Below are 72,089 nucleotides of genomic sequence, written 5' to 3'. Positions count from 1 at the left end.
AAAAAAAAACACAAAAAACAAAAAACAAAGGCATCTGAGTTTGATACGAATCCTGGTTAAGAGATTTTCCTACCGTTTATTCTACTTATCTTCTTGAAGTTGAATGTGGAATAAAAACGAATTGTACATACGTGGCAGTTATAATTTTAAGATAGAAAATGTAGAAACATTAAATTTAGATAAAGATAAATGCATGGTATGTTTGAAAGCATGTTGCTAATATAAGTTAAAATATTAAACATCAAATGAATAACCAAAGAAGAGATAGCTAAGCAGACATGAGAACCACAGAAACCAGGGGTAGGGCTGCTCTAGATGAATGACAGCCTCCACGTCTGCTCAGAGTGAACCCTAACGAAGAGCTAATGAAGATAAACAGTCTATTTAAGTGCTGCTGGAAAATTCCCCTTCAGCCAGCAGCTGGCATGACTGTTGTCATTCAAAGGGCATAAGTAAATGTCGTATAATTGAGTCATTGAGAAACTGAGATGACAATGGGCTGCATTCTCATTAACACTTTCCCAAAACTCTTCCTTGGGCTATTAAATACATGATGTTTAACAGTGGTATGAAGCTAAAGAAAAACTACAAGAAATCAAAGTTTAAATAGGTCTCAGCTCTTTAATTGGAGGTTCCAGAGAAGTTGGCTGTGACTCTTGCATACCAGGTGGAGTGTAATTCTATGAAATGGCGCTGACAGGAATCTGCATCACCATCTTTTGGAGATAGGGGAAGTGCAAACTTCATGTGAGACAGTGTGGTGCTTCAGTCAAGCACAGAGATTGCCATATCCCTGCAGACAGTGCCTTCTAAGTGCCCTTCTTGCCTCTGTACAACACAGGAAGAGTGTCCTCACATTTTTAAAGGAACCCTAGGCCAGCAAGGTGCCCTTCGCCAGAATTAAGCTGGGCATTCTCATTATACCTCTACTTCCTGCTTCCTCATTTGCTTCTGGCTTTCATCCATGACTATTAACTAGGGCACTTATTCATTCATTAGTTGGCGTCTTCTAGCCTGACACTATAATTGACCTTGGCTTTGCCCATTGGTTCTCTTTCCCTCTTGGATTTAATTGAACTCTGTGTCTTTGGAACTCACACACATTCTCCTGGTTTTAGCCTTGCTACACCCTGCCCTGAGGCTAGACTGTTATTAGGCATGCCCAGCAATATAGTTCTAGGAAAGAGTCTTTAATAATAGAGGTTTTAATGCCAAACCCCATACATCCTCTAGTGACGATCAGAAATAGATCATTTCTACATCCTTCAAGCTCAAAAATGTTCCTAGCAGATTCTCAGAATCTTAATGAGTACTTAAATTTGGGTTCCGTGACACAAACTACGTAGCTGATCTATGGGAAGCAAGATCACCTGGAATTATATCAAGACAACCAAGCTGATTGTCCTGCATATAATTGAATATTTATATAATTCTCATTAAGGATGTCCATTAGTTATGAACTAGAAAAAAGGAAAATTGGTTTGTAAACATCACAATAAATTACATATGGTTCATGTGTTAATAGAAACCATGAAAACATAAGTTGTTTAAAAATTCTCTGACATTTCATGAAATGATTATTGTTTTAGATCAAAATATAGTCAAGGTTATCTTCGATATGTGAAATGTGGTTATGATGGGAGTCTTATTCCACAGCCCACACACTGAAACCAGCCTCCCTGTCTTAGTCATACATTAAATATGTCCAGTGGTGGATGCTGTTTCCACCCTCTGGGATCACCCTGGGTCCCCTCCACTGAGTCTGAACCCCCTCCCCAGCTTCTTTGCTAACAGTTTTGCCACTGACAGCTGTCACCTGCAGCCTTCTTCCAAGGACTATCTTTGGGCTTCTAAGCTCTTTGGCCCAGCAGCTGGGAGACTGGATTGCTAGAAGGGTCTGGGAATTCACACTTTCCAGGGTGGACCAGGTCAAGGACTGACTGTCATGAGAACAAAAGCCCAGTTCCAGGGGGGTTGAACTCTGAAGATGACTACCACAGGTACAATTTTTAAATGATTCCGAGAAGCAGGCTTTTCACATTTTTACATGGTTGAAGTGAGACTCACCGTACATTTGATTTGTCATACTTTAATTGGCAGTAGTTTTTCTTAGTACATGTAATAATGATGTATCTACACATTTGGTGTTGAATTAGACTCTATGAAATGAAGGATTGTAACAGAGTGAACAAAACCTTCTGTTTGAAATCAGGGAAGAATTGTGGGAAGAACCAGCAGCTAAGCCTGTAGCCTATGCAAGAATCCAGAGGATCAGTCTATTGTTTTGAAGGTACATTATGTGCAAGTTAAGGCCAATCATACTAAGACATTAGAAGGAAGAGCCACTTATATTTAGGTCCCTACTATGTGTCTAGCACCTAGGTCCTCTGCCTCAATAACTCTTTCATTCTTATTACAACCTTTTGGACCATGAGGTAACATAATCAGAAAGAAATTTTCTGTGGAAGACAGCAATCCTGACCTAAGCACGCACTTGCGAATCACCACATCTATTGGTATCAAAATGGTTTTACAACCATCTGCTTTTGATGACTGTAATTCTCCCAGCAGCTAGCCCCCATCCTAGGCCTGAAGACACTAGCTTTTGGAGCATGCAGATTTGGGTCCAGCTCAGGCTCTTTGATTTAATTGCTGCATGATGTTGAGCAAATTACTTACCATTTAAAAATACTTTGAAAAGAATTATACCTATTCCTAACAGCTGTAGTATATGTGTACATGTAACACGCATAATAACTATTAGTTCACCTCCCATTCCCTCCTTTCTTTTCATTGTAAGATGTATTTTCTTAAATAACAACAAGGCATCTGAAGTCGGGAAAACAAACCCAGGGGTTTGAGATCAGTGGTTAAGTTCAGGGACCAGGCTTTGCCCTGGGCGACAAGGACATTCTTGTCCAGCCATTGGGAAGGCAGTGGTCATGAAGAATTGGACTGTACAAGTTTAGCCTCTTATATCCACTCTGTCCAGGGCCAGAACTGGCATAAAGTAGGAGACAGCTTCCAGGCTGCGATTAGGGAGCTGTGACCCTGAGTCAGGCCGACCACATTTGGGGGCTTTCCTCTGTTAGTCAGGTCATAATCTATTCCTTTCATGAACTCCGAGATTTGAAAGACTTTTTCTTTTTCTACTAAATGGCATTTAATCACAATTGGATGGTCCCATTTTTATTCATCTATATATACTTTCAAATGGGGCTACCGCATGTCATAAAATAGCCAGGTTTGCCACTTTGAGTTGATATAATTCATCTGTCCTTTCCACAAATATCTCCTGTTCCCTTTCTGTGTACAAGCAGCGTGTGGGTAGAGGGAATACAGTGTGAACACTGTGAACACTGTTGTTTCCCTTCCTTGAAGCGTCTACCCTTCAGTGGAGGCAAAAAACAAGAGCTGAGTGTTTTGATTTAGGAAGGAGGCTGGGGCATGGTGGGAATTGGGAGGAGGGGCTCCTTTAACCTCTTTTGTGGCATGATACCCTCCTGAGAAAAAAAATCTTACATGCATGAAATACAATGCATTGCATTACAAAAGGAATGGATTATAATGAGACACAATTCTACCCACAGAGACCTTATGAGTCCATGCATTTTAGGTGAAGCATCCCTGGGAGGAAGTTTGTTCTAAGCTGAGGGAAAAATCAGCAAGAAATAGCCAGATGATGGAAGGAGACAGAAAAGTGTTCTGTGCGAGATAAACATCACGTGCAAAGAGCCAGCCATAAGAGGTCAAGGCACAGGGTTTGGTTTCCCAGCTCAAAAGCTGAGGCTGCTATAGGTCCCCCTAAAAACAAAAGGTTTAGTTGTTTTGAACTAGTCTATGAACCCACAATATAGACACACGGGTGATTTCTATTAGGTTTTATTACATACACAGTACATAAAAATCTTTCAGTGAAATGCTCTCTGTGGTTATATATATATATATCAAACTACTAATATTATTGTCACCATTGAAAATGAAAATGATTTAAATAGATGAAATATAATTCTTCATATTCTTTATACATTAGTTCTTTATAAATTACTCAATAAAGAATTAAGTCACAGCTCGGGACCTATGTATATGTTTATAAGATATTCTCTCCTTTTACCCTGGAATTGTCACTCTGAAGTCCATTTGGTAGATATAGCCAGCAATAGTGGGTCTCTGCTTTTTTTTTTCCCCTCTAGTATGTTTCTGGAGATTGGAGCACTAAGCAGATTTTCAGGAATGTATTTTATATATCAGATGCATGCTTATCACATAGACACTCAATAAGTACTTGTTGATGGAATAAGAAATACTTCTCACCAACTAGTTAAAAAAATAACAATGCAACCGGAGCATGCAACAGTTTAGTTCCTGTGTAACGTCATAGAAAGAAAGAAGTTGGAATTGTGACCTTGTTATCTGTGGCCAAAAATCCTTAGGCTCAGTTTCTTTATGGGTCAAACAGGAATATGAATGCTTATCCTTTGAGATTAAATAAATAAGGGATGTGCAGCACTTAATACAACACACTTCGTACAAAATAGCCCCCTCTTCTTCTGCCTGGAATTCCCTGACTCTCCGCCATACCCAGCACTTGCACAGAGAGCTCCACAGTTTATAGGAAGGAGTAGAAGGTTAGGGAGAACAGAAGGTTTGAGCCGCGAACAGAGACTAGAGGCCCCCTGTGATATTTCTGAGACTGTTGATATGAAGATTGTAGTTTTCTAGATACTTGAGACAGTTTTGGGTGAAATATGTAAGAATGTAATTGTTGACAGGTCCCATATAGAATGGCTGTGGTCCTAAGACAGTACTGAAGGGACAGTAAGGTTAAATAGCTGCAAATGTCTTCTTAAATCTGTTTTCTAAGATGGAACAATGCAGACTAAAAGAGGTTATGTATACATAGCAATTGTTCTTCAGATATACTTTAAATTCTTAAACTTGATCCAGTGTGACAGACTATGTTGGGGACCTATTTGGTGTCAGGCCGTATACAGTACTGCAGATTCCGAAGCAGGTAAGATGTGTTTCCTGGCCTCAAATAAATCTCAGTGGCATTGAGCGTTGGGGAGGGGGTAGGGAAACGGAGAGTGGGATGCTGGGGGCCCAAAATGCGCAGAAATAGCTAAAAATTCAGTGATGTGAATGCCAGTATGGTTCCAGGGTAGAGACACTTACTATAGGTAAGTGAGCTATGTGATTCTACCTGCCAGGGCGGGGGAAGGAGCCTGTTGGGAGGCGACAGGTTCTGGGACTCTAAAAAGAATTTCATAGACCCAGGTGGGAATCATATATATAAGTTTGGGGCTGGGGACAAAATCCAGTCTGAAGAGAGGTGAAGAGATTTTCTGTAAAAATCAAGACAGAATGCTGAATTATGAAGGAAATGAGGAGACTGTATTGGAGCATAATGGTCTTTTTTGCCCTCTGCATACGCACGCACACACACTCTCAAACATTCCTCAGCAGTTTGAAAAATCTGTTTCTCAGCCTTGCTATTTACATCAGGAAAAACAACTGTGTCCCAATATTCTGTCATTTTGTCACAGAGAAAGAAAAAGTTCCATTTGCAGGCAAATGAATTGAAGCTTGATTCACCTTCAGGTGGGCTTCCCTTACATAGACAAAGGAATTTGGGAATTCTATTGCTAATGGGCACTCTAATCCTCACATTGAAAAGATAACTCCACATGGTGCTTCTCTCTGTCCACCTTTGAAGCATCTGCTTCCTAGAAATCTTGGTAGAGTACTGTTAATTGATCTTGAATTCGAACAGACCAAAGCAAAAAAAAACAAAAACCAAAAAAACTGACCTTTAAAGTGGACAAATGTATTTAATTGCTTAATTGTGAGGAACAAGACAACCGAAAAAGGCAAAATCAGTGGTGCCGTGCTAAACCAACAGAGAACCTTTGGAAAAAACCATTGCCATGACAGCAATATTCATTGTTTAGCTTAATTAGAACCAGCTCCCAAGCTGCAGCCCCCTCCAGAGTAGGGAAGGTAAAGACACCCACAAATGCAGTCGCCCTGCTTTTGGCTTGTAGATTTGTTTGTTTACCACCAATCCTTGCCCCTTCCCATTAGCATGCCTAATGTTCCACTTCTTCAGAGGACCCCCTGCTGGTTAAGCAATTATTAAATGTGACTCCCTACAGGCTGAGTCCCCCAGACATTTGGGCTTTTGCAGTGGGGATGGGGGTTTGGGAGCTAAGGGGGTTGGGAGGGGGAAGGCGGCTGGTGAGTGAGTGCGGGTTAGGGAATGATTGAGCCTGCTGCCGCCTTCCGCCTCCCCCTTCCTTTGCTGGAACCCCTTGGCTCCTCTGCAGTCACCACACTCACAGATAGCTTGGCAAGTAACAGAAAGTGATAGAAGGAGAGGTGGAATTGAGGATTTGGGCAGAGAGAGACTCCAGTTTCTCTGTAAAATCTCTGAGGCTGTTGATTTGAAGATCTCTGTTGCCCAGATGCCTTTCAGGTTTTGGAGTTAGATTGGTACACATTTTCATTTTAAATGCCAAAGTTACTCAAACTTCTCCACAAAACAGTCACATTCTAAGGGATTGTTTAAAAAGAATGTATTGGGGCACTTGGGTGGCACGGTTGGTTAAGTGTCAGATGCTTGGTTTCATCTCAGGTCGTGATTTCAGGGTTGTGATCTCAGGGTCGTGAGATTGAGCCCCATGTTGGCCTCTGCGCCCAGCATGGAGTCTGCCTGAGACCCTTTCTACCTCTCCCTCTGCCCCTCTCCCACACTCTCTAAAATAAATAAATCTCTTAAAAAAAAAAGAAGGTATCACTTCCATTACTAATGGATAAGTGCATACCCTCACTGAATCATCAATTGATGGCTTTTTTTTAAGATAAAAAAAATTGCTAGGTTGCAAACTAATTCTAGTCCATGAGATACTCTTCTCCATTAACCTGTGGTTTGTTGCAGTAGTTTCTCTGTTTAGCTTGGCAAGTTAATCTTCTAAAGATTATCTCTTTTGGGAAAGTTCATCTAATGATGATCCTTCCTTTACAGAACTAGACTGAGATTTAAACTGTGCTTCTCAAGAAACAAGTTCTTTAGCTTTTTGACTGCACAGATTTAGCATTTCCCCCCCTCTTTTTGATTATTCATGGACATAATTAAGAAGCTTTTCTATTTGTTGACTGTAGAAACTCTACCTTCCAGGCTCCACATTTCAAAATGCAATAGAGATATCATAATAAAATATGAGCAAGGCAGTAGCAGGAAATAATGTAATATATTTTTGCGACCCAGGCTTTGAATATAAAAGTTCCCAGATCTCTTCATTATAGTGCCAGCTGATAATGTATTTCTCAGGCTTTCATTTAAAAAAAAGGTTGAGGATCTGCATTTCTGCCGAATGAAGCTGTATATAAATGAAGTATCTGCAACATAATCATAGGAAGCATGTTTTTTGTTTCACCAGTCCTTGCTTATGTTACTCATATGAATAATATGATTGATTTTTACTTTATCTTCAACTGGCAGTGTAGTCATAAATCTATCTGTGAGGTACCCAGTACGGGATAAAATGTTATTTTTCCTCAGTGTGGTCTCATTTGATTACAATTGCAGCCTTGCCTGGCCACATTCCATCCATAATTAATTGTCGCTTTGGTTTCCAGTTGCAGCCAGGCCAGCGCTGTGGCTGTTCACATCTTTAGATAATGGTCTAGTAAGCCAGCTGGCAAGTGAACGGAGACCTTTCACACTGAGCCTAATGGGCGCAAAAGCCTGAGCCTTTGTCAGGGGCAGCTCTGGAAATGATCTTGTGCCAGAGAAGGTTCAGCTTGCTGTGGCTGAAGGTCTCTTTGGCTCAGCACCCTTCTGAGTAAACACCATATGCAGCGAGGTTTCATTTTGCCAACTTATTTCAGTACCTTTCAATCTAAAAGTAGTCTCGGTGGTGAAGGGAAAATGAATTTCTTTAAGGCTTTACCTCAGGGTCCAGATCATTATTTCTTTCCTGTAGCTTGAGCTGTAATCTCATTAGCATTAATGACTGCCATTTTGTTATAATATAGATATTCGTTTTCTATCATATTATTTCTTTCTTGGGCATGTGGTTCCACATTACTCCCAAGAAAAGAATGTCAAGTGTACTGGGCAAAAAGGTTAGGTGCTTATCCATCCACATTGAACTATCCCTGTCGATCACTGAGATTTATTTTTGAGTAAGAGCGTGTTACATTTATCGGTACAAAGCCATACTAGATGTAACTTTAGATGGATATATTTAGTTACTTTATTCACTCTCTGCAGTGCTACCTTAAAAAAGCACACTACATGGGCTGGTATTGTTTGGTATGAATTACGGAAGAATCTCATGAAGGATCAGAATTCTAGTACATTCGTGATTCCTCAAAGAAAATTTAAGCCAGATTTTCAAACTCAAATGTGTTCAGGAGCCACACAGGTAACTCTGAATGAAGTGGACGGAATGCATGATTTTGAGAGACCGTATGAAAAAAAAAAAAAGCGGACGGTTGGCATGGAGGGTAAATGAAGAAATGAGAGCAAGTAGGTCTAGTCACACCAGATCTTTCTTTTGTCAAAGGAAGCCAGATACCTAGATTTTTATTTGATGCCTCTTGTTTTTAAATGTTGACAGCAGCAAGTAGTTCAATTAAAAATAACTAAAACAAAAAATGATTCCATTTGTGCAAAGGGCTGTATCTGCAAGGTAACTTTATATTGTACTGAAAATCTTATAACAGAATAAGACATCTAAAATGTACTTCTGCCTTTAATAAAATTATAGCCATGTGTATTTCACATTGATATATAAATGTAAAAAAGTGAAATTAAGAAAAATAGTAGTGACTCAATTAAACAAATCAATATGTTTTGAATGTCTATAAAAATGTCTCTCAAAACTGTAATCAGAGAATATATCTTCACTCAATTACAGGGAAAGCACATCAGGCTGTGTGCAGAGCAGATGGATTGTGCTGTAGCCTTTCTTTTCCTTCCCTGTCCATGGTTCTTGGTCACACTGCTTGGAAGAATGAAGAGGTAGACCAGATGGAGAGTGGTGGGCAGCAAAGCAAAGTTTATTGAGTGATAGATAGCAAAGTGATGGTACAAAGCCCCCAAAGAGGGAGGGGACCTGAAAGGGTTGCCATTGGAGTTTCTAAGTCTAGGGGGTTTTATGACATCGTTGGAGGGATGTTTTAATCTGATTAACCTTCAGTGTGCTGGTCACCCAATGAGGTTTTTATCCATGTGCTCATCTACCTGTCAGGTAGCTGTTCATGTGGGAAAGGGTGGCGGGCTCCTTCCAGGATGGTGTTTTGTAGCCTTGGGGACCAAGAAGGCAGCTCTAGTGCTACCCTAAGGCATGCCAGTCAGCAGCAGGCCACCCCACCGGATCAAGCTCTTTGTTTAAATATCCCACTGGCTGTTGAGCTGGTCCCCCGGGGCCTAGGTTAGGATGTCCAAGGCCATTCCTTTCCTTTCTGTCACCCACAAGTTACTTAACTCCTCCCAGTAGGAAGACTTAAAGCTGGAGCGCTGAGTAAAGCCTAAAATAACAGGATGAGGTCTTTTTCCTTTTAAGGGTAGTTTTCCTCTTAGGATGGCACCCCTTGTCCCTGCCTGCCTTTCTTCTGACTATCCTTCCTTAATTGTATTGTTTCATGGGTTGTATTGTTTTCTTACATGCTCCTCCCCCCCATCCAATTTGGGGCCACTGCCGTATGTCATGAAATGATTGATCAAAAGCAAATTTTTCTTTTTATATTGTTTATAAGTTTATGCCTCTATGTAATTTTCCTTGCATTTCACAGTGTTAAAAAATTTAAAGATTAGCGGAAAATATGATGCTATTAATTCAACAATGTATTGTGTAGTGCAATCACAATGAAACCTAGATTTGGAATTCAACAAACATAGTGCTTTGTTCATGATTGTAAGGTAGGTTCTAAGATGAAAGAGTAGTTCTAAGCAAATTTTGGGGGAGGGATAATGTAGAACGTGGTACATGGAAAATCAAGGAATGTAAGACTATAAACCTTTAGTTCCTTTTATTTTTAAAGATTTTATTTATTTATGCATGAGAGACAGAGAGAGAGAGAGAGGCAGAGGGAGAAGCAGACTCCCAACGGAGCAGGGAGCCTGATGCAGGACTCCATCAAGGACCCCAGGATTGCGACTTGAGTCAAAGGCTGATGCTTAACCCACTGAGCCATCCAGGTGCCTCATTTTTTTTTAAAGGGGTGTAGTAAATAAAGATGTGAGTTTAGGATTTGATATTCTAAGATTTTATTTTATTTATTTGAGAGAGAGAAAGAGAACATGAGCTGGGGGAGGGGCAGAGGCAGAGGGAGAAGGAGGCTCCCTGCTGAGCAGGGAGAAGGAGGCTCCCTGCTGAGCAGGGAGCTAGATTTGGGACTCCAACCCAGGACCCAGAGATCATGACACGAGCTGAAGGGAGACACTTTAACTGACTGAGCCACCCAGGCGCCCCAAGTTCCTCTGAGATATTTTGATTCCAGCCTCTCACGAGCCCTCGAAATCAGCCATGTCCATGGCTCATGGGCCCTTTTTGGGCCCTGTTGCTCCAGGGCTGGGAGGCCCGGGGCTGAGGGCAAGCTTTCCCCCGTTACCCTGCAGCCCTGAAGTTCTTCTCTCCTAACATGGAACAGTCAGCGAACTTAAGCTTAGGTAAACAAAGAAAGGTTATCTTCATCCACTGGGGTTATCTGCTTGCCTGGTTAGCTTCTTGAAGCAGGTAGAGAAAAGAACTATCTAAAACAAAACACAATTCTATTGTTGTCCTTATTCTTTTACAACAATACAAGTAAAGCAAAAATTAATATCTTAACATAGTATATTGGCTCATAAAACATTTTGAAGTATCTCACTAAGAAAGCCCCAGAAGTATCTAAGATCATACAGAAAAGAAGTAACAGTGGAGGCAAGCAGGATGCAGTAAAGGGGAAGGTATATGTCACTATGGGAAATAATGGGGAGAAAACATTTGTATCTGTCTACCATCTATGTATCATCTATCTCTCATCTATCTGTCTTCTTATAGCTGATATTTATGCTGTTTTCCCAATAAAGTTATAAAAGGTGGAGATTTGGAGAAGTAGTTCCTGAAATTGACTTTACACAAAGCATACCTAAGAAGGCGTTAGTTTCTTTTGCTGGGCAGGTATGTCGACGTGCTTGAAGTGGGGAAGTTTTAGCTGAATTTTACGAAGCAACATTTTTTTTTTTTAAGATTTATTTATTTATTTCTTTGACAGAGACAGCCAGCAAGAGAGGGAACACAGCCAGCGAGAGAGGGAACACAAGCAGGGGGAGTGGGAGAGGAAGAAGCAGGCTCCTAGCAGAGGAGCCTGATGTGGGGCTCGATCCCAGAACACTGGGATCACGCCCTGAGCCGAAGGCAGATGCTTAAGGACTGCGCCACCCAGGCGCCCCCGAAGCAACATGTTTTATTCTTATCTGTCTGAATACAATGTTTTTCTTCTCCCAAATTATACCTTAGAAAAAGGAAAATTGCCTACGGTTTAATTAATGACAAATTCTCTCATCCTATAGAGCTTTTTAAAAATTAATTTGCACAACCAAATACAGCCTAGAGTAGGCGTATTTGCCAGAAAACAATTCATTTCTCCACTCAAGAATCTGATGCATCTGTATGCTTTTTATTAGTAGGGGTATTGCCTCATTTTGCAGGTGTTGATGTCTGTAGACAAACATTAAGATCACTTAAAAAAGCAAGTGAGTCACTCATGGAGGCCACATGTACATATTTATGGAGTGATTACAAGGTTTAGTGTTTTGGTTTGTAGTTTGGGTTATAGTTTCCATCATAGATGGATTAAAAGTACTGTACTTTGAAAATTTGAACAGAAGTGAAAAACAGATGGATGTTAAAATGGGTGGATGACAACAAGAAGCTAAGTGATGATAGAAGATGCATGTAAATGGCATGGAAGGGAAATATGTGGAAGTGAGCAAATTGCTGCATGAGATCTAAGAGTGGAAAAGAGCAATATTCTAAAAGAAATCTATTCTTTTAGAAATGTAATTTTAAACAGAGATCTGTTATTAGGTTAAGGTATTAAATATTAGAGAGTAGGCTTCTGACTTCTTTTCTAAAAGTTTATATATTTAATCTTTACACTTAACCCTGAGAAAAATTAGATAAGATTTTTTAGGGGGTGGGGCTTCCTGCATTCAAGTGTGTAAGGTAATTGGAATTGGGGTTCATATGTACCTGAAAATATAAATGCAGTTCAACCTTAGAGGATTCAATCTAAAGACCTAAGGAGGTCTTAAGCCTGGGAAGATATTAGAGAGTTTGTTAGTTCCCTTTAATATGTGAAACAAATTTTGAGTGTCTGTGCATATGTGCATTTCTTTGGGGTGAGGACACAACATGGCTCTTTTTCAGAAGTATCTCAACATGGTTAAGAACCTGTGCTCCGAAGCACCGTAAGTGAAAAAGTGTGGCTAGCAGACATCCTGGTTTCTCCTAAAGTGAGGAAGGAAAAAAAGTGAGGAGAAAATGTACTTGGTCTCTGGAATCCAACGTGGCCAAAGACGGTACCTCCATCAGAGGTGACAGGTCCAAATAAATATGCAAAGAGCTTGATCCAGGTAGATCTTAAAATCCACATTGTAGGGAAGCACTGAGAGGTAGCAACAGAATTTTCTAGGAAATGGTGACTGTTACAGGGAGGTGAACATCCCCGGTGTTTTGTTCGGAGCAGGAGCTTCCGGTAGGAACCACGTAAAGCCCTCGAGGCAGGAACCAGTAGGCTTTTCTAGACCTTGTATCAGGGTATCAAATAGGTAGAGTAGTGGTTCACCAGGGCTCCAGTGCCGGGGAGGGCCTTGCTGTCAGCTAGTCAAGGAGACTGGGTAAACTGTGGAAGTTGATGCCATGGACACTTTCCAGACTCAGGTTGGCATATCCTGCTTATCTCAGTAATAATGAGCCCAGAAGTTAGGTGAGTCAGAGCCTGTGGCTAAACAAGGCTGGAGAAAGGCATGATCTGGTTAAGGTCGGGTTCTGTAGCACAACGCCTTAAATTGCAGTCTGTTGGTGATCAGATATTTACTCTAGGTCACACTTATTTGTGAAGAGCTGTGATTTTCGTATTGCCTTAATTATATTTTATTTTGCTTGTTTGACACCTTGGTTTACTGATTACTTGTGGTGAATAGACAAAAAATACATATTTGGGTATCCTGGACACTTTTTTATAACTTAAGAGAATAATTTTAAATCAAGAGGACAAATGATGAATCCAAATGCCAGTGAATCCTCAGGCTGCCATCACGCTCTATATTGTGTGACTATCAACTTTGTTTTAAAGGAAAGAGAGCAAATACTACAAATGAATTTTACAGATACTAATCAACTATTTCCCCCACCAAATCCTTATAATCACTGAATATTTGAGTTTCAAAGTAAAGGTGAAAAGATAAGCTTTATTAGGATATAAGGCAAAAGCCTTATAATGGTTCATGGGAGCAGGATACCAAATTCTCTAATCATCCCACTGGAAATTTCCTGAAAGAACTGGCTTAATAGTCATAAAATCATTCCTGTTAGGCCCCGAATTATTTCATTTGCCTAATTAAAAAAATGCATGTATGAACCAAAGACTATCATGGTTTATAAGTGTGTTGGGCCACCAGTCTCTGTCTAAGAGACTGTATCCAGCACAACTGTTTTTATACCTTGACAAAATTCTTTTCCTGTCCTATTAGATTAAATCTCTAAAAATCCACTGACTGTCATGTTAACACTGACTCTTATTTTTAATGGGTGAAGGAAAGGAGGAAAACAACATGTTTTATCATGAATTTTATTTAAACAGTTAAGCATCTAGTTAATTTATTATGATCTCATATACGGTGTCTTTTATGTGCAGGATATGGAATTTCATTTCCCTATGCCTAAAGCTGAAATACTATTATTTCGTGTTATCATGCTATATTTCCTAAATGGTTTCAGTTTGCCAATGCTGGACACAATTTGTTTCTGTGTTGTTGTTGTTTTTAATCTGCCTTTGAATTGAAGATCCTGAGCAAAAAATTACACTGGGTTTCACTGAAATTATTAGATCATCAAAATTTTCGGAAATATTAGCTTGAAATATAAGAATCAAATAGACATTAGTTAGTGAAAGGAAACTTTTCTCTAAAGCATAATGCAGCAAATGACTGTTACCCATAGATAGTTTAGAGTGTAAGCATGTGTACATTTGCTTGTGTGTATATGAACTCGAAGCAGACCTCTAATTTTTCAATAGGAAGAAAACACTTTACGTGGGAATGTACATGGGTGGTCTTGATATCGGAGGAGCAATGATAATAAGACTTTGCTTCAGGATATTTGTAGTTAATGTAGTGTGAAAATTGGCTTGGTGTGTTTAAAACAATGGCGTAGAGAAAACGAGGGTCCTGAAAACGTGTGATTTAATAGGTCAAAGAGCTACTGTAAGCCTCTAGGAGGAAAGTACTTGGGGGAATTTGGAGGAATTTACTTTTAAAGAAAAGCAAAAGAAAGAAAAGAAAAAAAGGCAGGTAGAGGTTTCAGGATGGAAAAATAATAAATTGCCACTAGTTCTTGTTCCTGGAATAAGTCTCTTCCCATCCAGGAGGACATTACAGACACATCTCATTTCATTATGCTCCTCTTTGTTGTGCTTCACAGATACTGCATTTTTTTACAAACTGAAATTTCAGGACTTCAGTGGAGGAAGTAACTGCAGATATAGTAGAAACAGCAAGAGAACTAGAATTAGAAGTGGAGCCTGAAGATGGGACTGGATTGTGGCCATCTCAGGATAAAACTTGAAGGGAGGATGAGTTACTTCTTAATCACGGAGCAAAGAAAGTGGTTTCTTAAGATGGACTCTAGACCTGGTGAAGATGCTGTGAAAACTGTTGAAGCGACAACAAAGTATTGAGAATATTATACGAACTCATATGATAAAGAAGCAGCAGGATTTGAGAGAATTGACTCTAATTTTGAAGAAAGTTCTACTCTAGGTAAAATGTTATCAAACAGCATCACATGCTACAGAGAAATCGTTTGTGAAAGGAAGAGTCCACGGATGTGGCAAACTTCACTGCTGTCTTATTTTAAGAAATTGCCACAGCCACCCCATCCTTTGGCTACGACACCCTGATCAGTCAGCAGCCATCAACATCCAGTCAAGACCCTCCACCAGCAAAAAGGTTGTTGATTTGGTGAAAGCTCAGATGATGGTTAGCATTTTTTAGCAATAAAGTATTGCTCACTTAAGGTATGTACATTGTTTCTTTTAGACGTGATGTTAGTGCACACTCACGACTACGGTATAGTGTAAACATAAGTACGCAGTACAAAATCAGAAAATTCATTTGAGTTGATTTATTGCAATATTCACTTTGTTGCAGTGGTCTGGTACTGAACCCATAGTATCTCTGTGGTATGCCTGTATTAAAGAGTAGACTCCTCAAGGAATTAACTTTCATAAAGAAGGGAGGGTGTTGGGGTTAATGTAGAGCCTGAAATCAACCATAATACCTGGCTTGCTAAAATGTAACACGGAGGCTGCTGAGGGCAGGGAAGGTTTTGGAGAAGGGCGTAGGCCTTTGGAATGCTGAGGCCTGTGCGACCACTCTGCCGTTGGAATGCCATGGGGAGTTGCCTTCCCGAAACTTCCCCTAGCCCAAACAGTCGCCCTGTGAACTAAGAGATGTAGGCATTGTCCCCTAGGCTATGTTTAGCGGGACTCATAGAACACGCAGATTAGCATATTGTATCTTTCCCGTAAACAGATCCCCCCAGTTTCAGTAAGACCCCTTGTCATACATGGCGTGCTTGAGAAACAGTGATGAGGATTTTTGATTATCCTGAAGGACCAATGAAAGTGGGAACAAAGAAGGGCAAAGGGGGCTTCCCTTCTGACCTTTGGCCCCTTTGGCTTCTCTGCTTTCCCGGCAAAGTTTGGAGTAATCTTTCATCTGTTGGTACAGGGATTGCTGGCCATTTTTGGCAAGTGGTGATCCCGACGGACCATCTTGCACGGACACTGTATGGACCCCCCGAAAACGAGAAGCCTGTGAGCAGTAAGTTGGCATCAGCTCATGGCTGAGTTCGGAGAAGTTTCAGGTTTGGGTTTTTTTACGGAATTAAAAATTCTCTAAGAACTCCAGAGATGGGGCAAAGCCTCTCTCTCGAACAGAGACATATGTTAAGGTTTCAAAGCAACTCGTAAAGGCTTACCATTGCTACTATATTTGAGAAACGGCTCCTAAAGGTGAGTGGGGCTTCTGTAACGGAGGACCGACTTCACAGTGTATTAGAGGTTGTTATTGAAGAGAAGCCGTGGTTCCCTCCCTGAGGAACTTAGATTTAGAAGTACGGGAGAGAACTGGAAAGAACTCGGGTAAAAATTGACAATGGGTAGCTAACGGACTTTTTTAAAAGAGGATCCAGGTGGGACATAGTTTGGTATTTTAACTAAGTTAAGTCTATCAATTTAATTAAGATAGACTTGTCTTTAAGGTAATCAGCATTAAATCTAAAACTTTATCGAGATTTACTGAAGGTCAAATAAGCTGTTAGCTCTGTTGCAATTTGTTAGCAAAAGGATGATTCATAAATTTGCCATCTAAAGGATTCCTGTGTAACAGTTCACAATTGGTTACTTACTACCTAGTCTTCACTGGAGACTAAGATTTTTAAGAGTGCAAAATTCAGTAACTCTGTATGTAGAAAAGTAGATACATAAGAAAGATACAAGGAATTGGAATTTCATTCTTGTTAAAGGTTAAAGAAGGTAATTTTGCCCTAAATCAGAATGGTTATTGAGAGAGAAATGGCTTGGGACAAAATCTGAATGCAAAAGAAGTTACAGGTTTGTGAAGGGAAATCTTTGGAACAAATATTAGGTGTGGTCAGGACAGACTAAGATCAAAAGGATTTTAAAGGTACAGTGGTAGGATTGAAATTCTCTCTGTTGAAAAGACAAAATTTGTTTTCTCGAATCCTTGGTATGCTCTTGATAAGAAAATGTAAACAAAGGTTTTTTTTCTCTTTAGTCTGTCCGGAAAGTTTCTATGTTTTGCCTTTATCAAGTCTTTGACGATCCCTAATCCTATTTAGGCATGTGCTTTAAACATTTCTAAGGTTTTAACAAACTAGATTTAAATCATGAGTAAAGTCTCATTGACTAATTAGGCTTGTGGGGTTTGTTACCTTTTGATACAAGGTCAACAACACTAGATATTCTGGCTATCGACGTGTTTCATGTGTCACAGAAATAACTGAGTGTTTCCTTGTCAATTGCATCATAAAGAATTACCAGATCATTAACAATGTCCATTTCTGAGTTTATAATTATTCTTATTCTCTTATAAAATGAGGTATGACTTAGGACAAATACAGGTTTTTTATATCCTTAAAAACCTAAAAAACTGAAATGGGTAAAAACTTCTAGAACTAAAGCTGCATTCAAATTAAACAATTGGTAACATGGGACTAAATGAACTAAAAGATAATTACAGTTTTGTGACTTTTATTTAAAACACTGCTGATTCTCTAATGTTTGCTCTTCCGGATTAAGGAAACTTTTAAGATACCAGTGACTTACAGAAATGTGATAAAATATTCCTTTGTAAACAAAGCATTTGTGTAAATCAGTACTTGGGGTCCCTCAGTATTTGGTCTGGCGTACTGAATATGACGAATTATGTGAACAATATCTGCTCAAAATCACTTAGCTGGAGTTCCGATAGTGGGTAATATGCTTCAGGGGAAAGGTCCATACGTAGATGGTGGGACAAAAACTTGGATGGACCCTCGAGTCTTTGAACAATGCTCTTTGTGCAAAATGAGCTTGGGAACGGATCCCTGGTCAGGGCACTCCTCAGGGCTCTTTGCCTCTATTAAGCAGGGCCCCAAGAACCCTTTAGCGAATTGTCAATAAATTACAGCAAGCTATTCAGAGACCAATCAGTCATAATCAGACTATCATTGAGAGCACATTCTACCCTTAAACACACGATGCAAAAACAAAAAGGGAGATAGGGGTCCTATAGCACAATTACAGAGAGCATTGCTTACTCTAAGTCTTTCTAAATTCTGATTTTGAAACTCCTGCCGCCAAAGAAAAACAGTTTAAACTACACTCCTCACCAAAAACAGAAGCCCAAGTACTCTGGAAGGACCCAAACATGGGCATCTGGCAGGGGCCAGTAGAACTCATAACATGGCAGCAAGGCTAAGCTAGTGTTTCCACTAAGGACTGACCAGTGAGGATCCCCACTAGAAACATTAAACAGCACCATGGCCTGACACGGTCAGAATCCCGTCCCTCAGACGAGTCACCTGGATCTAGGAGAAAAACAGCCGCCCTATGTGCGCCTCCCCAATACCCACAAGGCCAAATTCATGACCTGGGGAGACCTCAAGACGACGATGCAGAAAGCTGAGGAGATTGTACTCCTGAGAACATGTCCCTGGCTATGGGATCTGGGCGTAACACTAGCTCTACCATGGTTTGTATTCCTGTTTCTTTTCTCGTGCGGCCTGAGTGCATCGCATTCTTTTATGGGGCCTATGTTATAACCCCCCCCCTCTGGAAACCTGTTACTTGGGCTGATGCCCCTTTTCCTATTTTCAACAATGCCACTATCCCTGTTAATCTTACCAGAGGTTGGGAAGAATCCAAATCCGTTTGAATCAGGCGTTATCTGACATCAGACGACCCAAGCGCTTCCCGGTATGACCGTGGATGTCTCAGGGAATTACCGTCCCTAGTGTGGCAGGTGCCCCTCTATCTCACTTGGTTCAGACTGCTGCCTTTGGGGATCAGCTGCTGTTATACCACGTTATACCACAAAGGAATTCCACCTTCAACGAATGGAAGCTACTATTGAATATCTTGGGGGAAGAACAAGAAGCCTTTTAGCCTATTGGCAAGGCCTCTTATGTGACTGGGCTCACAGATCCATCTGTGTTACCCCCATGCCCTGGAACCAGACCATACATGATAGGGAGAAGATAAACCAATGCATGGATCATTTCATGATAATTTAACTTTCGACGTTCAGCAGCTTAAAGGATCAGATCTCGCCTCACAGCGCTTCATACAGAAGCATGGCAATCTCTTTAAACAACTGGGGTGGCTTAACCTGGCCACATGGTTTTCTTCCACAAAATGGGAATTCTTAGGAGGTCCTATTGTAATAATAATTGTTTTTCTTCTCATCATAGTCTGCAAAATTGGAATAAATGCCCTATCCACTGCCATAGATGCAAAGTGTATCTACACGGTGAAACTGTCCCAAGAACTACTTGCTACCGCTTTAAAGAAACAAAGGGGGAGATGTTGGGGTTAACGTAGAGCATGAAATCAGCCATAAGGTTTCGGAGAAGGGTGTAGGCCTTAGGANTGCCGAGGGCCTGCGTGACCACTCTGCTGCTGGGATGCCGCAGGGAGTTGCCTTCCCGAAGCTTTCCTAGCCCAAACAGTCGCCCTGTGACCTAAGAGATGTAGGCATTGTCCCTTAGGCTATGTTTAGCAGAACCCGTAGAACAGGCGAATTAGCATATCGTATCTTTCCCATAAACGGATCCTCCCAGTTTCAGAAAGACCTCTTGTCACACATCCTGTGCTTGAGAAACAGTGATGAGGATTTGTGATCACCCTGAAGGACCAATAAAAGGAGCAAAGAAGAGCAAAGGGTCTTCCCCTCTGAGCGACGACCCTCTTGCCTTCTTCTCTCTCTCACAGCAAACTTCGGAGTCATCTTTTCATCTGTCGGTACAGGGATTGCTGGCCATTCCCGGCAGGAGGGAAGTAGAATGTTCCAGGCTGGGGATTCTAAAGAGACAAGATAGCCATTTGCATTGTGTAGAACTTGAAGATACTCTTATGATAGTTGGGAAAATTTGATAATCTGAAATGTTGGATAATGTAGTTGTGTTAATGTTTTTTTCTTAGTGCTGATGGTGGTGTGGTTATATGGGAAAACATTTTCATTTTGGAAAAACATCCTGAGGCATTTAGAGCTCTGTAAAATGTCAAGATGTGTGTCACCTATTTTCAGATGGTTTGGTCAAGGGGCAGTACGTGTTCACGTACTCCAGGGAGACAGAGCAGCTGTGACAATCCGCATGTCCTCCAGTGCAAGTGAGGGTTATATGGTTGGTTGGTTGCCTCTTTCAGAAAATTGTGGGTTTGAACATTGTAAAATTTAAAAATCCATCTAAATAATACCACAGTTCACAAATAACATGTCAGGGAGGACAGTATAGTGAGGGCACATATTTAGAACTGCTTTCTCTTGTGACCACTTTGTAATGCGAATGAAGAAATACAAAGCGGTATAAAGTCTACAAATAAAGTGAATGTGAGGAATACTTCTGCATAGTACTTAATTTCTATAGATTCCTGGAATCGGCCAGTGTATGGGAAAGGGGGTACTTGAAGAATAGAGGAGTAAGTCACACCCAGAATAGTGAAAGGGCTACAGGTGAGGAAAGGCCACCAATCAAGTTCTGTTATATACCCAGCTCTTCTAGTAACGTATTGTATTAAATACAAACAGAAAATTACGAACAGCTGCCTAAGTGCTTGCAAAATGAAAGCCCAGGTGAAACATTCAAGTTATTTTGGAGTACAAGAAAATTTATAAAGCAAAAGATTACAAAATAAGCAATGAAAAAAGGGAACAAATCCTCAGATTCTAATTATATTCTTAGAGACCGTCGAGGATTGAATCCATAAAACACTGCAATGAAAAACCGAAGAGCCCTTTAAAGTTAAAAATACAATTGCCAAATATATTAAATACTAGAGTTGAAAGATAAACTCAAAGCATAACAAAAACAATTTAAAAAATAGGGACTCAACCCAAGGAGACCATGTCAATACCTTGCTACTTAACTGTATTTCAATTAAATCCTCATACAGATAAATTACCATTCCTAGTGGCCTGAAGCCAGTGTACAACACAGGGGCTATACTCCCAACCATTAGTTCAAGTTGGTAAGACCCACCGAGTACTTAGTTACTGAAAACGGTCCAACAAGAGTAGAGAAAAATAGTAAAAGTTAATGAAGTAACGTCTCTGAAGAGGGAAACGAAAACAGGAGAAAAAGACAGGTATACTTCTCAACACTAAACCTAGTATTCGAAGACAAAATATTCAAAGAACAGGAAAAATCTAAAAATTCTGTATCAGTCAAACTTAAATCTTTTTAATTTTTTAAACATGACTAGGGAAAATAAAATTTTTAGGCATCTGAAGACTACAGTATTTATGCTTTCTTAGGACGTATCATTAAAATGTGTTCCAGGAATATTAGGGCATGATATCTGACAAAGGACTATAAAAGATTTGAATAATTTTTATACCTCAGTAATAAAGCAACCAACCCAGTTAAAAATGGAAAAGTACTTCACAGAAAGATCTTTAAGTGACCAATGAACACATGAAAAGATTTCAAATAATCAGGGGAATGCAAAGTAAAATCAAAATGAGTTACCACTACACACCTATTAGCAGGGTTAAAATTAAAAGGGTGGTAAATTTTGGCAAGGTGGTGAAAAGTTGAACTCTAGACTAATAGGATTATAAAGTGGTAAAACTACTTTGGGAAATGTTTTGTCAACTCCATACAAAAAAGCGTACAACCACGTCTTGCCAGCATTCACATGTGGAACATAAGGAATAGCACGGGGAACATTAAGGGAAGGGAAAACTGAAGAGGGGGACATTGGGGGGGGGGGAGACAACCATGAGAGACTATGGATTCCCAGAATTGGTCTGAGGGTTTCAGAGGGGAGGGGTAGTGGGGGGATGGGTATTAAGGAGGGCACGTGTTGTAACGAGCACTGGGTGTTACATGCAAATAATCATTGAACGCTACATCAAAAACCAATGTACTGTATGGTGACTGTCATAAAAGCGTACAACCTAACAAGGCCAGTTCTAGATTTTTAACCAAGATAAATGAGAACCTATGCCCATGTAAAGATTTGTGCCTGAATGTTCACTACATATCGTCCCCTAATCGTCCCATAGTGGAAATGTTAATAGGGGAAATGAATAAGCAAGTTGTGATAGAACCACACAATGGAGCGAACTACAGTATGGATATAGCAACAATGTGCTTAAATCTCATAAAACATACGGAGGGAAAGAATGGAGACACAATATATACCGCAAAATTCCACTTATATGAAATTATAGGAAAGGAAGCTCTGTAGTAGAAAAATTTTCTCTGGTTTGGGGTGGGAGATTGAATGCAGATGTACATAAGGAGTTTTTCTGTGTGATGCACATCTTAATATTTGTGGTGGTAGACGTTTGTCAGCAGAAATCGGAGTGGTGTAATTGGAAGATAGAAACAGTGATTCTTTCCTAGATTCTTAAGTGGGAGAATGGCCCCGCTGACACTTTGATACTAGAGTTCTAGCCTCCACAGAACTCTGAGAGAAATGAATTTTGTTACTTCCAGCCATCGAGTTTGTGCTAAATTTGTTACAGCAGCTCTGGAGAACTAATACAATTTTAAAAATAGCTCTGGAAATAACCCACAGGAAGAACTTAAAAGTTGTTGCCTTTGTGGAGAGGATTTGTGAGGGGGGTAGAGAAGAGATTTCTCTTGCTTTGTTCTTTTATTTTTTTAGTGAAACGATTTATATTTGATTTAATACTTAACATGGATAACTGAGTTAAACATTTTTAAAAGAGTAATGAAGTTGAAAAGTTTCCAGGGTCAAATACAAGTGAGCAGATAACTAGGTGGGAGTTCAGATGGCTGAAAATAGGGCAGATTCAATCAGAACATGAAGGTTTGAACTTCTAATAGGGCTGAGTATCCCAAAGGGCACAATGGCATGAGCTGATTGGTCTACTGAAAGATTCGATAACTAACTCGAATAACTCTAATTTATCTAAAGACTGTCATTTTGCAATAATAAAAAGAACTTTGACCTCAGAGTATGTGACTAAGTGTATGGTGTGTGTATGTCTTCTCTCTGAGGATTAAATGAGAGGCCAAAGGTTGCGAGAGGATTTGCTTTCTCCATGATTCAGACCCTTTATGGAGGAAAACGAAAGAATTAAGAGATAAGAACGGGAGCCTTGCGCTTGAGGATATATAGGGGGGATCATCCCAGTTAACCTCTTGGTGCCTTTGCACCCATGGAGACCGCAGCCTCCATTCTGTATGTTTCCTCATTTAGTTTGTTGCATCTCAAGGTGTTTCCAGTGGTCTCAAAAATACAAGCCCAAATCAGTTTCACTTTGCTTTATTTATTTATTCAAGATTTTATTTATTTATTAGAGTGCACAAGCAGGGGGAGTAGTAGAGGGACAGGAAGAAGCCGACTCCGCACTGAGCAGGGAGCCCAACTTGGGTCTGGATCCCGGGACCCCAGGATCATGACCTGAGCCAAAGGCCGACACTTAACCGGTTGACTGAGCCATGCGGGCACCCCATACATTGCTTTACTTCAGACAGGAAGTACATAACTGGTGTATGTCTCTCCTCCCCTCCCACTTTCTGTATATGTATATGTCTGTCTGTCTGTCTAGCTAACTAGCTATACATGGGCACCACCAGAGATCCTGATTCAATATGTGCGGAATGGGGACTAAGATTTTTTAAAAATACTGTATTAAAAAAAAAAAAAACAACACACCTATTTCTAAGTTTATAAGAGAGACAAACTGATTCTTTGGCTTTAGTTCTAAACCATAACAAGTAACCACAGTACATATTTGAATTCAGTCCTGTTCTACCAGTCCTGCAGCTCCGTGCAACAGCTTTGCTTCCATTCCTGTAACTTTGGAATATCGGCCAATCTCTAAACTACTCACTTTCCCTAAATGTGATATAAACTGTAGATAGATTGTGTCCTGCCAGCACAGTTTCCCCTTAGCAAGTAAGAAATTGAAGTTTATATGAGATATTAGATTGTCAAATGATTGTCACAGTTTTATTTATTTAAAGTTACACATTTTTCTTTTTTTCTTTCCCATACTGAAATACAGCTCAGAATCACTTTGGCAAAACAGTAATCTGACCCAAGTCGGTCTTCCTCTCCTGATTTCTGAGTAATGGACTTCATGCTGCAATGTGGGTGCTTACGGCTGACTGGTGTCAGCACCTGCCTCTTTACATGGCAAAGCTTTCATTGGTCTATGGAGAACTGAGAGAGAAAAATTCATAAATCAGCTGAGTTTTATTGAAGGAAATAATAATCCCTGGAGTGTATAGTGTATGGTGTTATCCTCTGGCATAATTCTATAAAACTATTACATTACAAGGTATTGAAAGTTAAGCATTGCAATACAAAATTCAAAAGATTTATTGAAAGACAATGTTCCACACTTAAATCATAACTGAAAATTGTGCATTATGTAGTAAACGGGGTAGGGAAAAGTACCCTTAAAAACATACTGGAGAAATTGAACTTCATCAAAATTAAATCTTTGGCTCTGTGAAAGCCTCTGTTTAGAAAATGAAAAGACAAACCACAGGGAGAAAATACACAGGATTTATATCTAGAAAATATAAATTGCTTTTAAAATTCTCTTTAAGTTCAGCCATCCATTTAGAAAATGGGCAAAAGATAGGAACAAATGTTTCACCAAAGAGGTTACAAAGATGGCAAGTAAGCACATGAAAAGAAAATCATGATCAACCATTAGAAATGCATATTAAAATCACCATGCAACACCACCATGTACTATCAGAATAACAAATAGTGACAAGGCCAAGTGCTGGTGCATAGTAACAGATTCACTCATACATCACTGGTGGGGGTGTATCAGTGATATGGACACTCTGGAAATAGTTCGGCAGTTCCTTTAACTAATGGACTTACAATGCAGCCATCCATTGTATTCGTGGGTGGTATGTATCTCTCTGAATACTTCCACAGAGAGACCTGTAGGTGACTGTTCTTGGCAGCTGTTAATAGCCAACTACTGGAAATTAACCAAATGTCCCTCACTGGGTGAATGGGTAAACATCCATACCGTCTAAAAAAGAAATGGACTATTGATACACTAATTTGCATGAACCTCAAGGAAAATAGCCAACCTCAGAAATTTATATACTGTGTGGTTCTAGTATTATGTAACATTGTTAAATGACATAATTATAGAAAGGGAGACCAGATTAGCAGTTGCCATGGGTTAGGGATGGGGGTAGATGTGGCTATAAAGGGGTAGCACAAGGGAGTTATGTGATGATGGCACTGTTCTCTATCTTGACTGTAGCGATGGAAACACAAATCCACAGATTATCGATAAAGTTGCATAGAACTAAACACACACATGCACACAAAGGAATGTATGTAGAACTGGTAAAATCTGAATAAGCTCTAGTTTGTTCCAGTGTCAGTTGCCTGGTTTTCATATTGCACTGCAGTGATACAAAATGTTAATGTTGGGGTGAGCTGGGACGCCTGGGTGGCTCAGTGGGTTTAGTATCTGCCTTCGGCTCAGGTTGTGATCCCAGTCCTGGGATGGAGTCTTGCAGCTGGCTCCTTGCTCAGCGTAGGCCTGCTTCTCCCTCTGCCTGCTGCTCCCCCTACTCCCCCTACTCGTTCCCTCGCTCTCTGACAAATAAAATCTTAAAGAGAAAAAAAATGTTGGGGTAGGCTGGGAGAAGGGTGCATGGAATCTTTCTGTACCTTTTTTTCCCCCAACTTCCTGTGATTCTATAATTATTTCAGTTAAGAAATATCAGTAATGTTTGTTTCAAAGTCTGAGAAGGCCTCTGTAATTCTTGGAAGCTAATTAAACCATGTTTAATATGTGTTCACTTCAGGCAGTTTGATGATTCAGTAGTTTAAAAAAATAATTACTTCTATCGTATAATAGAATTCCCCAAAGAAGTGTAAGAGTTCAACTGGTAGAGATCTGATGATACAGGTCAAATGTTTTAGGAAAATTAATTTTTTAAAATACACAATCCAGTGTAAGAGCGTGTGTGTGTGTGTGTGTGTGTGTGTGTGTGTATTCAATACTTGAAAACGTCTTTTGATTTAGACAGGTTGGTTACCAAATATCTTCTTGGGGAGTATTATTCTTTATGAGCTTATATCTTTCTAAGTTTTAAAATTTGTATATTTTACTTTTTTTGTGTTTTATCCCAATTTAGTTTTTTAAAAAGTTTTTAAAAAGCATAGTTGTTATTGAAATCTAAAAAGCAGGGAACCACTGTCATACTGCCCTAGTGTATGTCAAATATAATTCTCTATTAAAATACTTGATTAACATCTTCTCAGAAATTCATCTGTTATAATGAACAGGGTACAGCTGTGTTTACATTTTATTTTTATACACATGGAATTCTGTTGAAAGAAAGGATAATAATGTTGGTTCCTGTCACACAGAGAATGTGTTGAAATGGCACACATTTTTCCATTTTTCCTCATGTTCTTGGTTAAAATGTCTAAATGCCTGGTTTTTCTTGGATAAATTGGAATGGGCTTGAAAAAGTCCACGCTGGCCGATTTTCCAGTACTGTCTTGAGTTTCACTATGGCAAATGGAATTGATTTCTATACACAATTAAAACGTCACAGTTCAGAAATTGATTAAAAAGGAAACACAGGCATGTCCCAGGGAATTCCTTGAGCCTAGTTTTCATGTTTTATTTTTTCCAAAGTGAGATCGATTTTTATGTATAACTATGAAATTGTGTTTCCTATTTATGAAAAAATTTCTCATTCTGAGAATATTAGGGTGTCATACATTTACTGTGAACTGTAAACTTATTTTCCAAAGGAATTTTGTGGTCCTGGAGTCTTGAATACTTTAGAGATCTGATCATTGTCTTGGTTTCTCCTACCTGAAACCATCAGTAATCACCCAATGGCAGCTTCTGACTTAAAGTTTTGCCTGTAATCTACTCACCAGAAACTGTGACATGGCCTCTGGTTCTTCTCAGAGAATGCTGAATACCACAGGCCATCAAACCCACCGATAAATCCATGTATTCTTTTGTCCCTGTTACTGAAAGGATTTTCTCTTCTGATTGTACTACTGTCTGTGCTAACCTTGTAACTTCAACCAGTATATTTAAAACATGCCTAGCCATCTTGAACACAGAGCAAGAATTATTTATAAAATATACTAAAATTACTAAATTTCTCTTTCATCTTAATATTCCAGGCAACATGCAGATTGACATTTTTGCATGTGTCTCTGGCCTAGAAAACAACTTCTAGCTTAAACCTTAAAAAGAAATCTCATAACCTTTTTTCTCAAGTTATTATTATTATTATTACTAACAACATATAATGTATTATTTGTTTCAGGGGTACAGATCTGTGATTCATCAGTCTTACATAACACACAGCGCTCACCACAACACATACCCTCCCCAGTGTCCATCACCCAGCCACCCATCCTTCCCACTCCCCTCCACTGCAGCAACCCTCATTTTGTTTCCTGAGATTGCGTTTCTTATGAAAGATGTCGTATATATACAATATGCAGCCATCAAAAAATGAAATCTTGTCATTTGCAACCACATGGATGGAACTAGAGGGTATCATGCTAAGTGAAATTAGTCAATCAGAGAAAGACAATTATAATGCATATGATCTCACTGATATGTGGAATTTGAGAAACAAGATAGAGGATCATAGGGGAAGAGAGGAAAAAATGAAACAAGACGAAACCAGAGAGGGAGAAATCTCATAACTTCTAATCGTGATTTCTACTACCGTATAATGAACTTTCTTAGTATTTTGTGTTCTGGAGCCGACGGGTATATGATTATGGATTTGCTATAGGGGTACTTGTATTTTTTCACACAGATACGCCACGAGGCCAAGATGCCTTCATATACTGTTCAATGTAAGTTACAACCAGGTGCATTTAGTTGGAAAGTATAGTGATCTGGGAGCTTTGACATATTCTTGGAATCTATTTAACAGCTTAATTTTGGGCCTTCGAAGTTGTTTTGTGGCATAGTAAATGTATGCGATAGACTTAGCATCTCTTCCTGGGTCATGAGGACAGGCCATGAGCAGAAGGAGCAGAATCCTTCCATTGACCAATCTAGACCCTTTTCACCAGTGCTTGCTGAAGTTTGATGCTTGCACCCAGGGGTATAGAACATGGAACATATGGTGCTTGTACCCAGTGTTGCATGGGTAGGTTTCTTAAAATAGTTATATATTTATGCTAGTGTGTATTACCATGCAGCTAAATTTTTAAACCCATGATTTCGCATCTGTTCTTTCTTAAGGTGAGTAAATTTTATTTAAAGAAAATACTTTGTGAAATAAAATACGTAAGATACATAATGTTACGTGAGGGTGCCGAAAATTTTGAAGTTATTTTGAGTGAATAAACTTTGTGAAACAGTGTTTAAGGTGTGGAGACAGTGTTAGTACTAGAACACAGGAAGGGGGCAGAGAAAACAGGAAATGTATGAACATGTAGTATTATAGGCAGGTGTTTGCTAATTGTTATCCCATTTAAACTTCTTCAAACCTATGAGTTAGGAATTGTTACCCATAATTTGCGGGTGACAAAACCTCAACTAAGTGGCAGAGCAAGAATTCAAACACAGGTGTCCCTGCTTTCAATGCCCATAAACTCTTCTCTTCAAGGGAAGAGAAAATAATGCGTAAGGCCAAACAGACATTTAGGCGGCTGCACTTCTGGGTCTGCCAGTGACTGAGTGGGCTACTAATAAATTGTTGCTTGCTATTTTTCATTTGTAATGGATGCAGAGATTGACCAGTTATACTTTGTTTTGCAGGTATCACAGCTAATACCTTTCATTTGAGTAGAGCTTTTCAAGGAAAAGCTAAAGGTAGATTACTTTATTATTATTATTTTAAAATTAATTTAGCTCATTGATTCATCAGATCAAATTATCTACAAAAAATAAAATAGATGATTATGGGCAATGCCATTCTAACTTTGTTCTACTATTTGAAGTACCTAGTGTTCTTTTGAAAAACACTATTGTTCTTTGAACTTAATTATGAGACTTGTATTGGGGAAGGCTCAACTTAATAACTAATCACAGGAACCTGGTAATAGGTAGAAATCCAGATAAGGAGGAAAAGTGCTATCAGTTGAAGACAGCTCTTTTAAGAAGGGTTAGTTCAAAGCTAATCTTCCTTACCTCCCTCAGAACTGAGTCATACGTTTCTAGTACAAATGAGAATCTTGATTGTCAGGCTGTTCATTCTAGGCAATACGTGGCAGTGAAAGTGAGCTGTTCTTCATCTTCTCTCTCAGGCCTCCAACACACACTTCACACACCCCGCAGACTCCCCCGTGCACCACACACATACGGCTCCATAGGGCACACACACCCCTTACAGCACCCAAATGCACACACCACACCACACGCCCCCATACATTCTCATGCACACCACACCCATACGCATTCACACCACTGCCACGCACGCACACACACTCCTGCCTTAGGAACCTGGAAATGGGAGCAATAGCATTGCCTATTGAGATTTAAAATAACCCACTGGTAAAGGTTCCAAGTTGAGATCTACTACCTCGCCTTAAAGCCCTGTTTCATACCAGAGAGTAAGGTTTACCTGGGGCACGTACGAAAATACGGTCTGCGTCCTGCCTCAAATTCGTAGGAAGGGGCCTGAAATTTCTGTTAAATATGCCGCCCCCTTTGAAAGCATGGTTCCCTGCATAGACTTGTCTAACTTGAGGGAGGCGGGTTTGATTTACCTGCCTCTGGCGAAGCTTTTGTTCAGCCCTGCGTTAGCCAGCCCCTCTGATGGGCCTCTGCCCCCCCCGCCGTTTCTCCCGCGAGGCAGGAGGAGGCGCACATCTCTGGCCCAACTTGCTGGTGAAGAGGCCCTTCTAAGCTGGGGGAGACCAGTCCTGGGGCTGAGGACAGCCTCCCCCTGCCAGCACTACCTCTGCTTTCCCAGACCATCAGTGGCAACTGGCCCTTGTGGATCTGGGAACATCCTAACACTAAGTTAGCCCCAAGAAAAAGATCCAGGCCAGAAGCTGAATCGTGGCTTGGAGGCTCCCATGACCGAGGTTCATGGCTGCCTTGTGCACTTCCTCCCCGCGGGGCTGCAGGACAGGGGCCGCCAGGCTAGTGGGACATGGGCTGATGTTCTTGCTGGAGCAGCTGCGGCAGCAGGGGCCTTGTGGGCCAGCGGGATCGAAGGGCTCGGATTTTCTTACTAACCCCGCTGCTCGTCCGCCCCACCGTTCGTCCCCTAATGCCTGAGCAAGAAACATGGCTGCAGCGGCTGCGGGGGCAGAAGATACAGATGTGGCGTTACCATAACGCCCTGAGAAACTAAAACTTCTAACACTCCATAATAAAAAGCAAATTTTGATATGCCGGGCTAGAGGAAAGACTTTCTATTCTCTGTATAGAAAATGATACTGCAGAATTGTATGAAGGAGGGGTCAAAAATGTAGGGAGAATATTAAGTGGTGAATTAGGCAGTGAATATTAATAAGAATATACAATTTTTGTAGATTTAGTGTTGGTTTTGACATTTACCAGCTTCCTAAATTTGTGAATGCTTGTGATTTCTTTTGTCATTCTAAATAAGTAATCACTTTCATACCTAATCTTACCCCTCCCCCAGCCCAGGAATCACTGAATTATATAAACTCCAGTACCAACCAACCCTGGATCTCATCCATGGAATTATAGAAAAAGAATAATCACACAGTCTTTGCCAGATTCCATCAAAGAGCTCTTTATCCAGGGAAGATGCTGCCTTGCCCAGCTTATGTGAGTTTCCCTGTTGCTTCTCAGAAATAACCATTTGTGTAGAACGAAGTCTGTGTCTGCCCATCAGAATGAGAGTCCATTAAATAACCAAATCTCATTCCATGTTCATCCAGCCACTGCCTGATGATTTGGCTCTCCTGGTAGTTTTCTAAGAAGACTCTGCTGGTCAGTTTCGTGGAGCGTGTCACTGGTTGACGCTTGCTGTATATTACGTGGTTTATTTATCAGTTCGTTGTGACCTTTGTGAGTGTGAATGTATGCTCTTGAGACTCAGCCATCCTGGGCCATAAAATCAAATTTCTTTTTTTTTTTTTTTAAAGATTTTATTTATTTATTCGACAGAGATAGGGACAGCCAGCGAGAGAGGGAACACAAGCAGGGGGAGTGGGAGAGGAAGAAGCAGGCTCATAGTGGAAGAGCCTGATGTGGGGCTCGATCCCATAACGCCGGAATCAGGCCCTGAGCCGAAGGCAGACGCTTAACCGCTGTGCCACCCAGGCGCCCCTAAAATCAAATTTCTAAGCTGGAAAGGCTGTTGCAGGGCAGATCATGAATTGTGGTGTCTATACCAGGGGCAGCACCGCCTTATAAAGAACCAATTTGCACCTAGAGGAATGCATTCCAGTAAAAACTGTTCCTAGACAACAGTTTCAATTTTCTTTGTACAATGCGCCCATTTTCCTCTAAATCCTTGTATTTTATGAAAGTGGAGAGCCTTTTTGTCAAGAAAGTCACTTCATAACTCAATTCGTAACTTCAAAAGGAAAGTCAATTATTACTTTTTTCTTTTGTTCTTTTCCAAAACTTCAAAAGGTACCATTCTTGACAGTTTTTGTATGATGTGTGGGAACTATCCCATTGAAATATGTTGCTTTAGCACGTGTCACAGCCCAATGCTACTTTCCCCCCTCAGATTAGGAAAACGTTTCAAGAAAATTCAAATGTAGTCTAGGAAATATGCACGTTTCTTTTTCAAAAGTACTACATAAACTCCTGTGGTTTTTAGAAAGTGACCTGTACTTGTTGTTCTTTTAAAGTGCTTTTGTTGAGTTCAGTTGTTCTGGGGCCTAGAAGATAAAAGACACCTCCTGAATACTTGGAGCTACATCTAGCATTAGGAGAGAATGAACTCATAGGACCTTGTGACCTAATGCAAATGTTACTCCATTTCACAGATGGAAACACAAGTTAGAAAAGAATTGTCCAGTATCTTGAGGATCTTTGTCTTCCCTGTCCATTTCCACTATGTACACAATATCCTTCCCCACCTTCCTCCTCTCGTGCCATCCAGCTAAGTGGGCTGTTGTTAAGAACCAAACCACACCCCAAAGTCAGAGAACTGGGACACCAGGTTAAAATAAAAAAGCGGTTGGGAAGCAAGGATTACTGTTTTATTGTTCTTCTCATTAGGTAGTTCAGGCATAAGTCCTGAGAAAGGTTTGCAGTTCAGAATTCCAGAGGTTTGGCTGCATGGATTTTATCAAAGCACCAAAGGTGATTAGTTTCTAAGAAATGTTTTTTTAAGATAATGATTTATTCGGTCGGATCTCTCTCCGAATTTTATTTCCTGTCCGTTTATGAGAGATACTGATGATTGTTACTCTAGAGATGCTGAAGTTTAACGTTTCAGCTCTTGTTTGCCGAACTAAATACAATTGCTACTTCACTTGGAATGACATTCTGAAGAGCCTCGGCCTTGTCCAGGTTTAATCACTGTAGTCGATGTTGTGGTGCGCTACCCAGATGCCTCCTCTACGATCAAAGTACTCATTGTCCCGCCTGCTGACGGCTCACATCTGAGTACCTCTCAGGACATGGCCCTCTGTTGAAGGGAGCTGCTTCACCTAAGTTTACGAACTCTCACCCGAGGTAGACCATGTCCAGTGACTGGTGGAGGCTGGGGAGTAGCGGAGGCTCAGCCGAATTGCCTCATCCAGGACAAGTCTGAAAAGGCTGTTTCGTGTTGCTGTTCGTAGCATCATGTGGCATCCGGTGAAGCTTCTGTTGCACCGAACTTCAGCTTCTGCCCAATCCTGTTTCTCTCTCTCCCTTAAAGGGAGTTCATCCCCAGAGCATTCCCCAGTAAGATTACTGCACACAAATTTCTCTTCCTTAGTCTTTTCCTTGGAGACTCTTAGGCAAAACAATCATATCTCCCCTTATTTTTTTTACTTTGAAATATGAGCTGTCAGTTTAATTAGTAGATTTGAGCTTCTGATTTTCATTTAGTTTTTAGTAGTGGTGCCAGCGAAAGAATATGTCCCATTCGGAGTCAGTAGTCACAAAACTGCTAATCTGAAATCTGTTTACATAATCCATTAGCCTAAAATATGTACTTAAATGTACAAATGCATTCATGGCTAGTAGGATCATCAGTGACTATTAAAAATTCTACAAGTGACCAACTTTTCTGATGGCCTGTTTAGTTTCTTTCATAGTCCATTTAGAAATTCTTTCGGCCTTAGGCTACAGGGAGAAATTTAACTCAAGAGACATTGTATTTCAGTGCTCCCATCCTCCAAAAACAGTAAGGGTACCTTCAGTGAAAACATGATGATGACCTAGTTGGCGATGACTTTGGGAGGTTGTTCGATGTCTACTATCTTTGTGAGGAGTTACATGATGAAAATACAATCTATGATTTCTCCCTATGTTTGAATGAAGGAAATCATGAGAGAAGTAACATTTCTATGGTGAGTAGATAAAAGTCTAGGTTGCTTCTGCTTCATAGGCTAAGAAAACATCTGCAGATAGAACATTCAACTGTCTCCGTATCTTCATGACACGGATCATTCAGTTCCCAGCCAATTTCCTGTTACTTCTCTTATATCAAAATAATATATGGTGCTCCCCCCCCCCAAACAATATGTTGTTAATAAAAGTGAGAATAATGACATTTCTCTTTAGGCAAATTGCACATATTGTCAAAACCTGCCGTTGCCTTTTTTTGATTTGTGAAAATCATAAGTGGCCCTTTTTATATGTGACAGTTGAGAAATAAGATAAATCATAAATTTGACTTACTGTGTAGAGGCCGGGAATCAAGGCTTATGAAACCCAATTCTGAGGGCAAAATTCCTCTTCAGTGGTTCTTGAGAAAAGGCAGAAGCTCATCTTTATTTCAATTTAAGGGCCAGTCACTTACAAATTTTGACTAAAACCAGTTTTTCCTTATTCAAAAGTGTATTTTTAAGGAAACAGTAGTAGATTTTTAAAGTTATGGCTTTGTTTTGTGAAATATTACAGTTTATCAGTAGTATATTGGTAGAATTTTTGTGGAATATTTAAAACCATAAGAAAAAGTTCAAACTACATAAAATATATTTAATCTTATTAATAAGACTAAAAATAATGTATATTGATGGGAGATAGAATTATAGTTGGACTAAGAGCCTACAAGGTACTTTAAAAATTCAGTTTTCTTCAGTTTTGTATGACATGAGGACAGAGCAATGTCATGAAATTATTAAAATACACAGTCATTATTGTATCCAAAGCACTAACACGTCAAAGTAATTGAAATCATATAGTGCTCCCCCGCCCCTGTTTTTCTGTGCGCACACACACAAAATTGTACATCTCCCACAAGGTGTGGCGCACTTTAAGGATGAAGAGATCAGGGTACGTTCCAGTTCATCAAAAGTGTGGCAGGCCCTGAAGATGATGTGACATGAGATGCACTTTGTTTAGGAAATGTATTTTTTCTCACAGTCTTCACCTCTCTTGGGCTGTGATTCTAACACCACTGGGTGCCTCTCATCTTTATCTCCGGTTTACTCATTGCAGTGTGAGGATTAGCCCCCCGGGCTGCTTTGGGCTTTAGGCCCTTGTGACTGCAGCGGTTCTCCTTGGACTGATAGCATAAGCATGCCTCCTTTGGGCTCTTCCCCAGGGAGTGAGCCTTTTCTTCCCTCTCCCTGCTCCACCCCCACACACCTGCACACAGAAATCTGTGTGCTGGCCTCCAGAGCAGCTTTCACGGAGTGAGGTCCAGGCCTATCCCATTTTTGTTCCAAACTGAGAGAAATGAACCTCAAAAATCACACCCCTTTCTCAATCCTGGCTGTACTTCTACCACCCTGCTTTGTTTTTCTTGACCCTTGATGTAGTTTAGTTGTCTAAATGCAGCCATGTTTCTAAGGAGATACGAATGTGTGCTTTGAAGAACCAATCATATAATTGAGCCATTTCAAGGAGAGATGTCATTCTGCCAGTTCCTGGTTAGTTCCTACCCAGTTTTGAGAATCCATTTAGGTCTTTTCAAACTTGTTCACATATAAATAGTAAAGCATGGCTATAAGAAAGAAATTGTAGGAATCTATCCAAGCAGAGGCATTTGCCCATCTTCAGAGGAGTAAAATAAGGTTATCATCATCCTACATGTATCTTATGAGGCGCACTGGCTTTTTTATACTTAATGTATCAGAGGAAATTATATCTACTTTGCAAAGGAACAAACCTACATGTCAGTGGAAATAAGAATCCAGAGTCGTAGAATTTGATCAAACAGATGCTATGGTCAAAGCTTTTTGAAAGTGGTCTTCAACCAGAACTCTACACAGAAACAAAATGTGAATCTGCTCTGATGGTGGTGAAGGGTGGTCATAGGGTTGATGGAGCCCCAACTGTCCCCTCCAGCAGTGGCCATCGTCACCCCTTTAGAGTTCTGAGTGCTCTTCACATCATGATTTGAAAACTACATATTAGTCCAACCTTTACACTTTACAGAGGGCTCCGAGGCATGGAGTTTTAAGTGACATTACCAGAATATCCCAGGTAATTTATGGCAGAGACATGGCTTAAATCCTGTGTTTCTTACTCATAGATCAGGGCCTTTTTCATCAAGACATAGACTCTTACATGTCTACCTTTGGATCATCATATAAATATTCTGTAATCTATGAATTTAATGGAGGGACAGTATTTTTAAACTGTCTCTTAATTTCCAAACAATTCACCAACTCACAGTTTTTGAACCATTTGAGTGAGGAGGCTGAGCCCATCAGATAGTTGATCAAAAAATATTCCATGAGTTTAAATAGAGTCTCTTATTTAAATTAGTTCCGAATCACATTATTCCATGGATGGCAAAGAAAATATAAATAGCTCAAAAGCATTTCTGCATTTATCCAAAGACCAAGTTGGCTGCTAGTTGGCAATTTTAAGCTGATAAAGAATAAAGGCCACCCTATTTTAAGCTCTTTATCCAGTTTGCTGTCTACAATGATTTCACAGCTCAGGCAGGAAGGCTAGCTGGGTAAACAGAATATTCACAAATAAGTTCTGTAGAATCCAGTGTAGAAACTGAAGCAGCTAGGGGAGTGGTTGGCCTTACGACAACTGTGGAGTTTGAGTCAAAAATAAAAGTACTGCTAGTGGTTCCCCATTGACTCAGGGAGTGGCTGCCCAGCCCTGGAAGTCATTTCTTTGTGTTGTTTTTCTGTTCTAAAAGAGAAAACATTGAATGCTTATAGCAGGGCATCGAGCTTGCTTAAAAATTTTTTTGAAAAGACTAACTCCATCTATCTATTATCTATCTAGCTATCTATCTCTTTCTCTTTCTTTCTTTCTTTCTTTCTTTCTTTCTTTCGCTCTCTCTTTCTTTCTTTAAAAGATTTTATTTACTTATTTGATAGCACAAATGGGGGGGTGCAGAGCAGGGAGCCTGATGTGGGGCTCAATCCTGGGACTCTGGGACCATGACCTGAGCAAAAGGCTCAACAGACTGAGCCACCAAGGTGCCTTTCTTTCTTTCTTTCTTTCTTTCTTTCTTTCTTTCTTTCTTTCTTTCGTTTCTTTCGTTTCTTTCGTTTCTTTCGTTTCTTTCTTTCATTGATTTATTTATTTTAGAAAGAGTGGGGGAAGGACAGAGGAGGAGAGGGAGAAGGAGAGAATCTCAAGCAGACTCCCTGCTGAGCGTGGAGCCCCATGCGGAGCTTGATCCCAGTATCCTGAGATCATGACCTGAGCCAAAATCAAGAGTTGAATGCTCAACTGACTGAGCCACTCAGGTGCCCCCTCCATCATCTTTCTTACTAGTGACCTCCATTTGGTCATTTTTGCCTATGGGGAAAAAGCACAAGCACAGATAAGTGGATTTTCTTATTTGTGATCAGAGCACATGCTTGCAGACTTCTCAGAGCAAAAGAGGATTTCCTCATTTGGGGCTCCACATTGTTCTCTAAGCAAAGTAATCCCCAGTGTCTGCTAGCACATTCCCTTTATGATTTCATATGAAATCATTATGTCTGCCTGGACTCCATGACTCATTTAGTGGTATGAAGATGTAAATGCACTGGGAATGACATCCTCCTTCCTGAGTAGGCATGCTTTTTGTTTTACTCTGACAACACACGTGTACAAAGGCAGGTGTGACTGAGGGAGTCACTGGCCCTCAGGGTCATTGCAGTGAGCCTGTGATCAATTGACCATTGCACACTGCTGCAACAGGTAGGAGTAGGGAAAGATGGGATGCTGGTAAAATTATTAGGGGTGAGGGATTGTATCATTGTAGCCATAATAAAGTGCTTCCTTTGTGGAAGGGTGTAGACCTCAGAGGCAAAGTCCATAGGTGCTGAAAAGTGGTAGGGCTGGCTCAGCAAGATAGGGAAGTGGGAAGAACTCAAAGATTGTATTTAATGTCTCTTTCTTGTTCCCTTCCTCCCTAGATATCCAGCCTCTTCTAACTGCCCTACTCCCTTTACTCACAGGATTCTTTCTCCCTTTAATATTCTGCCAGATAGAGGCACCTGGGTGACTCGGTCTTTAAGCGTCTGCCTTCTGCTCAGGTCATGACCCCAGGGTTCTGGGATCAAGCCCTGCATCGGGCTCCCTGCTTGGTGCCTGCTTCTCCCTCCTCCACTCCCTCTGCTTGTGTTCCTCCCTCACTGTCTGTCTCTGTCAAGTAAAAATAAATTCTTAAAAAAAAAATTCTACCGGATAGACATGGACCCTGTAAAATGAATATCTTCCTTGGTATCTTTAGGTGACTTTTGCTCTCCCTCCATTCTGCTAGGAAGATGTTCAACTATTTTGGGTTAAAGTACTCAAAACAGTGGGTTAACAATAAGCAGTGTGGTGAGGGATAAGCCGAATGAATTTTACAATTAAACAGGCCTGGGTTCGATGATTTGCCTTGTAATTTTGGTATGTCTTTGGACAGATTCTTTAAATTATTTGAGTCTCATCTGTAAAGACTAGATAATAATTTAAAACTCATAGGGTCATTTTGAGGATTAGGTGAGGTATGATATATAAAGGGCTGGTAATACAAAAATGTTGGTTTGCTTTTTTCTCCTTTCCAGTTTGCTGCCAAAATCTATAGATTATCAGTGGTATTAACTCTCTGAAGTATCTGATGGTAGATATTTTGAGCATGCAAGACATCAAAAGTGTAAATTTCCAGGGAAAATTCTTTTCTGAGAAGTTCAAGTTACATGTGTGAGCGTATTTGTATGTTAAGGAACACGTGCAGGCACAGGAATTTAATCATGTGTTTCATCTTGATCTTTACCCCAGGAAGTTGGCTCATTTATACTTTATCAAATGGCTCCTGCACCTTCTGGCTTTTGGTTAGGTTTGGCTGTTGGGTAACTCCTGTAGAAAATCCAGTTATTCATTCTCCTTGATACCTTTTGGATAGATTGCACAGAGTGGCATTGTTGACTGAGGCCATTAAAGCTCCCATTCCCTCCATGCTTGCTGCTGGTTGTCAATCAGGGAAGGTAAACAGAGTGACCTCTCTACTAGATGCCCTACGGCTACTTGTGCTCACCGTGAAAGGTCGGTCACTCAGCCTTTCAAGGTGGACATCTCTGTATGACTCTTCCTTCCGGTTCCAATGATTGCTCCTTCCTCCTTGTCCTTACGGACTTAGGGGTGTGTTAACTCCTTGTAACCAGCTTAGCATTTTTGCACTGCTCCTTGTGATTCTCCTACACCCACACTTCTGTAAATAGTTGCTTTGTAAATAAATCCTCCTCAAATTATCCTACACCATCTGTTTCCTGTTGAAATCCTGATTTGTACACCAGCGAACACTGTGGAATTGGAGAAGAGGAGTAATTCCTGTAATCTAAGTTAACAAGGTTTGTAGATCAGAGGTCCAAAATTTATAGTGTGTTCTCTATGACATGTTTTAGCTTGAAGTGTCTCTGAATAATGAGCATTATTGTTTAAACCTCTTCTGTGATCTTTCTTCATGATTAATTAATGTTACTTGGGAAACAGAATCCAAAACCAGAAGAGAGAAATAAGACTACAGATGTGTAGAATATACTTTCATGCAGACATTCAAAGAAATTTATTGAAATTTTAATTTTCCTTCACAATTATGCTCTTAATTTTGATGATTTTCCCTTCAATATTTTTGAATTCAGTGCTATGTCTGGGGTATAGAGCTCCCTCAAACCCCTTACACTGGATATTAAGAAAAGCCCCACTTCAGACTATTATTGAAAACTAAGAAACTATTAAGACCAATTTGCTAATTCTATGAATCCTCTCTTCCTGTTGCATCTTATTTCTTTAGATTTAGTTTTGGACAGATTTGGAAAGGCAACATTAGCTAGAAGAAGAAATTTCATGGGTGTTCAGGAGCCTGGGATGAAGATGGCATTGATATAAGGCCACACCTGACCCAGACATGGGGTTGGTCGGTGATGGCCAGGGGAGGAGTCTCTCACCACTCCCAAACTTACAAACCCAGACTCCAGATGGAATTTATTTTTTTATATGAAAATAGAATCCAAGAAAGAAATGTGTATTGGGGCAAAGAATAATTCTTCTTCTTCTTCTTCTTCTTCTTCTTCTTCTTCTTCTTCTTCTTCTTCTTCTTCTTTTAACTCTCTGGGTACTTTTTCTTTATCAAAAGACTGATGATTATGGCAAGGCAATCTTGAAAATACTGATTTATGCTTTTCTCAGGGCTGGAAAATTTTATTTTAATTTGAGCTTTAAATAACTTTTTTTACGTTATATTATTCACTTGGCAGCGATTGTTTCAAAAGATGGATTGTACTTCCCTGGCAATCTTTCCATCTGTTAATATAATAATAAACGTAAATCAGTGCATATTTCACAGAGAACTAGCAATATCTTCCATTTTTGCCTTTTGGTTGGCAGTGCATTAACTTAGAGTGTGAGAAGTCTATTGCTGGATGTACAGGCTTTTCTACTCACTACACTTTGCATTTGCAGGGCAAGTAATTGTGCAGTTACCGCACATGTGAACACAGAAGGGCACGATTAGCAATCTTACTATATGACGAGTAATACAGGATAACCCAAACAGAAACTATTGGTTTCTATGTGGCTCTTCAGAAATATTCCTTTCATAAGATAGCGTAAATACTTGTGAAAAGTATTTATACTTGTATTCCAGTTTACTTTCTGAAAGATAAGAATACTGTTACTGTTTTGTTTTTCCTAATGATAAACATGTTGATTTAATTAGAATACCTTCCTCTGAGACTTTTTGGTGATACGCTGAGCAGGGGTCTAATATTAGGAGGCTTTCCAGCAATTGCTTGATAATTCTAGAAACTCTGATGAGGCAAAGTCAGATACTTGGGGCCAAAAATCTCTAGAAGGTGTCCTTCTAATGGTTCCACTCTTATAAAATGGCCCTGGGAAAAGCACTGACAATCTTTTTCTCTCTGGATGTGGACCTGGACTTTGAATTTGGATTTGGGACCAGAACTATCCCGTCACCTAAATTTTTATTTTTTAAAGATTATATTTACTTATTTGAGAGAGAGAGAACACGAGAGAGAGAGAGGGAGAGAGAGAGAGAACACAGACGAGTGGTGGTTGGGGGGGAGCGGCAGAGGGAGAGGGCAAAGCAGACTCCCTGCTGAGAGGGAGCCCAACAAGGGGCTCCATCCCAGGACCCTCCATCTGAGGACCCTGGAGGCAGACGCATAACCAGCTGAGCCACCCAGGCACCCCCTGACCCCACCCCACCCCATCACCTAAATTTTGATCTCAAAGATTTCATGGTTTGCTTGTATAGTACCAAATCCAGCCCCACTCTTTAGGCACACATAGTTGCAGGATGAGTACAGCAGAGGGGTGTTACATTTTTTTGTGTGTTGTTATTTCCCAGCTACATACGAACAACAACAGCAAGTGCAAGTCTTAAATGGTGCCGTATGAATGTTTTGCAGAATGGGCTGCTCTTGGGTAATCCGTTTTTAAATGACCAGAAACCTAGTGGGAAGTTTTGGTCAATGCCCTCTAGTTCACCGCTGCATGGCATGCTTATTTTCATCATCTTCTAGTCTGACCTTTGAGCCGATAGAAACTGGCAGTAAAGATTAGATCTGTTTCCTGCTCATAAACACCCTTAACACACCATAGACGAAAGCAGATCCATGGTCAGGCGTTACAGCAGACGGCAAGCCTAAGTTGCCAGGAACTGTCTCTGAGTTAGGATTCCTGCAGTAAGGAAGCAATTAAGATAATTTTTGGTCAAATATTATATATGTATGATTACATTTTCAAATGATTAAATGATTTATCTTGAAATAGTTACTGTGAGTAAACACACACACACTTGGTAAAAACACTCAAATTGTACAAATGTGTTGAAATGAAAAAGTCTCCCACACATCCTACACCACTACCTTCCAACCCCACTCCTGCTGCAGAAGCAACCAGTGTTAATGGTTTCTGACTCATTTTCACAGAATTTTCCATATATGTAAAATATATAAGTGACATATTTGTAAAAATATATGAAACTAATTTTACATAAACAGAAATAATATTATGCACAATTTGTATGTGTATATATATGCATGTATATATAATGTGTATATATAGATATACGTATATAATGTGTGTGTGTGTGTGTGTGTTATATATATATATATATATATATATATATATATATATAGTGCTTTTTTTACTGAACATTTATTTTGGAGATTTTTTCCCATATCACTCTTGGGTTTATTTCACTATTTTTAACAGTGGTATAATACACATTTATTTACTTAATCAGGTTTGTATCAATGTATGTCCACATTTTACCTAATATTTGGCTTAATTTCTTAAATGAATACCCTCTACCTCCATTTTTGCCTACGTAAATGTGTTTCTCTGCAGAGTTGTTGAATGAAATTTCTTACCTTTAGAATTTCTTTAAAAAAAATATATTTTATTTATTTGAGAGAGAGAGCATGAGAGCACAAGTGGGTGGAGGGGCAGAGGGAGAAGCAGACTCCCGCTGAGCAGGGAGCCCTATGTTGGGCTCAGTTCTGGGACCCTGAGATCATGACCTTAGCTGAAAGCAGATGCTTAACCAACTGAGCCAACCAGGCACCCCTACCTTCAGAATTTTGATAGATAATATAGATAATGCCAAATAACCCCCCGAAGAGACTGTACCATTTTCACTGAAACCAGCAATGATCATAGTTCCTATTTTTCTATGCTTCACCAATACTGTTATCAATATTTTTCATCTTTGCATATTGAAAGGAAAAAAATGTACTTCGTTTCTGTTTCACAGTCCAATGTATATGATTTATCTTTTTTCTGTCTTGAGTCAGTGTTGCTATTTGCCCATTTTTCTAGTGGTTTGACAATTGTATATTAAGGCAATTAAAGCATATTTACATGTGTTGTAAATAAACTCTCCCAGTGTTTTATTCATCTTTTGACTTTGTTAATTAAATTTCTTGCTATGTGGAGATTAGTAATGTTTATGAAAGCAAGTCTATCAATTATTTCTTTTATAGGGTTCTGGAAAATGGAAAATAAAGGTGTGGAAGTGTGATAGAATGGCCTTGGAGTGCCTGGGTGGCCCAATTGGTTAAGCGTGTGACTCTTAGTTCCTGCTCAGGTCATGATCTCAAGGTCGTGAGATCAAGGCCTGTGTTGGGCTCTGAGCTCAGTGTGGAGTCTGGTTGAGATTGTGTCTCTCCCTCTCCATCTGCTCCTCCCCCTGCTTGTACTCTTCCTCTCTCTAAAATAAATAAATAAATCTAAAAAAAAAAAAAAAAGACCTTTCCATTTGTAGTTTTTTGTTTGTTTTTCCCCCTAAGTGCCCATTGTTTTCATAGCATAGTTCTGGTTTTATTTTGAAATATTTCATGTATTTGAAATGTATTTTCATATAAAGGATCTCAATTTTCCTCCACAAGTGACTCCACAAATGACTAATTTTCTCAGTATCACTACTGATGTAACCAGCCTTTTCCAGCTAATTTGTAAAGCCACCTTTATCATATACTAAATGATCACATACATTTTGACTCCAGTTTGGGATTCTGTCCCTTTGTTCCTGAAGCACTGTCATATTTTTTAAAAAAGATTTTATTTATTTATTTGACAGAGACAGTCAGCAAGGGAGGGAACACAAGCAGGGGGAGTGGGAGAGGAAGAAGCAGGCTCCCAGCGGAGTGGGAAGCCCGATACGGGGCTGGATCCCAGGACCCTGGGATCACGCCCTGAGCCGAAGGCAGACACTTAACAACTGAGCCATCCAGGTGCCCCTGAAGCACTGTCATATTTTAAAGTATATGTTTTAGCTGCGTGAAGGGCTAGCTCTCCATGACCACTTTTTCATGTTTATTACAGCTATTCTAGCATCCTTACACTTCCACACCTTTATTTTCCATTTTCCCCGTAGAATTCTTACCAAGTTGCAAAGTATACAATTACATTTGTACTTTTGTTGTTAATTACATTGAATTTATGAATTAATTCAGGGGGATCTGCTGTCTTTGCCATATCGTGTATTTATATCTAAGGACAAGATACATTTCTAGTTATGTATTCCTTATTAAAATTTTCAAGTTTTCTTTACCTAGGTCTTATTTCAGAATATGTTTATCCATTTATTTCTTCTATTTTACAGCTGTGATGCTTTTTTGAATGGTAACATTTCCTTTTTTTTGGTATTATATATGTGTGTTTGTTTAATATAGGAAAGTTACCAATTTTTGTGAACTAATTTTTTTTTAAGTATCCGCATTAGTAAGTCCTCTTATGGCTTTTGATAATTTTTCAGTTGATTATTTTGTGTTTTTCAGGTAAACAGAGCTGTCCTAGTGAAGGTACACACACACACACACACACACACACACACACACACATATACACACATAGATACATATATGTATAGGTATATATTTATGTATATAAATTACATAAATTATATAAATATATGCATCTGTGCATATATTTATGAATGTATGTGTATATATCCCCTATATATGTATATGGCACTCTTAATCTTATTTTTGAACAGATGATCTACCCATATGGTTCAAAAAATTGTGAAGTACGGAAGAGATACAAAAGAAAATACTAAAAACCTCCCTCCCATACGTATCTCTGGACCCCAAACTCCCCATGTGAGTTAACATATGTTATCAGTTCTTATTACTCGTTTCAGAATTCTGCGTATATACCGCTGAATGCAAAATGAACATACTTGTTTCTTACACAAATGATGGTGTGCTGTACGCACTGTTCTATACTTTATTTTGGGGGTCGAAGTGCATGGGTGAGGAACGTAAAGCTATAAGCCCGGATGTTTATGATTTCCTTTTTGGTAAAGAGATCTGTTTTCTTCAGTTCTTACGGTTTACCCTCTGTCATAGATGTCAGACATAAAGCCCTGGAGGTGGGACTGGAAGGCAAATCAGAGAGACAGAGGCCACAGAGCACTTTACTCCCCCCTTCTGACCTACCATGGCTGTTGGGCTAACCTGGTCTGCCTAGTGCCCTCTTCCCATTAGATTTTTTCCGCAGAGCTCCTCACTTCCCTGTAGGGCCAAAGCAGTGCTCTATCAACCATGCCCAGACAAATCTGGATCCAGTTGTGGGCTCAGCCATGTCAGTGTGCCAACCAGCAGAACAAGATGATCAATACTAGAAGATGAATGACTGCATTAGAACATTCTGAGAGCGGTCGCTAGCTCAGCTCCAAGTCTCTGCAGGATGCTACCACAGAGATTCAAAAGAATACCACACTACCCTAAGCTGTAAGACCCCCATCATATAGCATCGTAAGTTTTCTTTTACTTACAATATTCTTAGGAAATGATTGAGGAATAAATTTGGCTTTAATTTTTTTCCCATAACAAAAGAGTGTAGTTTTGCTTGGTGTCGAATAGTAGAATATTTCATATATAATGGAGTAACAAAGTTTTAGGAACACCAGATAAACAGTGGAATTGAATCCCGTACATGCAACGTTGTATGACTGAGAGTACAGTATCAGAATGGAAGCTTTAGAGGGAGAACGTGATGGTGTGATTTTTTTCTGCATAGTTTTTTTTTTTTAATGCATGCCTTTAAAAAAAACAGTTTTATGGAGATACAATTTATATGCATGTCATTTACAATTTAACATGCACAACCCAATGGTTTTCAGTGTATTTACATAATTGTGCAACCATTCACCAAATCAAATTTTAGAACATTTTTATCATCCTCCCAAAACTTACATACTTTGGCAGTCACTGTCCACCAGTGCCCTGAATTTCCCCTCTCTCCTGCTATTGCCCAGCCCTAGACAACCACTGATCTATCTTTATAGGTCTGCCAATTCTGGACATTTCTATATGTGGAATCATACAAAATATGGCCTTTTTTAAAAAAAGATTTTATTTATTTTGAGAGAAAGAGTGGGCGCGAGCAGGGGGGAAGGGTAGAGGGGGAGAGAGAATCTCAAGCAGACTCCAGGCCGAGTGCCATTGGCCATTCGTGACTGGCTTCTTTCATTTGCCTAATCTTCTAGAGGTTGGTGCGTGTTGTAGCATATATGAATGCTTCATTCCTTTTTGTCGACAAATATTTCCTCGTATGTATATGAATATATCACATTTTGTTTATCAGTTTTTGTACATTTGGGTTGTTTCAACTTTCAGGCCATTAAGAATAATGCTGTGATCAACGTTCATGTACAAGTCTTTGTGTGAACATATGTTTTCATATTTCTTTATTGTCTAGGAGTTGAATCGGTGGGTCATTCTATGTTTAACATCTCGAGGAACTACTGCCCTGTTTTCCAGAGTGTGTGTACCATTTTACATCCTCACCAGCTAGGCATGAGGATTCCAGTTCCTCCATGGCCTCACGAAAAGTTTATTGTCTTTTTTTTTTTTAAACTATAACCATCTTAGTGGTTGTGAAATGGTATCTCACTGTAGTTTTGATTTGCCTTTCCCCAGTGACAAATGATTTTGAACATCTTTTCATGTTCTTAGCCATTGGTATCTATTTTGGGGAGAAATGCCCATTAAAATTAAACCCCATTTTAATTAGGATGCTTGTCTTTTTTTATTAAGTTGTAAGAGTTCTTTATATTTTCTGGATCTGAGACCTTTATCAGTTTGACTTATAAATATTTTCTCCTATTCTGTGTTTCCTTTCTTCATGATGTGCAGCCAAAAAGTTTTTAAGTTTGATTAAGGCAAATTTATCTACTTTGCCTTTTGTCATTGTGCTATTGATGCTATTTATAGTTTTAGTTTAGAGTTAAACCTGTGAGTGAGTTCGAGTTAATTTTTCTGAATGTGTGTAGGGTGGTGTGAGGTAGGAATTTAGTTTCTTTCTTTTGGATGTGGGTGTCTGTTGTAACTTTAACATAGGTAAATGGTGCTCAGCGTGAAAGTGATTGCCTTTTTTGAGATCACCTGAGGTTTTTAATTCTCTCACTAATAGGATGACATAGGATTGACCTAAGATGGGTCAGTAGAAGATCAGCAGGGATAACACTTAGGCTTTATGTACCATTTTATATCCTGTATCAAATTCATTTATTAAAAAATGTTCTTAGAACAGGTTGTGGCTTGCTTATTTTGTAAAGTTACAGAAACTGGAATGCCACGGAAGGACTTAGAGCACAGCAGGAACAGAAACCTCTTCTTTCTAAGTCACTTCTTTGTTAGAATGCTTGGGAAAACTCATTTGGCCATTCCCGTATTGAGCCCAGAATTCAGAAAGTTTTATCCCCTCCAATGGCAGTAAGAAAACTTCATAGCAAGCAAGAGTAAAAGTGAAAGTAGGTGTTATTTTGACTGCTTTGGAAAGGTATGTTTATTTGGCAGTTCTTATCTTTGTTTTTCTCCTGGGTTTATGATACAAGCACTTAAATTCAATTGAAGGAATTAAGCCTTTTGCCATGGAGATTTAAAAGGGTCTAACTCTGTGCTCCCAGAAAGGACAATGAATCTTCTTAAAGGAAATGCATGTCTATGAAGTGAATTTTAGTATTTTTTTCCTTTCAGGTAAGAGCACCATCAGAACTGGGAATTGAAGTTGCCAAATTTTGAAAGAAAGAGGCCAGTAACATTTGGATGGTGCAAAATCAACTGTTGAAAAACAACCATACTAAATGAAGTTTAGTATGCAAAAGGTAAAGGTGGTCAGTACAAATGATCGGTGCCCTGGCCATTTAAAATAACTTCCATAGATAATATCTGGTGGAGCAATTCCACATAAATGGGTTTGTTTGAATATATCAAATTTACCTGCAGAGTCAATAGAATTCATTGAGTGTTCCATAAATCACTCCAGTCCAGTTGTCTGCGTGGATTCCGGATGACTATCCAGGGAACTCAAAGATACTGGACCAACAGCAGCAATCCATCATGAATCACTTCAGCCTTCAATTGCCTAACATTCAGTCTTAAATAGATATTCTCTCATTCTCCCTGTTATTGATCAGTAACTAACCCAGAAAGTTTTAGTCTGGTACTTCAACAGGCTTGGATAAACATATACATCTCTCTCTCATTTCTGAGATACATCTCTCAGATCATCATAAATACATACATCATACATACATCATACATCTCTACCTCCAATTATCTGATTTATTTTTCTTTTTTGTAGTTAGTCATGAAGTTTCCATCCTGCTTTTATATCCATTATAAGTACTGAGAGAGATTTTGCTCTGATTTATTCCTCTCTGGCTGTCAGAGGGGCTGGGTGAGGTGGAGCTGGTGATTATCCTCAGAACACTCGGGGAGGAGATGCAATTACGCCGGTTAGCGTGGACTTGGGCAGGCTGGCGCTACTGTCTTTCAGTGGGCGTTACTTTCAGATAGTAAGCCCTTTTGCAGGATGTTGACTTGTTCACTCAGGAAAAACAAAATCAGAGAAGTCCAGGAGCAGAATTAAATGTGATGAATCAGCACCATTTACAAGAAGTAGTGAAGCAAAAAACAAAAAATAATTTAGCAAAATGACTTTTGAAACGATTAAAATTAATTATAGCTTCTGGCAAAAGTATCACCCCAAGCCAAGGCGCCTCGCGTCTCCCCTCCTTCATCCAACTCAGCTTGCCAAGTATTTCCTCTTGAGCACCCCATTCTGCCCTGCCTTCCCTTCCCGAGCGATGCCCCGTGTCCCCCAGCTTGGCTGCCTGATGTTCTTGGAGGCACCCTCCACTTCTGGTTCAGCACCCTGCATTGGTCTCTAACAACCTAAGAGGTATGTCAACACTGCTCTGTGTGCTAACTCATTTTAGTATGCTTGCTTTCCTGTCACTCACAGTCTGGTTTTCTTCGCCATGACCTGAACCCGGGAAAGGCGAATTGGAGCCTGGAAGAGGGGAGGCGGTACCATAGCAAGTCCTCTGAAGAGTTACTTTAGGACAGGTGAGTTTTTGCCCTCCATGAAGCCCACCCTTCTTTGCCGATGAATAAGGCCAGCTCTACTTAGAGCTGAATAACACACCCTTGCTCAAAACACCTTCCTGAGAAATCAAGTAGCAGTCTCTCGAACAAAATCGATGTGAAGCTTTTGCTTTCATACAAATGAGTCTTTATAAGGGATTGTAGTAAGGTTCATGTGAACACAACACCCCTGCTCTTTCGGTGGAGTATTCGTGTCAGTAACTGTGCTGTCTCTTATCCCATGTTACTTTGTAATTCCAGATGACTTCGCAATAAGTGAGTTTTCTCTGACAACGTTTGGTAATTATATTAGTGATTAATGTCTCAAAGGATACAATTTTTGTGGGCAGGCCCAACATTACCATGACAGGTGTTGGCTCAAGACCTTTTAATGGATAATGGTGTTTTTCGGTGCATGCTGACCAGTGAAACATACAGCCATCAAATTATAGAATTGGAAAGAAGCTGATCTAGTTTCCTTTTTTTCCAAATGAGAAACACAAGCTTCAAGCCTTGACCAAGTAACAGAGCAAAGCAGGAACCAAATCTTAGCCCTCCCGGTTTGGAGCTCAAACACTAGTAATGGAATGGTAGGATTCTAGCTCTGCCTTCCTCGTCCACGGACCCTCCGTGCTAGCCATGCATCCGAATTGTCTTAGACAACCCTGCTTCTTTCTCTGGGGTAAGGAGGAGATGCGTGGGGATTGAGAGGGCTCTAAAAGTTCTGTAGCAAATGAGAATTGTGATTTTTTCCCCCCAGGAAGATTTGGGGAACCTGTATACATAGGAGAACAGGATTGGTTAGTGCAAAGGAATCTAGAATTCATAGTTTCCATTTCATTGGATCAAAAGATAATACATAGGGCTGTTGGGTGGCGCTATCAGTTAAACGTCTGCCTTCAGCTCGTATCATGATCTCAGGCTCCTGGGCCCCACCTCAGGCTCCCTGCTCAGTGGGGAGTCTTTCTCCCTCTGCCCTCCCTCCATCTCATGCTCCCTCTCCCTTGCTTGCTCGCTCTCTCAAATAAATAAAATCTTAAAAAAAATAATGTATAAGGAAAAACCTGGGACATAGTTGATTTCCTGAGGTTTTTTTTGTAGTTGTTGTTGTTTGTTCTGATTTGTTTTAAGGCTAATTCTGGTCTCATCTATCTAAATTTATCTCCCTAGGTAATTAGCCTTCTGTCATAAGGCTGATTCTGGTATACTCACAAGTCTAGTATCTTTCTTAGAAATTTGGGATTACTGTCATTGTGGAAACATTCTCTTAAAAATTAAGTAAGCAAATTTAATACTTTATTAATTTGGGAAAATATCATTTATTGGTCTCTAATAATTAGAAATGTGTTTATGTATAATTACATAACTATTGTTAAGTCTCATTCAATCATTGCAGATGAAGCTAAAGTCCCTTGTGACCACATCCATAATCACTTTTCAGAAATGACATCTATTATCAGTTTGGTGGGGATTCTTTCATAATTATATATATCTCTGCGAAAAACATGATATCATTTGCTCTCTCTCTCTCTCTTTTTTTTTTTAAAGATTTACTTGCTTATTTGAGAGAGAGAGAGAGCACTTGCAGGGAAGGGACAGAGGGAGAGGGGGAGAATCTTAAGCAGATTGTCTGTGGAGCAGGGAGCCCGAGGTGGGGCTCAGTCCCACAACCCTTGGATCATGACCTGAGCTGAAACCGAGAGTCAGAAGCTTAACTGAATGAGCCACCCAAGCACCCCCATTTGGTCTTCTTTTAAAATGTAGATTACAGCGTAATGTACATAATTTTTTGCTATTTGCTTTTCCTTTCTCCCCCCAACCATATGTCTTGGAGATTTCTCTGTGTTAGTAATGTAGTAGATACAGCATGGTTTATTTAACAACTCCTCTATTTATGGACCTTTAGGTTACTTCTGACTCTAAAACAATCGAATTGTAATTGACATACAGTATCCTAATAGTTTTCAGGTGTACCTCATAGCGATTTGATATTTCTACATACTATGAAATGAATCCCCGTAAGTCTTGTTACCGTCTGTTACCATATGAAGTTTACAATATTATGGACTATATTCCTTATGTTGCACATTACATCCCTGTGATTACTTACTTCATAACTGGAAGTTTGTACCTCTTAATCTCCTTCACCTATTTCACCTGACTCCCAAACCCTTCACTCTCTGCTCATCAATAATTTCCTGTATTTATGAGTCTGTTTCTATTTTGTTTTGTTTTTTTAAGATTTCACATATATGGTACTTGGCTTTCTCTGTCTGAATTCTGTCACTTGGCCTAATACCTCTAGGTCCACCCATATTGCAGCAGATGGCAAGATTTCTTTCTTTTTATGACTTAGTAATAGTCCTCTGTGTGTGTGTGGGGGGGGGGCGGGCACATACCACCTCTTCTTTATCCAATCATTTCTCAGTGGACTCTTTATTTACTTCCATATCTCAACTATTGTAAATAATGCAGTATCAAAGAGCTTACTGCTACTGTTTTCTTCTGGAAGTTTTATGGTTTCGGGTCTTAACGTTCAAGTTTTTATTTTAAATGTATTTTGTATATGGTACAAGATAGTGGTCCAGTTTCATTCTTTAGTATGTGGCTGTCCAGTTTTCCCAACACAATTTATTGAAGAGGCTGTCTTTTCCTTATTGTATATTCTTGCCTCCTTTGTTGTAGATTAATTGACTGCATATGTGCGGGTTTATTTCTGGGCTCTCTATTCTATTCCATTGATTTATATGTCTGTATCATGCTGTTTTGATTACTATAGCTTTGTAGTATAGTAGATTATTTCCAATTCTTAACAATTATAAATAATGTTGTAGTTCACATCCCATATAGGCCTTTCCCCCCCTTTTTTATAGTTTTATTTATTTTTAAAATTTCAATTCCAGTATAATTAACATAGTGTTATATTAGTTTAGATGTACAATATGGTGATTCAGCAATTCTATATGTTACTCAGTGCTCATCAACATAAGTGGCTCTGAATCCCCTTCACCTATTTCCAGCCCTTTCTGTTGCTATGCCCATGTGTTAGTATGGGAGTGCACAGAGTTGGCAGGTCCCACAGTCTGCAGCTCCCCCTCCCAGGTGGCCGGATTACGGAGACTGCATAAGAGAGTGCCAGTTTCCTTTCACTCTTAGCTATTCTTAGTACTTCAAAAATTTGTGAGTGGTGACAAATTTGTGTTGCTCGTAATACTAAACACATTTTTTTGCTATCCCACTGTTAATCTATAATGTTCACTGAAAGTTTTTAACAGAATAGGATATTCCTTATTAACTCCTGGTTTGCTAAGAGCTTTTCTTGTTTTGTGTGAAGGGACATTGAAACATATTGAATTCTTTTTTTCTTCATCAACTTCTAGGATAAAAAGAATTTATTCTTCAAATTTTTAATGTCGATGTTACAGGAACACATTTTCTCATACTAAACCATTTTTCTGTTCTTTGAATAGACTGTAGTTATGACATATTATTTTGTTTATATGTTGCTGTATTTAGTTTGCTAATATTTTATTCAGGATTTTTGAATCTACGTTCATAAAATTCTTCTCTTACGTAGTCCTTGTCTGATTTTGATTCCAGTGTTAGGAAAGCCTTAACAAATGAAGTTTTGGGTGGCTTTTTTCCATTTTTATGTAATTTGGAACAATTACATAAGGTAAGGATTAATTTTTTCTTGTCGGTTTAGTAAAACTAATGAAAATATGAGATTTTGTTTTTGTTCATCCTTTCTCCTATTTTTCTTTTGAAGATTTAATAACCCTTTCAAAATTCAAAACTCTTATTTTTGAGTGTTCTATTACCTGTGTTAATTAGACCAGATTTTCCCATTCTTGGTTTGTTGCTTCTCTCATCGTTTTGGCTTTCCCTGAATGATTGGAAATTCTTGGTTGGAGAATTCTCTTCTTCTTTGAGGTGCGCTGTTAGGCTATCTATTAGTTCTAGCACGATTTTAGTAGAGCAGGGACAATGACTGGGTAGAGGTTAGGAGATTTGAAAACCTTCACTGCATGCATTTTAATTTTTATTTTTGCAATGTGGTGCCAGGATGCCATTGACCTAAGAAGTTAGTCAGGTGTGACTTCACATGTGCCTTTCTTGCTGTGCCATAGAAATTAAATTTGTGAAACTGAGAGCCAGTGGTGATGATGGGAGATGAGACAGGGGAAGAGAGAATGGCAGTTTGTGAGACTCCATAGATTAATTTTTTCTTACAGTCTATCCATATCCCCAAGTTGTTGTGCTTTATTACATAAGAGGTTACGAACCGTCAATTAGAAGTAAGGCTTTTGACTAAGTCAAAAGTGGCTAAGCAATCAGAGCAGGAAAAAATAGAAGTTAATTTAAGGAATGGTAATAACAGGTATTGATTAATTTATGGGAAACTCATCTCAGAAAGTGCTATATGTAAATTGATAGATTTTGGGGTACAGTTTGGTGATATGTATCAAATCATTCAATCTGTGAATAGGCCAGGAAGTCTATGTCTAAACACTTATTTGAAGGAAATAATCAGAAAAATGCTCAAAGGTGAATTCTGAAAATGTTTATTAAAGCATTATTAAGAAGAGTTAATAAAATTAAAACAGCCTAAAAACCCAAAGTTAGGGACATGATTAAATCAGAGTTTTTCCAGGTACATACCCTAGAAATTGAGTAAGTCAGAACCTTAATAGGATTTTACCAAATAAAAATCCAGTTGCTTATTTTGTTTTGTAAATGCATCATAAAATATTGTACTTTTGAAAGTTCATGATTTGAATTAGCATACTGAACACTCTAAGAAGTCCTGCAATTAAGACTTTTACAACTGTTTTAACTTTGTTTGATCCACAACACTCTCTCCTTCCCTTCTTATAATTTGGAACATCTTAAAAGACCTTCAGAAAGTTGTTTGGAAAACAGTGTTAAGAAATTTTTGTTAGATTCATTCAGTAAAAAGACTACTCACTAATAAAGAATTTAATGAGGCATGTTTATTAACATAGAAAGTTCTAGTAATATATATATATATAATCATGTTACTAACTTTATATATGTATGTATTGTATATAAGCACTATATATGTATGTATGTTGTATAGCACATATAACATATATCTTAGGGAAAAGGAAGCATATATAGAATGATACATCATGTAAAATATTTCCATGTGACAAATTCATAAGAACATTCTGGAACAATATATATTAAAAGGTTAAAAAAAGGTTAATGTGGTAAAGAAATTATGAATGATTTTATTTTATATTTATGTTTAAATTTAAAAATTTTGCACAAGAGAGATACTGATTTGTAGCCAGAACAAAAGAGTTCCATTAAAAATCCTATGGAAGTTTGGAGGTAATTTTCTTCAAGGGCCCAAAATTTCATTATAAAGAGAGTTTAAAAAATATTTTTGATTGATGTTTGCATTACTAGAGTAATAAGTAATGACATCTTTGAGTAGATATACTATAGTTAAAGTAGACTACCCTTAATTATATGTAAAATGTTGATTTTTAGAAATTCCAACAAGCACTGTAGTGATTTTTTTTTTACCCCAAGCATACTTGAATAATTAATTAATCTCCACATTCAGAATTAATGGTTAATAAAAACTTGTAGTACTCAATAATACACATCAGTTGACTTTGGCTTTGGATAAAAAGAAAAAATTCTTCAAGTTTAAGTAAGTTATATTATCAATTAAAACAATTAAAATGCCGTCATTAGCATCACTTCCTTCTTCAGTTAGTTGACAAGTCTGAGTGAACTTGGTTTTGTTCGAACTGCACAGCCAATGGCCCTGACGGCAGTGAAATGGTTTTTCGGCTTTCTCACAACTTTGTACTTTGATTTTATCCTTCTGTACTTTCAGCCAAATCCTTCTCTTTTCATATTCCTCAAAGTTTATCCCATATCGGAGTCCTTTGAAGTCAAAGGCAAAACAAGATTTGGATAACTTGCTTTTTCCACATCTGACTTTCGTTTTTAAGACTTTTTTTTCTCTGTCCAGATGAGTTTTGCTAAGGACCAGATGTATTTTCAAGGCTCAGGTAGGTACGCACCCCAGCACACAGCTACTGGTGGTTTTAGTGATTTTCTGTGATGAAAGAACAGGAGGCGGGCGCCTGGGTGGCTCAGTCAGCTGAGCTGCTGACTTCTGCTCAGGTCATGATCTCAGGGTCCCGGGATCCAGTCGTGGGGCTCTCTGCTCAGCAGGGAGTCTGCTTCTCACTCTCTCTCTGTGCTCTCCCTCTCTCAAATAAATAAGTAAAATCTTAAAAAAAAGACTAGGAGGGATGGAGATATATATATTATATATGTATATTATCTATATAGGTGTATCTCCATAAATATAATACATTTTCTCTAAGGTTAACAGAAGAAAAGCCATCATAAGTATGTTTGCTGCAGAAAACCTATATGCCAAGAAAGGCAAAGACCCCTTCCCAGAGCTATGCATTCTTTCTTAGGATTACTTAACCTTTTTTTTTTTTTTTTTTTTTTTTTTTTTAAGCAGGGACGCGGGTTTATTAAACTATTTTGTCACTGTGATCATTTGTCATTTTGTTTTTATTCTCAGGTAATTTCATTTTAATCTATAGAGAGTTAATAAATACCTATTAACAACTATTTTATTATTTGTGCATTTGTGAGGATTATTTATTACTGACTTTGAGAAGACCTTAGTTGCAGTATGAAGAACTTTGAAATTAATATACATTGCAAATGAAAATAAATTGGATATAATTAAGTGACTTGGAATCCTGCCCGCTCTGTTCTCATAATTCTTTCTCACCATACTTACCTCTCTTCCTTCATTAGAATGAAAAAGATTTTCTTTTGCATTTTTCATTCATGTCACTAAAGAGATTTCCTAATGTCTGTGTCAGTTCTATTGCTCTCCAGAAATCTTTGGCCTATTTGGAGACTGTGTTTTGGAATTAATACTGCCATTTGTTACAAGTTTTTAAAAATGGTGATGCAGATGGTTTGAGTGGGCAAACATTTATCCATCAAACACACAAGACTTCCACAAATTGCATTAAAATTAGCCAGGGTTTTATCCAATCCAAAATTATTACTGATTTTCTTCCAGTAGAGTTTAGAATTTTTTTTCTCTTAGAGAGAGAGAGTGCATGTGCGCATATGTGAGCCAGGGGGAGGCAGAGAGAGGAGCAGAGGAAGAATCTCAAGCAGACTCCCTCTGAGCATGGGGCCTGACACAGGGCTCTATCTCCAGACCCTGAGAGCATGACCTGAAATCAAGAGTCTGGATGCTTAGGGGCACCTGGGTGGCTCAGTTAAGTGTCTGACTTCGGCTCAGGTTATCTTGGGGTCCTGGGATCAAGGCCCTATGTTGGCCTACTGCCTCTGGCTCTTCATCCTGCCTGGGACCCCCTGCATTCGCCAGCGTGAGGCCCCAAGCTCAGCAAGGAGTCTGCTTGTCCCTCTTCCTCTCCCTCTGCCCCTCCCCCCACTTTTGCTCTCTCTCGCAAATAAATACAAGAGTTGGCTGCTTGACTGAGCCACCCAGATGCCCATAGAATAAAAAATTTTATGCAAAATATTCAAAACTTGATATTTAAAGTGATTTTTTATTATGCCGATCCAAGAGATTGTCTAGGTGATAAACAGTAATATTCTGGTAACTTGTAAGTTTTCCTTTTGAGTGTGATAGTTCTGTCATTCCCGTATGATTATTTGCACAGATACCCTCTATGTATGCGCCAAAAATCAAAATGTTCTACATGAGAAAGTTTTCAATTGATGCCTTAATTGCATCATATTCATTACTCATTTCTTTTTATTTTAGTACAAATCAAGATAATTCTACCCTTTGAGAGGACTTAAAAATTCAAGTTACAAGACTTTTGGAACGATGCACAGGAAACTGTAAACAGTGTATACCTCTGTGGAGTAAAACTGCAGGGTTGTTTTGGGTAAAAGGGACTTTTGATTTTTGCTTTTTACCCTCTGAACAGCTCGAGATTTTTACTGTGAGCATTTTACCATTATAATGAAATAAATTAAAAAGTGATCCTGGTGTGCTTTTGAATTATTCCAGAGAAGAGAAAACATCATATGCACTTACCCTTTATTGGCTTGCAAGACACTAGGCATAATTATATTTTAATTTTAGTAGTTGCCATTCGGGACAGGTTTACAGAAATGTGGTTGTGAATAGGGGAAAGTTCTTTTATGAAGACATACGTGGATTTCATATCAAAAGATTTCTCTTCCATTCCCATTTCCATATAGTAATGGAAATTTTTAGGGGTTGTGTCAGATATAGCTTATGCCCCACTCATTATAAATGATGTTACCATTTAATATTTATAACTTTTCTGGTATCCTCTCCCCTCTGAGTTCTTAGCTGAGATCCCTATAAGAGAGAGATTAACAAGGGAAAAACAAGTTTATTAACATGTCCAACTCATGTATACATGAGAGATGCCCAGGAAAAAATGAGGAACTCATAGAATTCAGGCTTAAATACTATCTTAGTAGAGAAAGAGGAAAAGGGCATAGGCCTTTTAAGGGAGAAAAGTGATTTTAGGAAAGATGAATGTGCCTTCAAAAAAATAGATGGGAAGTATGATAGTATGTGATGGTTTTCTGGGTGTGGTATGGACTTCTAGTCTTCTCTCCTGTGGTAAGAGTCAGTCCTTCATGGTTGATGAAACTCCTGGGGAGATCTATGACTAATAGAGTTCCTTTTGGAGAATCTGTCTTTAGATAAGGGGAGTTCAGAGAGAGCCTCTGTCTGCCTTTGCTGTTTTTCAAGTGCTTACAGTTGAAAAGAATCAATATACCAAAGTGGCATATTTTGGGGTGGTATATTGAGCTACCTTCGACTGCCCTAGAGAATAACCATGATTACTTCCCAATTACATGACTTACTATCCTTTACTAGAGGCTACCTTCAAAGATCAACAGGATCTTGAATAGAGCTAACTGTGGCTCTCTAGTAAACAAAACCTATATACCAAGGATTTTTCACCCTTGTATTTAATGTTAGTTTTCTCCTAGATCCAGGAATCAAATTTTAACCAAAATATAGCATAGGGAATATTTTTAATGGTTTTTGAAAGAGTTGGTGTGTCTAGATTAATTAATGTAATACATAAGTAAATATAAAAGCCAGTAGGAAGAAAAATTTTAAAATAAACTTCATTCAAAAATTCTTTCTAATATGTAAGAGATAGTTCCTAAGCATTTGCTATTGAATTAGATTTTTAAAAATTCACATGAATTTTCAATTACTATTACAAACGTATTCTTCTTGATGTCTGGTCTCTAAATTTAGAAAACCATCAGTGTTGGATCTAAGTTCACATTCATTAAAAAAAGCTTCAGAGCAGAAGATTAATAGCATTAATAGAGAACACTTTCACTGCAAGGGCAGTGCAATCACCGGGTAGACTCCAGGTCATATTAGTATTTGATCATCATCAAAGCCTTACGTCAGTGTTCTCGTCTTCTTGCCTTGTTATTGACATGACTATACCAGGAGCACAATGTTATCCACAAAGTGCTTTATCTCCCTTCCTTCCTTCCTTCCTTCCTTCCTTCCTTCCTTCCTTCCTTCCTTCTTTCCTCTTCCTCCCTTCCTCCCCCCCTTCCTCCCTTCCTTCCTTCCTTCCTTCCTTCCTTCCTTCCTTCCTTCCTTCCTTTCAGAGTTATATCTGTGGTGGAGGAAAGAACTATGTCTTTGAATTCGTCTGTCGGATATTGTTGCAGTATTAAATGCAATGGCACCACGCATCTAACCAAAACTTTTAAGAAAAATGAGTATTTCTCAATCAAGGGATATAACCAGTTCTATGAAAGTGTCATGTTATGCTTTTTTTTTTTTTGTAGCTCATGTTAGATTTCAGAAGTCTTTCCATATTTGAATTATTTTTCCGTTTTCTCATTTAGAAAGTACATGAGAAATAGGTCACATTTTAAAATATGAAAGATATGCAAAACCTGTATTTCACATTTGAATGAAAGAGTAGTTAAAAATTATGTACATTTACTTTGGTGCTGGTATTAAAAATATGATTATTGATATGCATGATAATTATCTGTTCTTATAGGCTTTGTGTTTGATTTCCAAAAAATACTAGGGGCACAGTATAAATGAAGTTATGAATTATCTAATTAATGAAGGCAAAAACCTTATAGTCATACTTAAAATGGCCCTGAATGAATATAAATGGAGTTTCTCCATTATAGGTAAAGTTTAACCACCACCTCTGGACTTCCTCCCTTTTTTGCCTGCTTCTCAAGGCAGCTATTATCTTGAACTTGCTGTATTTCCTTCCAGACCTTTTTATTCTCTATTCAGAGCTGTAATTTGGAGTCTCAGACGCCTTAAAAGAGGTCGGTTTGTAATCACTTTTCACTAACATTGTTACCTGTCTAGATTTTACCTGGAAATTATTTTTCTCTGAAACAATAAAATCTTTTTCAGTATGCTGGGCCTTTGCCATTAAAAATACGTTCTTCAGAAGAAATAGAAACTTGAAAGTTATAATTGCAATAATTTCCTTCTTCTGTAAACAAAACCAAAAGCATACTTACTTGCTGAATTGTAGACTCAGTTTCTAGCGTAAAACTTGTATAAGTCTATTTTTAGAAAATTTGGATATCTTCTCTTTTGACAACAGATGATACATGGATTCTTCTCCTCACTGTTATTTTTTTTATGTAATACTCTATAATTTTATAAGGTAATTCAGAAAGAGGTTTTAAGATCATAGCTTTTCTAAGAACACACAAACACGCACAGACACCCACACACACCCTTGACTGCCAATAATAAATGGCTTGGGAAAAATGATTTAAACCCTTTTGTAACAAACAAGCTTGATGTGAGGATTTTCCCACCAAAAATATTTCTTCTCTTTCTGTATCCCCTCTTTTCCAATACCCAGATCTTTTACATATCACAGAAAAAGATTTCATTAGGTACCATCGATATGGCCAAGATACTAAGGGGAGAGATGAAGAAGAGAAACCAAATTATCCAAATACTAGTATTTTGGAAAGCAGAATACAAGCAACCATTTTTTTAAAGAATATGTATACATGTGTATTTAAAAGGTATTGCTATGCATATAAATACTAAGGAAATATGGCCTATCCCATGAAAAAAGGTTTGACCCAGTAGTCCATATTTAGAATGGTGCAGCCCATTGGATCATGTGTCTAACAACCAAGGATAATTACCTCTGGTTGCTTAGCTGTAATGATAACATCTTGTCTTCTATTATGGCTTTTATGGTTTACATAGTTATGTCTCATATAACATAATAAAATAGCTTTAGTCTCCTTTTCAAAAATGAGAAAAACAGAGACTCTGGGAGATTAGATGTGTTCTGTGGGGTCACTCACCAAGCAAATGGCAGGGCCACACCCAAACACTAGACTTGTCTAAATCCAAACCTTTTGCTTTTTCCTCTTGCAATAAAAAGTGCAAAGTCCCCATTAATGATGTGGCAGGTAAATTATTGGCAAGGTCTCTGATTCCTGAGATGTGTGTTCTCAACCCTGTTACCTTTCTCTTCTGGGCCACGGTTAGTTACTGGTTGGTTTCAGGTGCTCCTGCACTGCCCTGCCTGCAGAAGTAGGAATTCAGTCCTGGCTTTACTTCTGGAGCGAGAGGTAGGCCATGAAGTCCACTCAAGGTGTCAGTTCCTGGATTTATGTGGAGGGGAAAGAAAATGGTCCATGTGATTAGGGCTTTTTCAAATCCGTACTGTATAGAATGCAGTGACTCAGAATTCCAGCCTATTTCCAACCCTTGTTTTATGGGTTGGGAGAATTCCATCACTCTTGTTTTTACTATTACCTGAGAAGACAACTGGTTCTGGAAGTGGGAGGCTGAGGGTTGAAAGATGGAGATCCTTTATATGAGACGCAGTGCAGTGCAGCTGTTCGGAGCTGACTCTGGACTCTGGGTCTACTACTGGCTCTGCTGCCTGCTCTCTAGCCCCGTGACCCTGAAGTTACCTAATGTCTCATTTTCCCATCTGTAAGATGGAGATCATAATCATAATCTCATAAGGCCATTGTCAAGAATAGATGAGCAGTATCTGTGAAGGACATACAAAGGTACTTGACACATAAGTGCTACGTAAATAGGATATCACTTGGCATTGAACTTTTTTTGCAATTGGACAAGTGGCATAGCGTATCTTTATGATGCCTAAAAATAATGTTTGACAAGTACAGTGAGAGCACCTTTATGTTAAATACACTTGGATTATTGCTGGAACAGGATTATCGCATGTAAATCAGACCCAAGTACATGCACGCATCAGTGAATATACCTAATGGAAATCATTTTGCAGTGGCTGAAAGGGTGCAACGAGGTGTTGGGTGAATGATTTACAAGTAGTTAAGAGAAAACCTCTCTAATTCAATTAATCAATCAGGAAGTATGTGTTGCTTATGACTTTCAAAGCATTGTTAATTTCTCTTGTTAAACTCACATGCCGGAAGATTCAAATGGGGACACTATGTCGCTGGTGATCTACAGAGTCCTGTAAAAGTCTAAATGAAGGGGTGGAGCTGTAAAAAATTACATTTTTTTTAAAAGGAACTTCTAGCTCTGTATCCTGTTTCCTCCCTCATCTGAGGACCACCTGAGGGGCAGCACTCCGCAGTCACCACGCGGCTGGGAAAGGACGCGGGCTGGCTTCAGCCCTATCTGAGTTTGAACTCAGCTCTGCTACATGCAAGATGTGTCGGTTTAGATACTTAACCTTCCTCACTTTGTCTCCTTATCTGCAGAAGAATCAGGAGGATAATACCTACTCCATAGGATTCCTTTATGAATCGGATAAACTCGTGAAGCACCTAGATCTGTGTACCATATAGTTTAGCTCTTTGAAATGAATTGCTCGGTGTCCCACTCTGAAAGCTATTTCTGTGCTATTTCCAAGACAGAAACCTGGGAATCATCTTCTATTTATTTTTCACTCCTTAATCACCTCTACATTTGTTTTGCTAGGGTCTTGCTAGGGATACCTCCCTAATCCATCTTACAAGCAGCTGCCATTTCTGCTCCCATTATTCCTTGTTGGGGCTTGTCAATAATCTCTTGATCTCCCTTCTAACAAATGAATATTGTGAGTACTTTAACTCATTCAGGGGGCAAGGGTTGTGTTTACTTATTTTTTTATGTTTGTAACCTTAATGCCATCCCAGTACCTAACACATACTAGGTACTAAATGTATGCGTGTGCACACTTTTTACAAAATGAATACACTTTTTATAAAGTGAACAGAAGAATGAACTTCCACTGACATTACTCTCCACAGTGTACAACTGATCACATTACTCCCTGGTTTTAACCTTTCGGTGGTTTCCCATTCCTATTAGTTGAGGTTCCCCAGAGAAATAATGACACATTAAGTATCAAATCATTGCTCAGAGGCTAATATCACACTCCTAGCATGGGGTGTAAGGCCTTTCCTGATTTGGTCCCCAGCTCTTCAGCTGCGTCCACTGCCATTCTGAACCACTCACGGTGCCACTCGTGAGCCACGCATGGTTACCCTCTGAAACGACCCCTCAGGTTTCCTCCACATGCGTTTGTTTTTTTGGACAGGTTCTTAACAGGCTAATACTGTTGAACATATTCATGGCAAAATGAATTAGTGAGTTGATAATTTTTTAAAAATTGCACAGAAAATCTTATTTTCATTATTATGCTTTTCTAAAATGTTTTCTCTTTTTAGAACCCAGAACACAATTTGAGTTGTCAATATTACGAAGAACCACCCATTCCAAACTTCATGGAGTTTGAAAATCTCACCAATGGAGTCTGTCCTTTAAGTATCCAGAAACTTCTATCCTATTACAACATCACCTCTGACGATAAACATACTGGTATAGGCTGGTCTGTTAAAGAGAATAAAATTTCACAGGAGTGAGGAGAGCCTTATTTTCATGAATAATAAGAAAATTGCCATTTTCACAAATTTTTTGGCCGATGTGCTAGCAGCTTATGAACAGTAGGACGGCACAGGAGAAAATTCCCAAGTCTAGCAATAGGGAAATTATATAAATATGCAATTCAGCATTTATTTACCAAAAGATAGGTATGGGGAAGCCATCACACCGATATATTTAAAATGAACCCAGGATATTGAATAAATTGGTTAATCGTTTCATGCTTCATTCTTACTATTTCTATGCTGTTTCAATTCTTACATTTTTGTACATTCACTAATGTAAAATTGGGGCTATCTTTCTATTCTCGCCAAAAAATGTGCAAATACTATAATGTATAAAGCCCCATTCCACTTTAGAGATTAAGTGATCCAGAGTTTATACTTAGGTGAACATTGGAAATATTTCTGTGAAGATGCCCTACATTCCTGACACTATACAATAGGATGAAAAGGCATGATAACCAAAAAGGACTTTTTTGGCAACTGCAAGTAGGAGCTGGACAACAATTTCTTGTATTCTGTTGTGTGCTGCTGTGACACAAATTCAGACATTTCTCAGAAATTCACACTGCAGATGGATTAATATTAAAAGAGATGACCCTATTCGTTTTGCCAAGGGTAAGCTTCATGAGGTGTAAAAAAGAGAATTTCCTCCCTTCAACTATTGACTCCTTCTAAGGTGAACTTTGTTGAATCGTCTCAAATCATGTAGTTTCCTAAAGGGTGATTCGTTACTGTGAAAGCGTCTCAGTCCTCGTACTTTGGGGGGCAGCACCGAAAGGGGCAGCATGTGTGCTCATTAATACAGGACTCGGAGTAAGGTGACCAAGTTCAAAATCAGGGCAAGTTATCCAACGTCGAAGACTGCATTTCCTCGGCTTGATTCAGTATTTACTATGACCAGTGTCATTACTCTGTCATGAGCTTTAATGAAATAATCTATGTCAGCTGGCACTGACTAAGTGTACAAGTGTTGCCTGATTAATTGATTTTGTTTGGCTTTCTATTGCTTTTGCTTCTATTAACAAGCATTTTGGGCAAAAAGTCAGAGCCTAATTTTTGTAAAATTGGGGGACACTGGCAGATTGACGAGCTATGCCTTTCTTTCCAGAGATCAACAGCTCGATAAAGTCTGTTGTATGTATAACTTACTTTTGGTTTGCTTGTACGGTGTCGCTTGCCCAGCCTCCTCCTGTCTTGTCTCCTGTCAGCAGTGGCGTTTGACATGTTTGGCTAGGCGATTCAAGAAGTGAGAGGCCAGGCATGGTGCTCTTCAGTGTTTCTCTCCTTAATCCCCAAAGTCCATCTTCTCTATCAGCTCTGTCTTGCTCCAGGTTCACGCATGTACAGGACATTGATGACGAGGCAGTGCCAGCCCACGCTGCGCTTCAGACGAGTGTGTTTATCGGCAGACAGGCTGGCAGCCAGACCCAGGTACACACATGCCACGTCTGCATGGCAGCAAACAGCCTCCGACCTGGGCAGGGGCATCCAGGAGCTGTCCTCCCGGTGTCCTACCCAGGCTGCCGGCGCGAAGTCCAAACTTAGTGCTGCTGTTCTTTTTGCTCTCCCTGGAAATTACATCTCCCATAGCCTTTGTTCTGGTCCTGATACTACTATCACCAATCGTTCTGTCTTGGTGTGTTCCTCTTCGGGAGCAAGCTAATGCTAGTAGTTTTTGGTCCATTAATCAATTAACTATCCTAAATAATTTATTAATGTATATAATTTAAACAGCATGGATTTGTGAAGGCATAAAGGGAAGAGAATTATTCAGAATTATTTACTTTCCAAGTGTACAGCATGGAATACTTCCACTTTTTTTTAGATTTTCTAATGTGTTAAAATATAATGTTGATTTGGTCAAAAACACACAAAAATGATGATAAAGAAACTGACTTATCAAAACAATTGAAATGATCCAGGTATGGACAGCTGATACTAGGTTCAAAGATAAGTTTATAAGGGCAACAAAAAATTGAAGTCCCATTAAAATATTATTCAAAAGTCAAATTTTTACTTCTTTGCCCATTTTCATATACGGACTGGCAATACGAGGTTGATGGCATTTACTGGGTTGAGGAACCTCAGAAATCTTTAAGATGGGACACCTGCCTGATATTATAATACATAAATGTGTCAAATTGACATGTTGGACACCTTAGATTTTACACAGTTATATGTCAAATATATTTCAGTATAAAAAAAGATCAGACATAAAAAGTTATAAACTGAGGTAAGGTGATATTTCTGGTAATTAATGTTTATAGATGTGTTTACTTATTATAAATATGTTACTTTAGTAGTGATAAGGGGACTAAGTATTTTTTGAATTCTCAAATAGTTACTATCTTACAATTTATGGTTTACCTAAATTCTAACTTTTTCTCTGAACTTTCATTGGGGCTAATTTGATTACTTTAGTCAACGCTTGGAAGGAAACTGCACTGAATTAAATCTGAGAGCTTTTTCCTGCTTGCTACATTCCTCATCTTCTGTTGGAAAATGAAAAGCACGTTTTTTGTACTTGTGTATTAATCTGTTCCTCCTGTAATCTGTTCCCAGAGCAACTTCATGATTCTATATGGAGTTTCCTCCTTAGTATCTTCCTCCTATGCCACAGGAAGGGGGCATGCAACCAAGCAAAATAATCAAAGGCCTTCTTGTGACTTTTTTAGATTACAGTTACAGGAAAAGATTCCTTTAATCTTGGGTTGTGAAGTTAAGGAAGGAGACAGGGCCTGGACTCGTTGGGGGCAATGATTCTAGCTTTTTATCCTTACAGATACTTACATGGTGATTAGTATGTGACAGCCATTTTTCTAAATACTGTGTGTACTTTTCAACATATACGGTATTAACTCAAAATGAGTGATAGAATTAAATGCAAACCTAATTTTTAAAATTCTAAACAAAAAGTTACAGAAATAACTTTGTGAATTTCAGGAAGGCAATGATTTCTCAGATAGAATGCCAAAAATACTATCATCTATCTATCTATATCATCTATCATCTATCAACAAATTGGACTGTCAAAATTTAAAAATTCTGCTCTGTTATAAATGTTCTAAATAAACGAAGACACGTAAGAAATTGAAAACTAAAGCCGTAAGAGTTGGAGGAAATATTTGCCAGTCACACACCTGATACGATGCTTGTATACAAATAATACATAAACGACACAACACATAAATAACAAAAAATTTTTTAAATGGCAAAAGGTTAGGATGAACGACTTCACCAGAGAAGACATGCAGACAGCAGAGAAGCATGTGAAGAGATGCTCAGTATCCTCACTCACCTAACCAACCACATGGATATATCACCACAAAGTATATCACCATTAGTTTTTAAATAAAGTAACAACTGCAAGGACTGGCCAGGATGCAGAACAACTAGAACTTTCTTTCTTTCTTTCTTTCTTTCTTTCTTTCTTTTTTAAGATTTTATTTTATTTATTTGACAGAGAGAGAGACAGCCAGCGAGAGAGGGAACACAAGCAGAGGGAGTGGGAGAGGAAGAAGCAGGCTCATAGCGGAGGAGCCTGACGTGGGGCTCGATCCCAGAACGCCGGGATCACGCCCTGAGCCGAAGGCAGATGCTTAACCGCTGTGCCACCCAGGCGCCCCACAACTGGAACTTTCATATATTAATGATACCAGTGTGAAATGGCACAGCTAGTTTGGAGAACCATTTGGCAGTTTCTCATACAGGAAAACATGTACCTACCTTACGACCCAACAATCCAACTTGGCATTACTCAAGTGAAATGAAAGCTTATGTCTATGCAAAAGCCAGTAGGCATGTGTCTTTAATAACTTTATTTGGAGTCCCTAGACCTGGAAAAAGTCCTGTCCTTCCACTGGTGAAGACGAAAGTAAAATGTGGTACACCCATCCAATGGAATACTGCTCAGCAATAAAAAGGGTAAAGAGCTAATTCATGCAATAAAATAGGTAAATCAAAATGCATTATACTAGGTGGAAGAAGTCAGATTCAAAGGCTACATACTGTTGGATTCCATTTATATGACATTCTTGGAGTAGCCATTGTATTGAAACAGGGAACAGAGGTGGGGAATGATTGACATTAAAAGGAAAGAGGTGACTTCGGGGGAGGAGGTGACAGAACTGGTCTGTGTCTTGATTGTGGTGGTGAGTCTGTGTGGTTAGTTTATCAACATTCACAGAACTGGATACTTGAAGGGTAAATTGCATTGTATATAAATTATATGTTAATTTTTAAACTAAAGGAAAAAAGAAGAGGACATTGGCTTCTCTCAGGATTCATATCCATACAATGAAATCTCAGGTGGTTAGGTGTCTTGGCTCTGCAAGGTATGGCCGGGAGGGTGGCTTTTGGGGGTGCTGCTGTTATCTTTGTTGGACACAGTGCTGTGAAAGAAGGAGTCGCTTTGTACCCAAATGTGACTCTATGCGTATGGTTTATTTTGTTTATGCATGGTATATTTGACATTAAAAGTGTATAAAAGCAAAAAACTAAGAAAAAAAAATCAAACCTGAAAGCAACCAAAATTTTGTCTCAAACTATGAAATATATACGCCAAATCTAGTGAAATATGGATGGAATCAAGGGAACAGTGCAAGAGAAAACACCTATATCTATGGATTTTGAGTGACACAGAGAATTCTGTACAAACAGTAGCAACTGATACAAACTGATTTCTCACCTGAAAATACAAAATCAAGAAATGAATTCTAAATGATTTCACAAAATGACAAGAAGGGTAGGGCCCACTGAGGAAACATGACCTAGTTATAAGAAAATGACTTTCACTGTGTGAATGTGTTGGGGGACTTTTAGATTGTGTGGGCTTTTGGAGGGGCTGCATATGCTCCGTAGAAGCAAGAATGACAGGGTGCAGAGCTCTGCTTTTCTGCTTATCTCCTGGGCAGACATCGTACTTGTCACCATGGTTCATTGGGTCCCCATGCCTTCTCTTGCAGAAAGTTTCTAGGGTCTCAAATAAGGCTGAAAGAAGCATGAATATTAGAAGACCAGCCCAACCTCACTTCTCTCTGAGTCTTGTAGAGTCTGGGTGGGGTGTATGCATGTGTCTAGGATATGCATATGGTTACAGATGGAGCCCCCTCCACCAGTTTCTGTCGCTTGTGACCAGTAGAATTCTGATTAACGCTCCTAAATCCTACTTTCATTCCCTTTTTCTGACAAGATCTTTTCTCCACTCTCCAAAATCTCACTGTCCTTTAGGGCTTGTGATTTTTCAAAGAAAAAGCAAGAATGTTCTGCATTATTTTTGGTTTATCTTCCCATCATATTCCTTTCCCAAGGCATTTTACTCAGTACCTAATTAAAGAAAAAATGGGGGAGATGCAGGATGAAGAAAACAGATTAATATCTCAAAATACCATATACTCATAGCAAGTTAAAGTGCCTACAAACAAACCTAAAAATAAGTGTGCAGTACATGGGTGGCAAATCCGTAATGTATGAGTGATGGCATAAGCACATATGAAAGTATGCTTTTTCTCAAATATGAAGACACTAAGGAAAAGTTAATTCTCCTAAATTAATCTGTAATTTTTCTTGTTCTTGGGTATAGAGGAGAACTTGATGAAATGCCACTAGATTCACCTGAAAGATTAAATGTTCAAGAAACATTAGAAACAAAGTAAATTTTCACTATCCCTATTAGTTTTTAAAATCCTTATAATCACTGTTATAAAATAGTGGAAATATAGCTGAATACATATGGGGATTTAATAGCTGATTAAGGTGACATTTTAAATAATTAGAGAACGTGAATTGTCTTATAAATCGTATTTGAGATCTGGCAGGTGATGTAGGGAAAAGCATGCCAGATTTCTAATTCTTCACTTATGTAAAATTTTAAACTTCAAGTTTTATTTATTTGAGAGACAGTGCACGTGTGGGGGAGGGGCAGAGGGAGAGGGGGAGAGAATCCTCAAGCAGAGTCCCTGCTGAGCATGGTGCTCAATCCCAGGACCCCAAGATTATGACCTGGGCCAAAATCGAGAGTTGGACACTCAACTGACTGAGCCACCGAGGTGCCCCTAAACTTCTAACTTTTAAAACGTACAAATTTGAAACCCTAAAAATACCGAAGAGAGAAATTACAGAAAATTCTTAGAAGAGACTTTTCAAGTAAAAATGCTAAAAGTGGAAGCTTTATAAGGAAACTATTTTTGACTGCATACAATTTAGAAATGTTTAAAGCCCAGTGAGTATTATAAACATAACAAAGGAAAAATAAATAAATGCTTATCAAATTTCAACTCCCTGAATTAACCTATGAATTTAGGGCTGAACAAATTAGAAAAAATGAGTAAGTCAGCAAGGGATGTTAAGAGTCATTTCATTGTTTTGATTTGTTTTGTGTTGTGTTGTTTTTACAAACCACTCAACATTTATTGAAATAAATGTGAGGTTACTTGTATAGATTTCTTGTCACACCTCATTGCATATAAAAATGTTTTCCATGTTTCAGTCGTCTCTACCAGGTCATGCCAAACTTCAATTATGTTTTAAGTATTAGTGAGCTAATTAATTAAAATACAATACTCAGAAGATCTAATTCTAGAGGATCTGATGAACTGGGAATGACATATTAAGAATTATATTAAAGCCATTTATATTCTGGAAACACGATCTTAAAATAATTATATAAAACTTCAACGAGAGCAAATGTAGCATCAATTAAATAACAAACCGAACTACAAGGGTGCCATTGAGCATGAATTTAAAGAGAAAACACGTCCAATACCCCACTGTGCCTGTGGGTGTTGGGGGTGGGGTGCCTGTTGTAAATCTGACTCAAACCTGCACATCAGCCTCCATCCGGGGCCCTTATAGCCCACCCCTCCTGCTCCCCTGGGGACTTGAGAATGCACACATGTCCAGACCCTGTTGGGTCTCTGCCCTGGGCCTCATGTGACTAGCAGGCGCTTCAGGGGCCCTTTGAAAAAGGCTGGATTTAAAATTCCAATCAGCCCAGTTTTGCCTGTCGTGAAAATTTTCTTTCTTTAGGCCCCTTGAGCTTTTTCTCAGTCAACAGAACTGCCAACCAACTTTTGGGGCTATTTTCTCATGGAGCTAATCCACCTTGGAAGGAATGGTACTTTCCCTTTTGCTCTCCTCCAGGTATTTGGCTGTCTTCCTGTAGGAGTCAAGTGTTTGGTGCTTACGGCTGATGTTTTCATACCCTTTGGGAAGTTTCTCCTCTATTTCTAAGCATTAAATTCTCTCTCCCATTGATTTTCTGAGCAGTTGCATTTTACAGATGTTCTGGATATTGTTCAGGAGTGTCTGGGGTTTTAGCCGAAGCCTTTGAACCTCACTTTGTGAATTTTCACACCGTCCTGGTTGGGGACTTTTGAGTTGAACTATAGGTATGTCATGCATTTGATTTTCCTCATGTACTTTACAAATATTCCTTGTTTTCCTCTTGCAAGTGTCTTTTTAAAGACTTATTTATTTTAGAGAGCGTGCATGCGCTCACGAGTGGGGGAAGGGGCAGGGGAGGGGGGAGAGAATACTTACGCAGACTCCCTGCTGAGCCTGGAGCCCGTGGGGGAGGTGGAGGGGGGCTAGCTCACAACCCTGAGACCATGACCTGAGTCGAAATCAGGAGTCAAGAGTTGGCCGCTTAAACAACTGAGCCACCCAGGCGCCCCTTCTTTTGCAAGTTTTTAAAAAGGTAACATATAAGTCAACATCATCAGTGAATTTCCTCAGTGAGACACCTGACTGATCATCTTGGCCTCCATTTTCTGATTCACTCTTTCTCTTAATTTTCTGTTGCCATCAGCATGTAATCTTTTACGAGGAGAGCAAGCAGTTTATCGCCTTCGGCACAGATTTGGTCCTGGAATGTAACTGGCTGTCTCCATCATTCACAGCCTGTTTCCGGATTTGTTGAAGTTCTCAAACATGTCTTTCTGTTCCTTCAGCTCTGCCACTCCTGACCATTTAGCATCTTCCTGGGCACACAACTTTAGGCTTTCCAGAAGCTGCACATCTTCTCCCAGACCATTAACTATTTCCTTCTGACAGCCTACATTCTTTTCAGACGGCCTTATGGTATTTTTGGTCTCAATCACTTGGAACCGGAGGGATTTTTTGATGTCTCTCTGCATGAGTATGTCCTCCAAGATCAGCCATCTTTACTCCATGAAGAGAGATTTTATGGGACTTACTTTCTGTTTTTATTTGAGAAAGTCTCCTGTATCCCCCAGGGGAAAAGAGCTGTTCACCTCTTTACTAAGTGCAGCCAAACACAGAATTTGTAATTTGGGAGGACTGGCCTCTGCTGCAGGTGACTCGAGGGCTCCAAAGTCTTCTGTCATGAGTCTAACCTTCTCACTGATTTTATGATACTTTCTGACATGGGCAGAGAAATCTTTGGCTGATTTAATCTGCCTCAGAGTACACTTTCATTTACTGTACAAACAGTCAAAGCAGTCCATATCAAAACTTTCAAGGAAAATTGAAACCTGTGTTCATAATTCAGATAATAGCATCACTGCCCAATTGCCACAGCACTAGATGGAAGGACATTTCTATGACCTTCAGGAGACCCTCCATGGCTCCAGTGGGTACCGTATGTCTGCCTTGGGCCAGTACAACTGCCTTCCCAGAACTCTATTCTACCTCAAAGCATCAAGTCCTGACGACCGGAAAGACCACTGGGGAGGCTACGGAAGGGTCCATATTCAAAATGTATCACTCTCTAATTTTGTTCTGGAACTGCACAAGGAGGAAGCATTTTTATTTGTACAGTACATTGTGGGGAAAGGGCAATTACAGCCAGAACAGACTAGCTGTAAGCCCTCTTTGGGGCCACCTGGCCCTGTAAGAAGCCGCAAGGATTTAAGCCCTGCCACGCCCAAGCCAAACCTATAGAAGTGAGAGTGAATAATCTTGTCTTTCCAGCCCTGGTGTTGCCTCTTCAATAGCTTCATGACATGCGGCTTCAAAATCCTAACCAATATTTGAAGAAAGCAATGCAGATTGTAAATCGTCTTCCGACAGCGTATCCTACCTAAGCTGACTATTGTATGAGATTGACCATTCTATGAGGTTGTTAAATATCTTTTGACCTATAACCTGAAGCCTAGACAGGTTAAATGGCTTAAGAACAAAAACTTTTCAGTTGCAGGGTTGGATTCTGAATCAAATTCATCTGATTTCAAGTAGAGTTAAACTATAGTTGTTTCTATTTGTTTCTGATGAACATATCCTTAATGTGACTATCTCCGTTCCATTTTTATTTATTTATTTTTAAAGATTTTATTTATTTATTCATTCGACAGAGATAGAGACAGCCAGCGAGAGAGGGAACACAAGCAGGGGGAGTGGGAGAGGAAGAAGCAGGCTCACAGCAGAAGAGCCTGATGTGGGGCTCGATCCCATAACGCCGGGATCACGCCCTGAGCCGAAGGCAGACACTTAACCTCTGTGCCACCCAGGTGCCCCCCTCCGTTCCATTTTTAAAACAAGAACTTAGTAATTCCTAAAGCCCAGTCAACAAAAAAATTCTATAATCCCTTCATTATTCTTTTTTTCTCTTACTATAATAGCAAAGTGACCATTTTTGGAACGTGTAATATTTACCCACTTACCTTGGTAGCTCCATGGAACAACTTTAGTTGATATGTCTGCTACCGCATCTTTATTACTTTGAGCTGCTAGATCTCAGGAGGAGCATGGAGCAACATTTCATTGAATAC

At 39.1% G+C, this 72,089-nt stretch overlaps 1 long non-coding RNA gene across 2 annotated transcripts; it reads left to right on the top strand.

Annotated features, from left to right (window-relative positions):
* The first annotated feature begins 15,241 nt into the window (after window positions 1-15,241).
* On the top strand, window positions 15,242-56,447 carry LOC103658827. Of its 2 annotated transcripts, XR_567285.2 has the most exons (6): window positions 15,242-15,291; window positions 16,007-16,099; window positions 47,014-47,141; window positions 48,284-48,387; window positions 54,419-54,458; window positions 56,222-56,447. It is a non-coding gene; the product is annotated as an uncharacterized LOC103658827 (long non-coding RNA). The 2 variants fall into 2 exon arrangements; XR_567286.2 differs by lacking the exons at window positions 15,242-15,291; window positions 16,007-16,099 and adding an exon at window positions 44,096-44,787.
* The last annotated feature ends 15,642 nt before the right edge of the window (window positions 56,448-72,089 follow it).

Source organism: Ursus maritimus, unplaced genomic scaffold, assembly GCF_017311325.1.
Source record: "Ursus maritimus isolate PB19 unplaced genomic scaffold, ASM1731132v1 scaffold_3, whole genome shotgun sequence".
NCBI classification, from domain to species: Eukaryota; Metazoa; Chordata; class Mammalia; order Carnivora; family Ursidae; genus Ursus; species Ursus maritimus.
The sequence above is the reverse complement of the archived record's forward strand: the minus strand, read 5'-3'. Positions and strand labels throughout refer to the sequence as shown.